This window comes from Fistularia commersonii, chromosome 25 (genome assembly GCF_037954325.1).
Source record: "Fistularia commersonii isolate RoL2024-O1a breed Wild chromosome 25, RoL_Fcom_v1.0, whole genome shotgun sequence".
Lineage (NCBI taxonomy): Eukaryota > Metazoa > Chordata > Actinopteri > Syngnathiformes > Fistulariidae > Fistularia > Fistularia commersonii.
Window position 1 is genome coordinate 612631 of NC_141308.1, and position 70207 is coordinate 682837.

Here is a 70207-nt window from a genome sequence, read left to right on the forward strand (position 1 = left end):
ATTCATCAAAATTCAGTTTCTGAGAAGGGGGGATTTTCCATATACAGCAAGACTCTGCTCTCTACTAGAGGCTATAAATAATGGTTAATTAATATATCTTGTGATGCAGAATCGTGGATACATTGACTGTGATAGTGGCTGAGGTCACGGGGGGTTTCAGGTCTTTCAATATCAGACCCCCTCACCCAGGCGACCCGACTGGGAGTAATCAGCTTCTGGCCTGTGCCCAATAAGTGTTCATTCACTCCTTGACCCTCTGTATCCACAGCCATCATGAGGCCCCTTCAGCAGCCTCTGAAGCTGAGTTGATGGCTCTCCTCTTACATGCACCTTTGGCCTTGCAGGCAGGCATCATGCAAGCCATCCCCATCTGTAGCAATCCTCCACCTGGTTCCTCCATTCTCTCCTTCAAGGGCACTGTCAGGTACAACATTATGACTTGCTTCGATAACTTAGTTTGCAGGACGATGTCTGGCCTAAGACTCGTTTCCATAATGTTTTCAGGAAACTTCAGTTGTTTCTCCAGGTCCACCCTTAGATGTCAGTCCTTTGCTGTTCCCCGGAGACCTGTTTGGGCCTCTTATGAATGTTATTCCACGCCTCGCTGGTTGCAAGCGGTTGCTGTAGTTGATGGAAGTATCGATGGACTCAGCAACTGCCTTCAGCACCCAGTTGTGGGTAAGGCAAAGAGTATCACTGAAGTGGTACATAAAGTGATGATTCCTTTCTCTTGTCGGTCCTGCTCAGATGTAACTGTGCCAAAGGTGAATCTCAGGGAAAAGCTGTTATAATAATCCATGATGAGTGCTTTGATCTTGCCTGTGGCATGGTGCCTCTCCAATGCTACCTCCACTAGTTTGTGGGTATGGAGCCGTATGCTTTGGCGAGGTCCAGCCAAAGCACAGATAGGTTTCCTTTCCCCTCTCGAGCCTCTCTGATCAGTTGTGTCACCACGCCGCTGTGTTCAGGGCACCCTGGTACCCCTGGGATCCCACCCTTTTGCACAGAGGGGTCATTGTATTAGTTCTTTAGGAGGTAGCCTGACTGCTGGTGGGAAAGGATACTGAAAAATATCTCCCCCTTGACATTAAGCAGTGAGACGGTCCTAAACGTGCTCGATGGAGGTTGACTTCTCTTCCTTGGGAACCTGCACAGCTTCTGCAGATCACCCCAAGGATCTTCTACAGACTGTGCAGGAGTTTGGGGCACCTCTTGTACACCAAGTAATGTACTCCATTCGGTCCAGGTGCTGAGTTGTTTCTAGCAGCCTTGACCACCATTTGGATTTCTTTCCAAATGGGTACTTCGGTGTTCAAATCAAAGACTGGCTCATGTGTTTTGATCAAGACTTTGCATACACCTAGGCCCTCCTCCGTTCTACATCACTGTAGGTGTCGTGAAGGTAAGAGTCAACCTCCTCTTTCGCGCATGTGAGGTGGCCACTGCACCTCTGGGCTAGAAACTGTTTGGGCTAGCGAGGAATGCAGCATGTCTTTTGGCTCTCTCCTAAGCCCGTCTCCTGTGCCATTCTGCCCGGTGGAGGGTAAGCAGCTTCGTCCTAAGAACACTACGTAGTCCCTGGCTTCTGGTTCTCGCTTGCACTTTGTGCAACTGTCTCTTCAGGTCTCTGAGTTCCTGTCGTAGCTGTGAGATCTTTTCCGCCCTTCAGTTCTTGGAGTACTGCTTTGCAGTAGTGCGCTTCCCCACTGAACCAAGCCTTTCAGCGGCAATGCTGATGACCATAGTGGCCATTGTTTGCCGTTTCCTGTCTGCCCCTCCTTTCATTGTAGCTTCCAGAATACCATCCAAATTGTCATCAAGCTTCTGCCACTTGCTCGCTTTGCAGGCTGGAGGCCACTTAACCCATCGTTGTTGTGGCATGTCTGGCACTTTGGCTCCCTGAGTATGGAGGTTCTGGGTGCTGTGCGGTGACTCCTGGTCCAGCTCCTCCTTCGTCTCACCAAGGTCCTCTGGAGTGTTTGGTTGCTGGGGACTGTGAGACTGATCCCAGACTGGCTCCCCCTCGGACTCACTCAGGCTGTTCCTTGAGCGCTCCTCTGGCTGCACATTCACCAAACATTCCATTGTGGTCTGGAGGATCTTCAGACCCCGTGGGTTTTACAGCTCTTGACGCATACAGTACACATGTAGTATTCGTTATCGGTTGTCCGTTAGCTTTGGTCGTTGCCTGGCTATCGGCCCGTATGGAGTGCTCACCCCCCCCCAAGCTCCCCTGGGGGTATTTTTCTTTAGGATGTTTTGCAGCTGAGTTGGGGTCCTTACTCACAGAAAGTGCAGGGCAGGTTGCTGGCCCTTCCTGCCCCAGTTGCCATCTTTCTGTGCTGTCCGCTGTCTCTCCAAGCTGTCACCACTCTATTCATGGTCGTCAACCAGTCTATTCCTGGACATCGCTGGCTTAACCAAAATGACATGGTTATTAGATACATCTTGTGATGCAGAGTCTTGGACATAATAATAATAATAATAATAATAATAATAATAATAATAATAATAATAATAATAGGGCCAACGGGATGTTCACTGAAAAGATCCTATTGGTCTTGCTACAGCACTCGATAATAACACCATTAATCAATAATGAATAGGTGTTAGGATAAACTTTATCTAATTATTATTTTATTGTTAGACAAGGAATAAATTAATTGTAAATTAATTTTTAAAATGTGGCAAACAATAAATCAATTGATTGTTTATCTCTAAACAATGAATGTGCAGGTATGGAATCGTACAAGATTTTTTTTTCAATTTTATTATTTTTACTAAGTAAACCATTGTACATTATACCATTAGCATGTAACTGGGAGAAATGGATTACCAAAACAAACAACTAACACCGTAAAATATGACTGATGTAAATGAAGTCAATGGATGATAAACAAAGCTTTTATTGACCATTTAACGAACCAGCAATGTCTTACATAGAAATAATAACATAGAAATAACATGTAATTAATGAAGGTTAGATCTATGCTCAGTGTATCATACAATAAAAACTGAATGCTATAGTATTATTTTTTACATTCATTGCTACCATACAATATGTAATCTATGCATTGTCTACTTTATGACGAAGTATGAGCAACATTTTTCATGAACACTTTGCCTTTTTAGATTGCGGTAATGTATGGTATAGAACATTTTGACATTACATGATTAACAGTTTTGAGTTGTTTACTAAATACATTTCTTTTGGGGATGACTTTCAATCAGATTTAAAAACATCTCAAGCTTCATAGTTGCTGTCAGCAACATGTTGCTTGTCAGACAGAGAACTCTGGATGCGTCTTGCAGGGCGCATGCGCACACTACTTGACATTTTGAAGTTGTTTCTCCGGGGTGTTTGAACAGGAAGGCGGACATGTTGGCAAGGCTGTGTGAGAAAATCGGGCATCGTCTGCTGTTTTTTCCCCGATAAAAATTTACCAACATCAAAATTCTGTAACTTCGATTCTAAGGACAAATGCGATTGGGCGGGAGATAATCGACGATCGATGACATATTGCAAGGATGGCAATGGAAGAGCTGCCGTTAAATGTTGGTTGTACCGACCCTGCTTTTGAACTGAAATTTGGAAGTAGCTGAAGTTTTTTTTTCCCCTCGCGGCTTCTTCTTTTGAGCTGTCAGATCAGTTTGTCGCTTTCTGCAACGACCTTGGACCGATATGGGAACATTTCTGGATCAATTCCACCACAAACGACATTTATCCAATGGACACTACGTTTAACTTTAAATTGCCCTTTGTTTGAAGGCACCAACATTTTAAGCACTCTGGCATCCTGCGGGCGCTGACTAATCGGTCGCTGCATATATCTTTTACCACTGAAGCTGTTTTCCACACATATTGGGGAGAAACCTTTGTATACAAAAATGTGGCTATTGACTATTCAGCGCAATCTCAAACGTTTCATTGTCTGCGATAGCTCGAGGAGAACGATGTATTTGATTTAATCTGCTTTGCAACGTTGAAGTTGACACCAAGAAACGGACGTTTGGCTAGCTGGCTACCGCTGGCTGCTAAAGCTAGCTAGCCAACCTTTTGCTTCGCCAGCGTGCTGTTTTTGTTCATAACCCAACATCAGGACTGTGTTAAAAACAAAGATGTCTGCTGGGGAAAGTATGGAGGCTCGATTTGAAAAAATCGATGCCATGTTGAAGGACCCAAAGTCAGAAGTAAATACGGATTGTCTCCTGGTAAGTTTGTAGCTTGCTGGCTGGCTAGGGAGCTAGCGCGTCAGCCGTTCGGATACCGTCTCCCCGTTTGAGTAGAAATTCTTTCCGAGACAACAAATCGTATGCTATGTCAGAAGAAATCAGTCGATTGGGACGTTGACTGCTTCATATAAATACCTAACTTAATTAAGGTCAAACCTCTGGTTGTACACGTGCCTTAACTGTCTATGAATTCGGCTCTAATTACCATGTTGTGTTGTATTTAAAATTGTTGTTTAAAAGGAAAAAAAAAAGTTAAAATCTACGCAGAATTGGTAGTCGAGAAACCTGGTAGTAGCAATTCCATTATGCTGACAGATGGCAATCATGTCATTTATTCCTGACACAAATCACTTGACGGCTAGCGTTGGGGCATATTATGTTATGGTCTAGTAAAATCTGGTAATGTCGTGACACAAGCGAGCCTCTGATCAATACGAGGTGCGTGCTTTTGTTTAGATTTGTTTATCAAAGATCAGATTGAAGTGATTTGCTGCTTGCAGGCCTGAACTTACCTGCAACCCTCAACGTCATCAGGTCACCTGTTGGTTGCTGGTTGCCTTAAGTCTAAAAAGTCAAGAAGCAAGCTATTGCCACGTGCTTCACCCCACAGCAACATCTGCATGGATTTTATTTTAAACCTGTTAATCTCAGGCATTGTTTCACTTGGCAGTGAATGCTAGAGGGATGCCCTGTGTGTTGATATCTATGTGATTCAAGTTTGAATGACAGTGGGCAAAACATTTGTTTTTGGTAAGTGGGTTTATTGCTGCAAAGACAGAAAACTTGCTTCGTCTTCATGACCTCCGATCTTATTATGAGCCAATTAAGCTCTTAAAAGTCCAAACTATCTGCATTTCTAATAGAAAAAAGCTGTGAGGACTGTTTGTGCTGGCAGCTGCACACACAAGGGTGTTGTTCCTCTTATTCACCCTTTCTGCAATATCCCTTGATCAATGAATGGAGGCCTTTTGTAGGCTCTCTCTGCCACCATGCAACTCCACCCACAGTTTAATAAAATTCCATCCTAATCAAATAACCTCTTGTCTTTGACTGGCCTAGAGTTCCCTTGGTGTCCCAAAGCCATTCTGCACGTCTGGAGAGAGTTGAGACAAGGCAGGCAGCTCTGAGGTAGCAGGGTGTGGGCGTTGCTCTCTAGCCATAAACCAAAATTATGTGGACTGAAGACTCATGTTTCTGAAGGCAGTGAAAAAGGACATTTAACTCATCAAGCAGCCAGCTTGGTTGGCTATGAGTAATAGATTCCATCAGAATGCTCAAAGCAGGCCTTGTACTTGCCATATTTTGTACCTGAGTCTTGGGCTGACTTTGTTTTGTTGGGGCAAAGCATTGTTGTTTTTAATTTTTTCTTCCCACAGAAGCCTGACCTGTTTTGTGTGATGGTGACATTTATCTTGTACCTCACCACTCAAGTTTAGGCTCAGATATCAAGCTCTGTATTCCAAACTTGTCACCCTTATCTTTACTCTCTAAATAAACTGTGCTTGTAGAGAGGAGTGCCTTATCTGGACAGTTTGCCCCCTCCTCAATCATGCTTTAGGCAGGTTTCTCAAAGCCAATCTGAATAGACAGAATTCCTAACACTGTGTTGTGAAAGCTCACTGACATGAAATGGCTAATCATTTTCAATATAGATTCCTAGGGGCAAGAGCTGATAGCTTATGTCTAATTACTCTTTGAAAAGGTAAGCAAGGGGTGAAAAAATTTACTGTGTTCTGACTTGGGCCTTTTCACTAAAAGAAATGGGTTACCAGTAAATTTTGTGAACATTTTAAAAAGAGATTACCATTTTCTGAAATGGAAATTGTCTTGTGGTTTGCCCTCTGTGGGGTTTACTTTTGTAAAATTTGGGGTGCTAAGAAATAACGCTACATGTAAAAGGACACGTATTGCAGGGTCCATTTACGTTGACACCGGCTGTATAAGCGTGTCTGTCTTATGTTTGCCTTCTATATGTTATACGTCCTTAATCTTTAATAACAGGAAACTGCAACACCAGCAAACTAAATTTGAGGACAGTTGTTGACTGAGTAAAGTGCTTCATGTACATGTTTGGTTGGATGCTACTTTAATGTGATCTAGAAACAGTGCATTGAGCTAACATTTCTGTAACACTCTTTCAGCAAGTAATGTTTGTGTCAGGTTTCAGATCTACTAAATGGCTCAAACAACACTTTGACAATTACCAATGCAACAACGGGGTTGTTTTTACTAGAATCTGTTGCTTTCTTTTCTTTCTCTCTTTTCAGTCTTTGGTTTAGAAAAATACATGGGACGGTTGTGTACAAATTGGTGGAGGGATTGGTAGAAGGCCATTGTGTTTGATGACAGGAACATTAATATAGTGAAACTGTTTTTGTGACGTAGACCTTGGCGGACATCTGTAAACATATACTATTGATAGAAAACATTTTTCTATAGGCTTTTATATGATTTGATTCAATTTCTATGAATCAAATTGAAAGCATAATTACATTTTATGAATGGTTTTTGCAGGTTGATTTTTTCCTGAGACCATATATATTAGTGCTTTCCAATATGCTATCAGCATTTCTTAATGAAGGTGGGATGCTCATCATGATAATCTAGTAAAGATTAAAGTAGTCTAATATAGAGCTGTTGAACAGTCAAGTTGCAAAGATTTTTTGAAACAATAAATTGGTGCATGCTTGATTCAGATTACTGGAAACAGGGGTTTACATCCTGTCTAAAGAACTGTTGTGCAGGAACTGCTTAAAATTAAGTCTTTCTAAATGATATGAGCAAAGACTTTATATGCTTACCTTTAGTTGCTAGTCATAGTAAATCAGTGAAATCCTAGTTGAGGTAATGAAAGCTGCCAGTTCTTGGCATGCATATTTGGATTGCCTTTCCTTGTTTTCGTGACCTTTGTCTTAAATGAATCTTACCTGAGAGGTGGTGTTCGCACTGATAAAGCAGCTCTGAGTTCTATATTGGTTCAAGACCAAATAACAGGTCTGAGCTGTCGTGACAGAGAAAGATAGTTTTCTTTTACTCAGGATGTTGGCCTTTGTTTAATGAAACCAAGATTGTGTCTATGATTGATTAATGTTTCTTTGGTTAATTCATTACTAATTATTGTTTATTAGTTTTTTTTTCCATACAAGATTTTCAACGTTTAAGCTCATGATGCTGCTTCATAGTTGATTAAAAATATGAAAAGCACAAATAATCGTGATAGTGATATTTTTTCTTTTTTTTTTCTCTTACATCACCTTTGGGCCTTATGAAACCATGTATTAATTTAAGTTTAACCTTCACAAACTAGTATTTGATAGTATGTGTTGTCATTTTTTATCACTAATATTTGTCATTTTATGTGACCATTAAAACTGCTGCAGTATATTGACCTATTCATTCCTAATAGAGACTAAGAAATACAACATTTACATTGAGACCAAGGGATGATAAATGGGGTGAATTTCTAGTCATCTTACCTCGCCTCTTTTTTGGCACATAGCAGTCAAGAGTTATACAGTATGATTTTCTTTGATTGATACTTGGATGTTTTGTGTTATCTGTGCTTGTGACAGAATTAAACCCAACTTTTTTGCCCAGTCCTTGATTGATGAAGTAAATCTCAAGTTGAACTTTTTTTAGTGATGTTAAAACCAGCATTTGCTCCATTCCTATTGTCATAACAGGTCAATGCTGTCAGTTGTAAACTGCTCTCCTCAGCTATTCAGTTATGGGAAAAACAATTGGCTGAGCTATTTGTAGCTTGCATTCCCTGAACAGACTGATTATTTGCAGGAATGCATTCTTAAATAACCTAGCCTTTTAAAATCACTTCTTCTTTTGAGTCACCCCTGAGCTTTGCAGTCTTCATTCTTTGTACTTTAAATTCTTGTTTCTATTATGATGGAGTTTACTAAGCCCTACTTAGGGTAGACTGTCCCGATATAATGTTAAAGATGGTGGTAGTAAACTGAGTCAATGCATAGAATTAAGATCCGAAACCCTTGCAATGAGGGAGAGGCAGCGGTGCTCAGTCAGAACACGTGAGTGGTCTTCAGTGTTGTAATAACACAATTATATTTTGACATGAGAGCATTTGTGACAGTGATCTGGGTCAATGGAACCTCATAAGGAAGTGGAATGCCCCCATTTTGCCACCTCTGGGTTCACTGTCACTCCTGTTTATCCAGTAGAGTTGGTAGATATGTAGTCTTTCTAGGTAAGTGGGATTTTCTGTCAGTTTATATCATGTGAAATGTCCCTGTGCTAGAGTTTAAGTGTAGCTAAAGGAATGAAGAAATAAAAGAAATACACTTGTGTTTAAAGCATTACCTTTTGTACTCTAAGGGCTGTACCTTAAAGTTTGAATGGATTAATTGGTTTGCGTGATCCCATATTTACAAAGACACTGACTGCAATGTAACTTGAATCGTTGTCTGAATGGTTGTCTGCTCACATGTGGAAAGCATATTGGCTTGAAGAGGTGGCAGAAAAGGAAGTAAGTAACTAGGGCTTGACTTAGACCAGTCCACATGCCTTGTGCTGGCATGCAGAATGGGATGATGTGGCTGAATCTCCCATGGAAATTTCAACTCAGACTTTAATGTCTGGAAAAGAGCTTGTGTTTTGTGTGGATTTGTCTACCCTAAAGCTTAAAGAAATAATTGCTGTATGTAATATTAACCACTGGACTGTGTATTCTGCATTGCTGCACACATTTTTAAACTTGCATTATTACCACATTCCATTAATTGTGTGATGAGATGTTTTTTTTTTTTTTTTTTTACATTATTTTTTTGTAACCCCAGGGATGTCGCCTGAAGTAATTTGATGGAATATGGAGCAATGAAAGCTCCGTTTATTTTTCCCAGGGATTTCTTTTTTCCACAAACTGGTATATAGTAAAAACAAAAAACCTGTGGGTTGCCACTGTTCAGTGAAGTTTGTGCTGAATAGGCTTCTGCCAATCCAGGTGGGTATCAATTACTGAATGGGTGATCCAGATTAGATTTTTTTTTCCATTAATGGAAGTAAAGGGTGAAAAAAATATCTTACATTTGCACCGTTGTTGCATATAAAATTTAATTTTAGGCAATTTTTTACTTTATACTTTTCGTTTTGAGTGACATATGGTGGCATAATTTTTGTTGTTAATGAGAGTTACTTGTAATTGTTCTAAGTCTCCCCCATATAAGCCCTCCTTACATGGATCATACAGTAGATAAATCAAACAAATTGAGGTGCACAAATCCAATTATCACATCCTAAACATAATTCAGCAGTGTATTGCCGAGTAATTTTCAGTTTGGGTCTGTATTTCATCCTTTTTTTTTTTTTTTTGAACAATCCTTTTGTAATACATTTGGTGCAAGCTAATTTTTGGTTGAACGCCTGCCACTTGGGCTTTAGGCAGGCTGATTGATTTAAAAGCAAGGAGGCAGAGATTGCATTTTTTTTTTTTTTTTGGCCAACACAAGTGTATGTCCAGTGATCACACGTTATGCGTTACATCAACACTTACTGAACCTGTTGTAGTCCTGTTTGTAATACAAAAGTAATTGTTAACGTATTAATTTACCATTGATACATTATATATTGCAGGCAATTGCATGACATGACATGGCGTTGACATGGCTCCCCAGTGTCCAGAACACGTTTTTTGTTCTAAATTGTGTATAACAAGAGTAATCGATTTAAATCACTGGCATTTTGTTTATTTTCTACTATGTTTGTATGATCTCAATCTATTGGTTTGGATGGGTGCAGACTGAAAACCCTAAGTGAGCTAGACTTTCAGAGAGCAACAATGATTTTCCTGCTTCCAGTCGTTTAGAATTTAAATACAGACGACAGGAAAACGTACAGCCTTTGTGCACTCTTTAGTACTCTCAACCCAGGTGCCTCATATTAAATGCATTTGTATATTTTATTGTTATTTATGTATGCATTTACTATTAATTTCTTAATTAATCTGTTCTTGTTAGAACAATTTGTTGCTCTTATTTTCGAGAGGAAATGCATATTAAGTAGTTCCGCATTGCTTTTGTTCACTTTACTAAAAGAATGTGTTCACATGTGGCCAAGACTACCACTCAGACCCTTGCGTTTGAATATGGTCTTAGTGATTATATCTCAGTGCATGCTGAATGTGTTCATGCCTGTACTCACTTGTGATCGAAAACTCCAAGAATGGTCAGGTTTGAACAAGGTTTCTGATGCTAAAAATATTTTATCAGTTTTAAGACAGGCATGTTTTTATGTGGTATGGTTTGTCAAATTAACATCATTGACTGAATATCAGAATAGTTGTCTAAATTATGTTTGTTTTTAATCAATTTAAGAAAATAAGGAAGCTCGTGGTAAAAAAAAATCTTAACATTCCATACAATTAAGCGCTTACTTTTTCTGTTATTTCAAGTAAAAATAGAAAATTAAATTGGTTTTTGTTCCTTCTGTTGAAGTAGAGCAACAGCTGTAATAAAAATAAGACAACACCACTCCTCTGAGCCATATCTGGCATACTTAGATTTGTTTAAAAGACTCGTGAGTTGCACCTGAGACTGAGGCCATAGTTAAAGTTGCCTGTTTTTAAATTTTAAAATTGTTGTATTTGTGGCTAATAATTAGATGAGAACATCTCACTATTTCTTTAAACAGAAACTACATTGATAAGTCCATTTTCATACCTAAATAGATACTCATTTTTCATAATTTGATATAAGAGTGAAAATTGGTGGCAATGAACCATTTGTGGACAGTAGAGTTTTGAGCTTTTTACTCCACCTGAAAAAGGTCTATGTTTTAGCTGGTTTTGTGGTTAGCTGGTCTGACAATGCCTGACAATGCCTTGACTTAACTGAAGCTGGGTGGTGACAGTAAATGTCAATGAATGTCGACTTGCTGACATTTTATATTTGACTTGTGATGTTTCTGGTAAGTATGTGTGTGATTTCATAATTACTGTTGTCATTCATCAAACTTAATGTCGTTCAGAAGTTTATTGGTTTGAATAAAGGTTGGGAAAACCTAAAAATGATGCAAACATTTGACATGACCTTAAGCTATATTTCAGGATTGAAATGACATATGACGCGGATTTAAAAAGATCAGAATCAGAAATCTCAACCAGAAAGTCTTTATTCATCGGGCATTTTTTTAAATACAAGAAATTTACTGTAGATTGTTGGTGCTTAGCAGACAACAAGAAATAATCATTTAACACAAAAAGTGAAATTAGGACAAGTGTAATTGGTGGTTCAAAGTAGTGCAATGAAGAAGGGGTTGAGACAGTGTCAGGAGGGGCCTCTGGCCTCATGGATGAGGCAAGCTGCAGATGGGAAGAAGCTGTTTTGTGGCGAGAGATTTTGGTCCTGACTGACCGTAGCCTCCTGCTAGAGGGGAGTGGTTCAAATAGCATGTGTCCAGGGTGAGAGGGGTCAGCCATCGTCTTCCTGCATTGAGGAAACTGGGTGGTCCTGGAGGCATACAGGTCCTGTAGAGATGGTAGATTGCAGCCCATTACCTTCTCTGTAGGGCAGATGATTTGCTGCAGTCTGCCCTTATCTTTGGTGGTGGCGGCAGCATACCAGATTGTGATGGTGGAGGTGAGGATGGCTTTGATAATGGAGGTGTAAAAGTGCACCATCACCATCTTTGGCAGGTCAAACACCTTTAACTGCATAGGGAGGAACATCCTGACTGCACTTTGCTGTTTATAGAGCTGCTGTTTAGCTCCCACTTGAGGTCCTGGGAGATGATTGTTCCTAGGTAGTGGGAAGTGGCGAGATTCCGCCTGGGAAGTCTCTTAGGGGCGATTGGCATATTCATTGTACTTTCACTTCGTGTTCTCTATTTTAAATAAGGGATTTATCTTTGAAAGTGTATGTGGTTACTGAGGTCTTGAAAAAAATCACATTTTATTGTGACAATGCCTGACAAAGTCAGATAAACAGGTCTTGGCAGATACCCACAGAATTGTCTCTTCACCTTACTTTATAATGCTCATGGTTTTCCTTTGTGCTCTCCTTTTTTTTGTGTTTGTTCTAAATTAATCCAGGTCAATATGAGCAGTGCTCATGTTGTGGCATAAGACAACGCTGATTGGATGGATCCAGCACTATTTGTATTCTCAACTGCTAATTGTGTGGTACCTGTATTGTATCTTTGCCAGCTGTACAATGTATAGTATTTAGACTTGCACATCATACAAACTGAGCAGCTTGAAAATATCTTAAGATTGTCACCGCTTAGATTAATAGACTGTAGATAGATAATAGACCCAAGACTGTTCATGCAGTGCTCACTCTGATTTTAAGTTTCATGATTGTCAATGTTACACGACCATGTTATATTCCAGTCGCTATAATCACTCCAAAATTGTCTTTGTGTTTTTGCCTCTTTGTTCTCTCACTGGACTGGCTAGCCCCACATGCGCAACCCTCCTTCCACTCCAATCCCTCCCCTTCTTCGTCATAGTATGAAGCCCTAGTGCTGAGTGAAAACATAAAGCTCACTATGTGACTAGATTTTTTTTTTTCTTCCTTTAGTTTTTGTTGAGAACTTGTTTGGCTACATACCTAAAATAGCTCTCTGACGTGTACAGTCCTGTTTAGGAATGTTACTGTGGCTGTCCAGAGTGCTCTGCGGCAGGAAGTTATGCAAACTTCTCTGCTGAATACTGAGCCTTGTGCTTAGGGAGAACCAAGTCTTCTCCATCTTTTTTCTGAGTGCAAGCTGGCGGGATAATGTATGTCCAACAAGGCCCCCTTTTTTCTTCCAGCCAAATGTTTATCCTCTGTAAATTCTTCCACCTATTGTAAATAGATATTTCTGTCTTTAAGCAGTGTTGTTTTGTGTTGATAAAAATATGTATACCTTTCATTTCCCACACTGCTATAGTCCTTGTTGTTTGACGTCATCCCAACACACAATCTTTACCTCTCAATACCCTCTGACCTGACTTTTTTTCCCCCTCCTTCCACCCATCCCAAAGGGAGTTTTGCTTGTCTCATGTCTCAAAGAGGGTATAGCACTTACTTCCAATAGTGAGCTTAGGCAGCAGTGTTACTTAAGGATTCTTTGCTATGTCTGAGCTGCTGTTTCACAATGTGTTATCACCGTTTCAGTCAGACACCAACAAAAAAATCTTTTGTTAAAAAATCATTCACATCCATGGAAGTGATGTTTGCTCCGATATATAAAATGATGACGATGATGAACCTATGTCAGTATCAGCACTATACTCTATACTATAGTTTTTTAGGAAAGAAATGTTAACTAATTGATCTGTAATAAACGGAGAAGAAATTAATTCTCAACATCTGGTTCTCACTTTAGAGACAAAATGCAAAACCAGAATGCGGTGTATGTGCCTGCTTTGTTTGTCATTCTGGATTATAGAAGATTAGAATAAATCCTACCATATCATTCAGTTACTTTAATTAGAAAGTTTGAGGTGGATAATGTATTATTTGTTTGACCATCCAGAGGGACTATTGGTTATCTGAAATTTACCAGGTGCCTGCATTGTTACAACAAACAGATGCAGCATGTTGTTATTATAATAGAAATGTAAAAGTATCTCATAGCCTCTCCATTCAGTTGTTCATTATTTACCCCTTGGATTAAAAAAATTTAGATTTTCCACTGCTCTAGCTTCAGAATCTAGTCTTATTTCCCAGGTCGATCTTTTGTCTAGACACATCATGCTTTTCCTATTTCCTCCAAAGCCTCAAATGTGAACATATATTTTGAAAATACAGTTTTTCATATTTTGACACCCACTGTTCTGATTATCTACCGCTTATCCTGCCTTTAGGATTGCAGGGATGCTGGAGCCTGTCCCAGCTATAATTGTAAATCAATTTAACGGAGTCTTTACATTAGCAATAAAATCTCTGATGAGCCAAATAAAACCTTTGACATTGTTAATGTATTCTCAGCTCACTAGCTTTGTGAGGATGTCTCTGCTCTAACCTGCTACACAAACAAACAACTTTACTGGACAATGTTTTTATTTATATTGCCATTGTTGAGACTCTTACTTTGACTGTTGTTAAAACATCTTTTTCGCTCCTAGGACGGCTTGGATGCTCTAGTTTATGACCTCGACTTTCCTGCCCTGAGGAAAAACAAGAGCATTGACAACTTCTTGAATAGATGTAAGTAGTTCTTACTATGTCTTTTCTCTTACGCCCTTTAATATTGAAGCCTCAGTGCAGTCTAACTAGTGATGTTTTGTACATGTCTGTTAAGCATGGTTATAAGCCCAGGCTCAGAGAAGAAGGTTGTTTTGGGGTCACTGCCTCTATATAGGGTTGAACACAATAGATGTCTGCTGGTATCCCCAACAATGAGGCTTTCATAAATTGCTGGTGACCCACATGAAGCCTTTCGAGAGGACAACTCTGTTTGCAGTGCCTTCACATTTTGGAGCCCCCATGAATATATACTGCTCAAAAAAATAAAGGGAACACTTGAACAACACAATGTAACTCCAAGTCAATCACACTTCTGTGAAATCATAGTGTCCACTCAGGAAGCAACACAGATTCATTTTGACTTGTTTTAAGGACATTACATCAAAGTTGGATCAGCCTGGAGTTTGTTTTTACACTTTAATTTTGAGTGTGATTCCTAATCAGACCTCCATGGGTTGATACAATTGATTTCCATTGATCATTTTTGTGTGATTTTGTTGTCAGCACATTCAACTGTGTGAAGAGCAAAGTATTTCATAAAAATATTTCATTCATTTAGATCTAGGATGTGTTTTTTAAGTGTTCCCTTTATTTTTTTGAGCAGTGTATATTTTGACAACAGAATAAGCTCCAAACCTAGACTACTTGTGATTTTTCAAATAATCTGACATCATCCTACTTGCTTTAGTGAGGTTGGTAAAGTTGAAATACGATGCTGACTTCGTATTGCAGCTGTTTTTGATGTGGCATTTGCGACCTTGGTTGGGCAAAGGAATCTGTTTTATTTTACTTTTCCTGATCTACATGCTTTATTTACATGAATAGATGGAGCCCTAAACCTTTTCCTTACTGGTTCATCATTGTGTCATCATGCTTTTGCACATACTCTGTTTCCCACATACTAATTTTATAGAAAGTATTTTGATTTTGAAATTTGAGGGAATTTTACATTCACATTAATTTGGAGAAAGAATTGGGTACAATTCAGCAATTCAACAGAATACTGAGTGGTATTTCACTTGAACTTGGTGCTCTTCAATAGATCAAGTTCTATCACTGAGTTGAAGGTGGCGAATGCGTAAGTTACAAGCTCATCAAAAACCTACTTCTTAAGCGTTACTCCACTGTATTGATAAGAATTCAAGGATTCATTGTGTTTATTGTTATATGTACAGTAAGGGAATGTATTTCCCTGCCCATTGAAATTCCGTCTCTGCTGTGTGAAGTGAATATCAGATAGTATAACACTACAAGACCCACTATATTACACAATCAGACCCTGTTAGGGTCATATTTTCATGACTTCATCTTAGAGTCGAGGGTTTGTCTGTCTCTCTAAAACCTAATCTTGCAGCAATAGATAGGTTTACAAGTGTTTTAGTGTTCAGTTGTTGGAAAAAAATCTGGTTTGTATCAACTCAACCTTCTTGAAAAAAAACTCAGGCAAATGCTGCCATTAGTCATCTCTTGAGTTACTCTTGGTATAGTACATTTGTAAATTGCCACCAAGTGTAGGAACACCATTGATGGATATAGGCTAATGGAATAGTTATCTTGGAGGCATTAGTCCTCAATGGCATGTGTTGCCTGAAGGGCTCTTCCCTCTGAATTCTCTTCTTCGTGCATTGTGCCTTGCAACCATATCATGTTAGCTGATTGCCTAACCAACTCAACCCTATAACCCCCAAACACAGGCGCGAGTGCTTGGGCACTCGCACACACTCGCACACACTCGCACACACTCGCACACACTCGCACACACTCGCACACACACACACACACACACACACACACACACACATATATATATGCTATTGGACTGAAAAAAGTAAACAAAATGAATATGGTACTTTTTTTAGTGTCGCTGGTTGCTAGACAGCAATTACTTGTTATAGTAGAGCTCTTGATATCAGTAACATCTTATGATGGAAATAAGTCATTATTCTAATCGCTCAGTCCTTGGCTTATATTTTCAGATAAATTTGACTAGGATGCCCCCACACTACCATTTTACACACATTCTTGTGCCTATTAAAAACCGATGTGATTTTTAAAACTGTCCCCAAAGTGCAGCTATGACCAAATTTGGCTGAACAGTACATAATGTATCCCCTATGGAAGCTTGCATTATTTGCTCAGAGAGGGGGCCACTCTCATTTATGCTCTCTCACTCTCAAAATAGGATCCTTTAGCTGTGCAGAGAATCAGTGTCTGGAAATCTTCTGTTTAGATTTCCAGCAGGCATAGTATTCGCTATGTGTGACATCATATGACACCTCGTAGTGAAAGCAGTGTAGCAGGTTGAGTCATTTTCATCAATTTGAATCATTGTAGATAAATGTCTTAGTCAAAAAAATGACAATTTTTGAACCTATACACTCTGGGAAATTAAAAATGTATGCATATAGTATATTGGATGATTTGTTCTTTTGCCACTTGATAAAACGTTACACTAATATGACTATAGTTTCCACCTCATCTGTCATCATTTTACCTGGAGATAGCGTGAGGTTAGATTGAATGATTACCAGAAGCACAAAACATGGCAACATTACTTTTGGTTTCAGGATTTTTTTCAACAAAACATTTGTTGACAAACAGCCCAAATTTAGGTAACGGTTTAATTTGTTTTTGATCACTACTGAATGATTTTCTGTGCTTGAACCTTGAAAAATGCTTGTCAAAATGGAGCTTGTTTTTTTTTCCAGGATACATAATTCAGGATATATAATTCAGTTAAACTAGTAATGCCCACGATACAATAATTACTCTTAACTTCAACAGTCATAGCTATATTTTTTTATGTGCAGTCTCCCATCCACGTATTCTCAAATAGGATATATGCCATTTAAAGTGGTAGTAAAACAATTATAATCTACATCCATTTACCAGTTCATGTTTAAATTGTTCTATACATAATTTATACACTTGGTTGCTATGGCTGACCTCATGACACACATGCAGGCGGTACCATAGGTTTTCTCCTCCTTTTTTATGCCAGTCTTTGTTTTTTCCCTCAGATAAGGAAACTATTAGTAAAATTCGTGACCTACGCATGAAAGCTGATGACTATGACGTGGTAAAGGTTATTGGGAGGGGCGCATTTGGAGAGGTGCAATTGGTAAGTACCTTTCTTTAAAATCAAGAAGCTTTCGACAAGAATTCGCCATGACCTGGATGACTGAGAACCTTCACAAACATTCCATATATAGTTTAACAAACTTCATTCAGGGGCCTCCTGAACGTTGCTTCTTTCATCTCTCTAGGTGAGACATAAAGCGACAAGCAAGGTATATGCTATGAAGCTGCTGAGCAAGTTTGAGATGATCAAAAGGTCAGACTCTGCTTTCTTTTGGGAGGAGAGGGACATCATGGCTTTTGCCAACAGTTCATGGGTGGTGCAGGTAAATGTATTATTCAGTGTACCTTGTGTTTTATCATGATGCATTACTTTTCTGTGAATTTAAAATCCATGGCAGTTTTTCTGACAAGCAATTTGTGAAGATCTTTTTACTCTTGAATGCTGTTTTTCCCTAATTGCTATACAATAACTCTGCCGCTCTGTTCTATTGTACAGCTCTTCTTTGCTTTCCAAGATGACCGTTACCTCTACATGGTGATGGAATACATGCCTGGTGGGGATTTGGTGAACTTGATGAGCAATTATGACGTCCCAGAGAAGTGGGCTCGCTTTTATACAGCTGAAGTGGTGCTTGCTCTGGATGGTATTCACGCAATGGGGTTCATTCACAGGTATGAACCACCACCTCTTAATCCTTTTTGTGGGGTTGTTAATTCAACAAAAAATGCCATTTCGAAAGGGTAAAGTTGAAGTGGGGCATCTCTGTGGGGCATGCCCTATGACTTACAAGCTATGCTTCTGAGAACTTAACCCAACATTAACATTTGCTGGTAATTACAAATTTATTTGTAAAGGTTTTTGAGAACTGTAAGATGCGCTACTATCCGATGTTGTGGTAGTAACCTATGATCTAATTCAGGGATGGCCAACCTGCCTGAGACTAAGAGCCACGATTTTTACTGTGTTATCGCAAAGAGCCACATCATACACATGGGTGTATGATGTTTTTCTTTTACTATGAATGTTACTTAGTCAGACTTCTGGCATTCTTTGCCTTTAACAGTCCTCTTCAAATCTGGCTTGTAATTCCGTTTTTGCCACTCGAAGCAATTCTTTCATATGGATGTCAGTCAGAACAGATTGATGCTTTGATTTCACGTGTTTAAGTGTGAAGAAAACAGACTCGCAGACGTATGTTGACCCAAACATTGACAGTATCTTAAGCGCAGCCTGTTTGACATTAGGGTATTTTTCCATTGGGGCACTTTTCCAGAACTCAGTGGTCCCTTCCCTTAAAGCAGGTTTCAGTTGGTCCTCCTGACAAAAATAAATCATCTCAAACTCAGCCGCAACCTCATATGCGACCAGTGGAACTTTCAAACGGTCCATTTCAGCATTGAATGGGTTGACGTGTTTGACGAAATACTGTATTAAACTCATGCGAAGCGAACATGCACATTAAAAAACCACAAACACAAACTTCGATATGAACGTAAGAGCCTCATAAAACTGGACAAAGGGCCAGGGTTGGCCAGGTCTGATCCAATCCGTTATTGTAAAAGTAGCAGATGTAGTTGTATCTATCCTGATGTAACTGGAAACATTAATGTAGAATGGGAACGCCTGAACTTATGTAGTTAATTTTCTTTGTAGCAATGTTTGTGTCACGTCTTTTATCTTTCTTGTCAAAGGCGCAATGGTAGTTGTATGGCCCCTTGGAATTTACTCAGTACCAGTGACAGGGACAATGGCAGGACAATTATACTGAACATGTTTTTCATGGTGCAGTAATCTATGCCCCTACCATTGTAATCAAAATATTGTAATAGAGTGTATGAAACAATTATGCACTACACAAAGGGTTACAGAAATGGGTTCTTTGTAGTTTTAGTGGTGGTTGTAGGCTTTAGTAATCTTTTTCCTTATAGATAATTGACTTGATTAATACACCGTATAAGCACTGCTGCTGCTGGTAATGCGTGCAAAAGAGGCGAGGAAGCAAAGTTCACTGTACAGAATCTCTGAAACCTGTTGCAGATTGATGACACAATTTGATGATTGTGTAAATTAGAGGTAATAGTATGTGTTTGTCAGAGGAACATCCTGTGTGCAGGTTCAAAATCAATGTTTCACCAGAGTTGTGTGGCAGGTTGGCATGAGTAAATTTATACATGGTACTTGATTGGGAATTGATGGTCCCTCAAATGCTGACAGATAATGTACGAGATTTGCTGGGCACCACCTGAAAATTTGAAAGGGCAGTCTCAAGAGTCAAATATTGATTAGCATAATTTTTCTGAACAAGAGAAGTCCATTCAGGCTGACCTGCTCGGGTCAGGCTGTCCTCCCAGACTTATTTAATTGTGTCAATTGATGTCACTAAAGGCATCATGTCACTAGATGTTCTAATAAAAAATCAAGTGAACAAATTAATAAGTATAAGTGATTGCTGAGGAAAAAAAGTATTTGCATGATAAAGATTTCAGTTTCCATTACATGTGTAAAATGCTTGGAATGTCTTGATGCATTGATACAAATATCAATTTATGTTTTTGCCATTTATTTTTTTTTCTCTTTTTAGGGATGTGAAGCCTGATAACATGTTACTAGACAAAGCAGGCCACTTGAAGCTGGCGGACTTTGGGACCTGCATGAAAATGAACAAGGTTTTTGATTCAGTTTTTTTTCTGCCTTGATGTCCCATAAATCCAAGAAAGTTTCAAGCTGATTTTCTTTTGTGATTAATGTAATAAATCAAAATGTGACTGTTTGTGGAAGTAAATATTTTGGTAGCGCTCTGAAAATGTGACAGGGAAAAAAATTCTCGTTTTAGGATGGCATGGTACGATGTGACACAGCAGTGGGAACTCCAGACTATATTTCGCCTGAGGTACTCAAATCCCAAGGAGGGGATGGCTATTACGGCAGAGAGTGTGACTGGTGGTCGGTGGGAGTCTTCCTCTATGAAATGCTTGTTGGTGAGTTGTTATTTGATGTAAAAAGCAAATTTCAGAAAGCACACGTGTGTGTGTGTGTGTGTGTGTGTGTGTGTGTGTGTGCGTGCGTGCGTGCGTGCGTGTGTGCATGCGCGTGTGTGTGTGTGTGTGAATAACTTCTTCTGTATGCAGTTCTGATTCCAGCATTGGGTTATATCTTGCCTTTTCCACAATCCAACTATCAGTAAACCATGGCTTTGTTTTCCTTAGGCGACACGCCTTTCTATGCAGACTCATTGGTAGGGACCTACAGCAAAATCATGAATCACAAGAATGCTCTAACCTTCCCTGATGATAGTGATATCTCCAATGATGCCAAGAACCTCATCTGTGCTTTCCTAACTGACAGGTGAGTTGGCAGTAGTTGAATCATGTGGATAGAACTTCCTACCAGTGGTTTCAAGAAAATTTCTCTTGAATCTTTCAGAGAGGTTCGTCTTGGCAGGAATGGTGTAGATGAGATCAAGAGGCATCCGTTTTTCAAGAATGATCAGTGGACATGGGAAAACATCAGAGAAAGTAATTTTATTTTCAATTTTTCTTCAAAAAAAATCTATTTTCATCTGTCAGTGAGGACACAATTAGCCTGAAATCCTATAAATGATCCCTGCTATGATGAGTGATTGACAGCATCGTGTTCAGTGAGTTAAAACCAATGCAGTCAAGTGTTAATGTTAATACTTTGGAATTCACACTGAAGCTGGTGATTACAAAAAATAGGGCCAGATTCTACAGCAATAGTTATTCAATTGGTTTATACTTAATACCAAACCAAGCTAAATCAGCACTTTTTTAGTATTTGCCACTTGTGTCATTCCAGACGCTTAAAAATTGTGTGGGCTCTTTAGTTTCTCTGATTTTAAATTCTTCGTAAAGAGATTTGCTACATAGTAACCCTTTATATGGCATGTCTTAGGTAAGCTACTGTTTATCGTCAGCACATCTCTCTCTCTCTGTGACATTGACAACCATGGCAAGTCAATTCTCTGTACTCTTGATGGCATTGTCATGTATTGACTCGGCTAATACTGGATAGTGTTTCGCCATTGTTTTCTGAAGGGTGGACAAAGGGTGACTACCATTTCGTATCGTCTCTGTTAATCTGACAGTAACCTGTTGACTTTGGAGGTCTTGACTCTTATGCCGTCAATTACAGGGTTAGCTGTAATTGTGTTGGTTTGCTCAAGATGCCGTTGGTCTTTGCTGTAACCCTAGCTTAGAAGGCTCAGGGGCTACTCTGCTGCCCAAGGCATTACCCCCAAGAGTCTGGAATAGGGCGAGGTAACTCCCTGTCCCTCCACTGATTCCCTTCAATAGAATCCAGCGCCCCACCCAACCTCAACACATATGAAAGTGGGGGAAAAGAAAGATCTTTTACAAATTGGGTGTGATTGCATTTAATTGATTGCTAAATGTAATATACCATTTTTCCTGCCTTGTGATTAAGTCTTCCATTGATATGTCATGTGCAGCGGCTGCTCCAGTGGTGCCTGAACTTAGCAGTGACATTGACACCAGTAACTTTGATGATATTGAAGAAGATCGAGGGGAGGAAGAGACCTTTCCAATACCAAAGGCTTTTGTTGGCAACCAGCTCCCTTTTGTAGGCTTTACTTATTACAGCAATCAGCAGTGAGTCTACCACATTATTTATTTGGTTGTACTGGATTTATTCTGGAAACTATTGTAGCATTTATTGTTTTTGTACTGTCTTTTTTCCCTTTTGGTTAGATTTTTTTTTTAAATTGACATTGTATTTTCCTTAGTCTGTTGCGTCCTTCCACTGCCACTACAAAAGCATGTGATAAACGTAGCAGTTCCACAAAGGAAGACAAGAGTCATGTGAGTAAACTACATTTTTAATAAGAAAGCCTCAAGGATTCAAAAATGCAACCATTTTTATCCCTGCTCAAACTTCTTAAGTGGAGGAAATAATGGAATTCATTATTGCATGTTTTCTATTAGCTGGAGAGCCTGCAAAAAACAATTTATCAACTGGAGGAACAGCTACAGAGTGAGATGCAACTAAAGGATGAGTTAGAGCAGAAATGCAGGTATGCATTAAGGATGGTTTCGATTTGAAATTTTGCAGTGTCTTTGTTTCCGATTGAGTTTGGAATTGCCAGTAGCTGTTCTTTTGTATTGGATGTATAGTGAGAGGTTAAACAACTTAATAGGGGACATGCTGTACAAATAAAAAAACAATTACCTACATTGATTTACAGCAATATCCCCCTTACAACTGTCCCTGATGTAGGAGCCATGTTTTTACCTGTCCATCTGTCTTAATTTGAATGATCACATTCATGCCGTCAAGGAATTTTTGCATATTTGGTACAAATATCCATTAAACTTCAGTGTAAACAAAAAAAAAAAAAAAATCATGATTTTCAACAATGACTCTGACTTAACTATAATAAGAACAGATGATCTGGTGACTTATTTAGAGGTTATATTTTAATTGTTGAAATCCTTATAACTACTGGACTTAAGTTTCTTCCCTAGAAGATGTTTAACCTCTCTGTTGAAACATCTTCAAGGGAAGAAATTGAAGTCCAGCTGTCATGAAAAGATTTTGACAAGAATTAACCAAGACCTGGATGACATGTAAATCTAAATGTGACAAAACATTCTGTGAAAAGCTTTTTAAATAGTCAGAGGCTCTCATTGCATGGCAGTGGATCTCTTGTTGTCCCGAGACAATTAGCTGTGTCTGTGTGTCTAAATATAAATAAACAAGTTTCACTCAGCCCACTTGACTTACGATACAATACTGTATTCATGTTAATGCAAATTTGATTCAGACATAACTACTGTATATTACTATAGTAGATTTTCCAGAAATATTCAATAGTTCTCAATTTCTCCTATTCCCAGGACCTCAAACAACAAGATTGACAAGATCATGAAAGAACTAGATGAGGAGGTTAAAAGATCTTTCTTTTTATCAACAGCAAATAGAAGTATATTTGCCATATTGAATACATTTAATATAGCCTTGTTGTCTTGCCAACATTGTAACTTCTTTTGCCTCAGGCCAGCCTACGAAAAAGTGCAGAGGCAAGCATGTCTCTACTAGAGAAAGACAAGATCATGTTGCAGCACAGGTTCACTGAGTACCAAAGAAAGGCTGACCAGGAGGCAGAAAAAAGGCGTAATTTGGAGAACGAAGGTAACTCTGAGATACTGGTGAAATATGAGTTCATGTCTTCAAATTAACCATGTGTATGAATGCTCTGTGGTGTGAAATATTTTAACATATTAATCCTCTTCGTCATATGATATCATTTGCTCAAGCTCTTGCTAATGTGTTGTATGTTTGTTATACATTACCACTGAGGTATGGGTTTTAATTTAAAATTTGAGGAATAATATTTCATTTAAATCTGAAAATGAAGCAGCAATTTTTCTTGGTCCAATTCATTGTCTGTATGATTCCTTTACAGTTTCAACTTTAAAGGAGCAGTTGGAAGACATGAAGAAAATCAGTCAGAATTCTCAGGCCTCAAATGATAAGATTGCCCAACTGCAGAATCAGGTATGAAGTTAGAGTGAGGATATGTGTATGACTCATGAAGATTCCATGACCAGAATGAGAATCCGTGATATATTGGATAGTAGTCATATAAGTCAATTTGGTCTTCGCTCATCTCAGACTGAAATCCTCAACCTCTTACCCTCCATTTCTGACTTTTGCCTTAGTACTAACTCTACTATATCTAATTTCCATCCCCTTATCCAATAAACTCACCTGCATCTCACCTGCATTTAGTTGACACAAATGCTGTAAGGAGAACTAAAATAAATTAATCATCTGTAACAATGAAAGTATTGTGCTTAAGAAAACTTGGTAGTCATTTCTCATTCATAACAGACAGACCGACAGAACAGTAAAGACAGCATGTACATCCAGGGGTGTCAAACTCAATTACATGATGGGCCAAAATTTAAGACAGTCTCAGTTACAGGCCTAATAAGATCAACATTTATTGAACAGCTAAGTATTGGCTATGCTTTAAATGCAAAATTAGAATAGACTGCAACAACCTTTTCTTTAATAAAATAAATACATTTCAAAATGAAAATCTAACAAAATTAGAATATCACTAAACATACAAGGAAAGATATGTCTTTTACATGGTCTGTAGTGTTTCTTGACAAACTTTTAAGTCGAGCTAGGGGACACTTGCTCACACATCTCAAAAATGCATCCTCCAAAACAACAAAGTCTTCAGCCACTACAAAGCTAGCTGTAACTGCTACATCATTTTTGATTTAGTTATGGTGTTCATTTCCTGCTGTGATTGTAGTCATTTAAATATTTGGTGCTATTTCCAATTCCTTGGATACCATCACCACAGGGTCATGAAATTCACTTGCATTGTGGAAGGTGTAGTTTATGGTCAAAATGCACCTTATATTAGTGTCGATATTTGTTTTAAGACAACCATACACTTGCTTAGCTCTTGGTGACTACGTAATGTAGCATGGTGGGACAGATTCAGCCAAATGTTCTACATTATTGACAGCTGGAAGAGGCTAATGACCTTCTGCGGGCTGAGTCAGACACAGCAGCAAGACTGAGGAAGAGCCACACAGAGATGGCCAAGTCAATGAGCCAGTTGGAGACCCTGAATCGTGAGCTACAGGAGAGGAACCGTGGAGCCGATGGAGAAAAAGCTCAGCTGGAGAAAGAGCTCATGCTTCTTCAGAGCACCCTGGACTCTGAGAGGAGGAACTATAGCCAGGGCTCTGAGGAGATTAGAGAGCTGCAAGGTAACTGTCTGACACAATGGGGGTCAAAGGATAGTGTTCTTGACAGTTTCATGCTATAGCTAGTATTTTTTTAAAAATGCACATGGATATAAGTAAAAGATATGTATTTTTTGAATATCCATGGGAGGATTAAACTGTCATAAAACAGTCTTGTGTATGAATTAGGATTGGTGCAGAAATTGAATGTATGTATTGTAAGCCCTCATATATCCTTCAACATCCCATTAACAGTACTTACAGCCAAGCACTTTATAATAGTCATAAGCCTCTGATTCAAGTCCCATTGAAGTGTTTCATGGGAACAAATGCAGTTGAAGGAAGATACTCTGGTAATTTCCTGAAAATGAACACCTCTTGACATAAGTTCATAGTTGTGAAAAAAATGCTGTTGCATATTTTATGAATGTTTTCCTATTATATCATCTTTACCATAGCTGTCTTTTCCTTCCTCAGCAAGGATGGCTGGGTTGCAAGAGGATAACAAACAATTGAAAGTCACTGTAGCCAAAGTAGAGACAGAACGTAAGCAGGCCCAGGAGAGAAGCAATAATCTGGAGAAGGTATGTGTTTTATATCTTTTCATATTTTTACACTGTCTTTTTTTTGTCTAATGTCAGGAGTTAGTTGAAGTTACATTTCCATGCAGACCTGAGTTTACTTAACTGCTGTCTGCCTCTCTTCTACATCTCACATTTTTTCTTTTTTTAATTTGTTGTTGCATTTATAGTTGTAGAGGGCAAAATTAAACTACCGGTAATTCTATAGACATGTAGTACATGAAGTTTGACAGTACTTGATACCGTGGCAGATATTATCTGTTCTATGACTGATGTGAGAGCATCAAGCCTTGCATTTTCAATATTTTTTATGTGATGTTCAAAAATTTTCTTTTGGATCATGCAATTTCTTATTGGGAATGATCTATGCAGGAAAAGAATAACCTAGAAATTGACCTGAAGTACAAATTGAAGACCCTGCAGCAGCATCTGGATCTGGAGCAGACTGAGCACAGGGTGACTCGTGCACAGCTCACAGACAAATATGAGTCTATTGAAGAAGCCAAGTCAGCTTCGATGAAAGGTATGCCTTACATTTGTAACACACCTGACTTCACAGGCTATAACCCTTTTTTTCTTTTTGGTCAAGTTTTCCTTCATCCATAGTACAGTTTCTCCTTATCTTACTTGTCTTCTGGTTTCATCTTTCTTTCCCAAAACATATACAAACATATATAAACATGTATAAGCATCATATCTTCAGGATCTCTTTTTTGGGGGGGAGGGGGATTGCAAGACAGCATGTTATCATATTTTGATGGAGACTCACCAAATCCAACCACATAAAGAGGATGCATTTGAATCAAGAATGTGTTTCCTGGGTTGCCTGTGGAAGTAGGCTGGTCAGATCAGACTGTAATATAGACTGCAATGTAAGAACAGTTTTGGAGCAAGTATGGGCCAGCTTTTGTCTAGTGCTCACTGGTCCTCATTTGCATAAAGTAGCCTTGTTTAGTCTTAGTTAGGTAGATTCCAAAAGCATCAGTCCCCTTCATGTTCCTTGACCTGTATGGTTTGAATGCTTCTCTCTGTGCAAGAAGAATGAGATCAGAAAACTTCCAGGTCCAACATCACTGGAAACATTAACTCTCTTGTTGTAGTTCATGGAGTAATGATCAATCTCTTCGTCCTTTCCCTTTTTTTCCTCATGGCACATACTGCAATCTGCTCCAGCCCTCTCAAAAGATTCCTGATTGATCATGACACAAATGCACATTCCCTAATCAGTTTCATATCTACATACATATTTAGCAGCTATGTGTTTGTAAAACATGAGTATTCTTTGGGGCAATTTGAACTACTACTCTTAATTGGTCAAGGTTGCTGAATCCTGTGTTAAATGCAATCCTTGCCACCTGAGGTGTTCAATTTCTTTTCTATAGCTCCATTCCATCATATGATGATAAACCACGAGGGAATTCTTATTCCTGTTAATGTCCTTCCTTAGCTGTTCAGCAGAAGATGTCTGAGGAAAATGGAGCAAGGATGCGAGCAGAGAGTCGGGTAGTGGAGGTTGAAAAGCAGTGTTCCATGTTAGAGTTTGACCTCAAACAGTCGGTGCAAAAAATGGAGCAGCTGATGAAGCAAAAAGAGAGACTGGAAGATGACGTCAGTAAAATTCTTTCCTGACTACTAATGTTTGATGTACTTAATCCCTCAGTGTAATAACTCCTATTTCTCCTACTCCAGGTGAAGAATCTGCGAATACAGATAGAACAGGAGTCAAGTAAGCGTGTCCTTGCCCAGAATGAGCTCAAGAGTCGTATGCAAGAGGTAGACCGTCTTAGGTGTACAGAGAAGCAACTCAAACAGGAGAGCAATACCGTGTTAGAGAGTAAACGTTCGCTTGAGTTCCAGCTTGCACAGCTGACCAAGTAAGTAGTCTCCTTAAGGTCTGTTTTTATAAAAAATAAAAATCTTACAATCACTCAGGTTTTTGTTGAATCTATTTTCAACACTGCACTGTATAGGTGGCTTAAACATGGTTTCTGTTACGGTTAAGTGACTTGGAAATTTTAGTCAGCTGTGTTAATTGAATCAGTTTGAAACCAGCTGGCTAACCTCAAGCCAGAAGTTCTTAGATTCTGCTTTTAATGCTCTGGCTGTAATGCTCTTTGGAAGTCAGGCTGTCAATATCTTTACAATTGGTTGCTACTTTCAAGTAAGTGCTATTATTAAAGCTTTTAGTCTTACTATGGCAAAGCTACTCTGCAACTTTGATCAATCCACAGGATTAAGGTTTAGTCTGAGACCAGCTTCAGCTACACCATTGCTAATCCTTTGGCACACTCTGCATTCAATACTTCTCAGTGTGGTGTTAGTTGCATTTTAGGTCATTTCATTATTGGAACTGACAAATGTGATTTTTTTCTTGGGGGGGGGGCAATTTGTAAAGTGCTGCAAAGAAAATGCTCATGTGTAATAATTACTTGTTATGTTACCAGACAATATAGAGGCAACGAGGGACAGATGAGGGAGCTACAGGACCAGCTAGAGGCTGAACAATATTTTTCTGTAAGTACAAGTTTCACGCCTTTCATTCCTTCTGTCTTGGCTTTGTATGTAACTTATTGACTCCCCTTCTCTCTTCCTGCAGACGCTTTACAAAACTCAGGTCAAAGAATTGAAAGAGGAAATTGAGGAAAGGAACCGGCAGTTGCAAGAGGCTCATAAAAAGGTGCAGGAGTTGTGCAGTGAAAGGTAAGAGACCAAATATTTTTCATGCTAGCAACAGCTGTTTTACATCTCAAACCAATCAATGAAATTATACAGCTTACTACAAATGTGCCTTATTCAGTGATTGATTTGTTTAAAAAGCCTGGCGGTCCTAGGTGGCATTTCAGTAATTTAAAATTTTGATAATTGAAATGTTTTTTCCTGTTCAAAAGGGAGTCCCTGTCTGCGCAGTTGGATCTGACCGTGACTAAGGCAGAGTCAGAACAGCTTGCCCGGGCACTTCAGGAGGAGCAGTACTTTGAGCTCAGTCAAGAAAATAAGAAGATTTTAACAAGACACAAGCATGATGTTGGGGAAAAGGATGCAACCATTGCACGAGTAATAACATTTAGAATATCTCCACAACAACCAGTGTTGAAGTCCTTATGTGTTATTCATGTATTGATATTTTGGAGTGTTGAACACTGAGGACTTTGTCTAGGCTTCAGTTTCATGGAACTCATGCCTGAGTCCTAATTTTCTTGTTGGGCTTTTTTGCCACATCTATATTTTATTTCATTTAAGTTTTCAGGTAATGGGACTTGTCAATTGCCTTAAACATATTGACAGTATTGATGTATCAATTTCAAGGTTTCTGCAAAGGCAGTCATATGAATTACACTTAACATACAGCTGCCTGCCCAAATGTAGAGGCTAAAGAAGCTCTGTAAACCTGAATCTCCCTAAAAACCACTTGTAAACAATCAGTGAGGTAATGCAGTCCTATTTTAATGTCTCTACAGCTTGAGGAATCTAATAAAACACTGACCAAAGATGTGGAGAATCTCAGCAAAGAAAAGTCTGTATTAAATGAGAAGCTTCTCACCCAGGAGGAAGGTACTTTCCTATTGTCAGGCTTTATTTATCATCCATTTGCGTGATAAGGACATGTTACAAGCCAAGCCTGTTTTCCCTTTCAGAGTATAAAGCTCAGAAGGAAGAGATTGCAAACACAATCAAGGCCAACTATGAGAAGAATCTAAATACAGAGCGTACATTAAAGACCCAGGTGTGGAACAATTGTTATATTCCGACATTATTTGCAATTTTCAACTGTGAAAGCATATAAGCTTATAACTTTCTGACCCCAATATCTAAGGCGGTGAACAAGCTTGCAGAGATCATGAACCGAAAGGACATGAAGCTTGACCAGAAGAAGCGGGGTAGCACTGCAGACCTGCGGAAGAAAGAGAAGGAGAACCGCAAGCTTCAGCTGGAACTTAATCAAGAGAAGGAGAAGTTTAACCACATGGCCATCAAGTATCAGAAAGAGCTGAGTGAAATGCAGGCAGTATGTTTACAACACAGTAGCTTCAGTGATGGCTGAATGAGGAATTTCCATTTTTTCAAGCCTAACCTCTTTGCTTTCTTGCAGCAACTGGCTGAAGAGTGCACATATCGCAATGAACTCCAGATGCAGCTAGATAGTAAGGAGAGTGACATTGAGCAACTTCGGGAGAAATTGAATGACCTGCAGCAGCGCATGGATAACTCTAGTATTACCAGCTTGCAGACGGATGAAACAGACAGCAACCTTGCTGGTAGGATCATTACTGGGGCTAACTGGATGCTGCTGTTGGTAGCTATATTTCAGGTGTTGACAAAAAGAAACATAAACGTAAACAAATGCCAGCTCATATCTTTTGAAACCTAAACAATGTATGCAGTTTGTGACACATATTTGTGTGTTTTGAATTATGTAGTCCTAGATATGCTAGTTTTTGTTCATTATAAAATCACATTGTAAAACATACTTTTAAAAACCATCCATCCCTGCTATGACTAAGCCTTTCTATTTCTGATGTCATGAATGCTAGTCTCCATGGTTAAAGCATTATCTCTTTATTTCCCTCATGTCTAGTTGGTTCTCCTAGCTCTTATCTTTGTAACTTGTATCCCTTTCTCTCTGTGAGTAACTGAGCAGACAAGTTCTGCTTGCCTGGCCTGCACTGAAGCTGTTGTGTGTTTGTCTTCTTTGACCTTAATTTGCTTTAGTATTCCTTTTGCTGGAGGTGGCAACCATCTCCATTGGGAAATTCAACACTTTTGAAAGTAGCCTGTTGGGAGTGAGGATCAAAGAATACTATAAAATTATGAAAACAGATCACACAATTGAAATTAATTGATCCAACAGCTGTAATACTTATGATCCTATAACACTATTACTTCAGTGATTAGTCTCTTATTACTATGTGTGAGCATTATCATTGCTCTCAGTACCTTTCAAAATGTGTTTTTTAGTTGTTGTTTTTTTTTACTGATAAACCCGTTTTCATTTATTGGAGTATATTGAAAACACTACCCCTTTTTTGTTGGCATGTTTGGCCAGAAGTGCTTCTTGATTAGACACAAAGTCCTTTGTCACAATGTCATATTTAGCACACAACTTTTATTAGTTCCCTTTACTTCTCTTTAGCTTGTGCATGTACTCAAACTATTATTTTGGTTAAAATGTCACACATAAATCACCTCGTTACACTGTGTATCCAGTCACTGCACAGCTTTTGAATTAAAAGAAGCGAGTGACCATGCTAATTGAGAAAATAATGTACTAATCTTTTTGCTTGGCTGATTTTTAAGTTGAAACATGCAAACAATGAAGAACTTACAGTTTTCACATGCTGAAAATAAGGACTTACCCACATCATTGTCCTTCAGCATGGAGAATGTGAATGCTAGGATTGGGTGTCTTATCTAATCTATTACCACCTGCTCCGGGGCAGTTATCATAAAGCTGACTGTGTGTTAGCGTGCTATTTTCAAACAAAAATTACTCCTGTCATTTGACTACTTTTCACTTTTGCTCACCCAGTTCAGTTTGAATTTAATCACTGCATGCCTGTTATTTAAGCAGTGTTGCTTATCCACATTGTGAGAAGTAGGTATATAATTTTCACATTTGGACTCGTTTTCAGAATCAAGGTTGGAAGGTTGGCTGTCCATTCCTAACCGTGCTAACATCAAGCGATATGGATGGAAAAAACAGGTATTTTGTTTTCCTCTGCATTTTACTTTTTAATGGAAATTGTACAGGATAGAACACGCACTCAATGGAAGCTACTGAAAAAGGGCCAATTGCTTTTCAAGTTTGCATAACTACTACACTTATATTCTAGTTATAATGAGTCATTCAACCAACATCAAGCAGGATATAGCTATTCCTGTTCATCATACTGTGACCAACAGTGAGTTCTTAAGTCTGATTGGGTAAAATTACATTGGGAGAATATAGTGTGAGATTATTTCTTTCCTATTATAGTAGCTCTTGCAGCCAAATCTCTGGTTAGTTAGTTCAGCCTGCCTTCAATATTTTATTTTTATCTGCAGTATGTGGTGGTCAGTAGTAAGAAGATTCTATTCTACAATGATGAGCAAGACAAGGAACAGTCAAACCCTTCCATGGTACTTGATATTGAGTAAGTTTTAAATTTTATCCTTTTATATTCTACATTTTTCCTGAAAAAGGAAATTGAGTAACGACTGAGAAGGGATACTTTGTTAATTGTGCACCATGTCATGCAGCAAACTCTTTCATGTGAGACCAGTCACACAAGGAGATGTGTACCGAGCAGAAACCGAAGAGATTCCAAGAATATTCCAGGTCTGCAATTTTCTTGGATTGTCACAGTGCTATTGAACATAAGCGTTACTTCAGATGGGAAATTTTAGGGCAGATTCTGGTCACAGAAAAAGAATAATAAAGTCTGATCTTAAAAAAACAACAAAATATTCTGTCTGTCTTCAGATTCTTTATGCCAATGAGGGAGAATGCAGGAAAGAGGCCGACATGGAGACTGTTCCTCAGGGTGACAAGACCAATTGTTTCCCACACAAAGGCCATGAATTTATCCCTACGTTATATCACTTCCCTTCCAACTGTGAAGCATGTTCCAAGCCTCTGTGGCACGTCTTCAAACCACCCGCAGCTCTTGAGTGTCGCCGCTGCCATGTCAAGTGCCACAAGGACCACCTCGACAAAAAGGAGGATGTTATAGCTCCTTGCAAAGGTAGCACCAATCTTATCCTTGATAGTAAACATTATGAGTACTATGGTGTTAGGCCAGGCTATTTTGATTTAAAAAAAGAAAGGAAAGGAAAAAGAAACGCTAAATCCATATCTTGGATACAGATATGCAACTCCTCCGTTTTATCACTGAATGTAGCCAATAGATGCTCACACCTTTAAAATATAACAGACAAACGCACCCATTGAAAGTTGCAAGAAATCTTGATGGCTGAGTAAAAAATTGAAAGTCAGAAGTTTTGATTATTTGCCAGCTTTAGCTCAGCTAGAAGTGACACATACAGTTACATAGAAATAATTAAGGCGGAAACTGGTGTGAAAAGCTAGCCTTGTAATATGTAGTCTTTTGAACACAGTAAAGCCAGTCAAATGTTTTTAATATGGTAATGATGTTTATTTTTATATCTGCATATGTAACAGTCAGCTGTCTGTATGGGCTATTTTACATCTTGAAGTGCATATTTTCTACAAATTGATAGAGATGTCACGCTGTCAACATTTTTGTGTTTCACAAGAGGGTTGTCATTTTTTTATTTATACATATATAATCTTTTTTTCTTTTAAAGGCAGTATACATTTAATGTCTATCATCTTTCTGGACTACACAGCTGTTGTGTTTTAATGATATGGTCTCCTCATCAAGCAAAAACTTTTAAGATATATTTAAATAGAAAATTAGATCACATTTTTCAAATCAAATACAACAATAAATCAGTTTTAAAATTATCGTCCTTGTGTCACTGATAACCTTTCCGCCATGTGATGTGCTTTTAAAATGTACTGATTAGAAAGATGTTAGTGCTTGACAGGTTTTGGATTTTCTTACACATCGCTGTTGATTAGGCAGCATGTATAATTCTTCATAATCTTCATGTACCTCAAATACTAATATATTGTCTTGATAGTCATCTGAATTATGCCCCTTTTGACAGTAAACTACGACGTGACCTCTGCTCGGGACATGCTCCTATTGGCCTTGACCCAAGATGAGCAGAAGAAATGGATTGGCCATCTTGGAAAGAAGATTCCCAAGACCCCACCATCCACATTTTCAAGAGCCTCCCCTCGAACCATGTCCACTCGCTCTGGACCAAACCAGTCATTCCGCAAGAACCCTAAAAGTAATACGGGAAAGCTGAGGTAACTTGGCAATTCAAGTTTTCATGTTTTCCAAATGTCTTCCTCAGCTCTATTTGTATTTTGTATTTTTTTTTCCCCATATGAACAGTGTTTAAAAAAAAAACAGGGGCTGGGCAATATGGAAGCAATACATTTCAAAATACTCAAAGGCTTTTTGTCAATGTCAATAAATACCACAATGTCTGCGTGATGTAGAAAATCATACACCCTAACAACAACATGAATAAACTGAGTTTACTTTTTGTATAATGAGTAATTTAATTCCACTTCTATTTCTTTTTCAGAGCATCATGATCTGATCTTATTTATAACTATATCTATACACGGTATAAATAATTGCACATTTAAAAACAGATTTTTGAACTTTCTGGTACTTTCGCAGTCATTTTTATTTTTTTGTTTATTGATTTAGTGATATTTCAAGTTTATTTGTGGCTAATGCTTGGTATTTTTTTATCACATTTTTGTTTTAGTGAGTAATCATGTGCTGCTGTGAGAAGTTATTCTATCCTATGTGATGGGCTTAGATGTGGTCAAGTCAGTCACATGACCTGCTGTTTGTCTCCTGTGTTATAGCAGAGCGCAGTCCAGCCTCCAAGCAGCAGACACAACATCCAGCACTTGTTGACAGGAGATTCTTCACAAAGTGTCGATGTTTTTTTTTTTTTTTTTTTTTTTTTTTTGATTTTATTATTTTTTTTTTTTAGAATTTGTCTACAGCTTTAAACTTGTCTATTTATTAACTGTATTACTGGGTGTTTCCAACACGAGACACTTCGTGGTTGGTTGGTTTGTTGGATTCCTGGGCTCCTCTGCAGTTGACACATGGGATTCTTGTTTTTCTAATTGGCACTAATGTTTTATTTTTTTGGGGTTCAGTAACTAACTTATAGACTTACAATAAATCCTTGCCTAAAGTTTGATCCACATTAAGGATTTCTATGTCCCCTGTCAAATAAGATGCAATTGTGTTAATGGCTTTTCATTGTCTGTTGACCAGCATTTCTTTTGTATGTTGTCTCAGAATGGTTTACTAACCATGGAAAAGATATTTTGTCTTTCTTACACTGGACACCTGTCTCTCTTCTTTCTTTCAGCTAACCATCTGAACCATTGGATTTTTTTTCTGGACTCTATACTTTTCTTCCCCCCCCTTCTTCATCCTCAAAAATGGAGAAATTTGCATTACATAGAAAATATGGTTTAAGAAAATATCAATAAATATCCAGTGCTGGAAAATTATATCTACACATCAATCACATGACATCGTGGACATTGAGACGCCTGTAACCCCCTACTTCGACTGCCGATATCCTACAGAGGAGATCCATCAGCCACCAGCTACACAATCTTGCAGCTCTCCATTGCTTCCAGAGGATGGCCCACTCAACATGAAATCTACTCATGAATCGTAAAGAGATGGAAGGACTTGTAATACAGACACTTTTTCATAGTATGAGTGTTTTAGTGGCGTTTGGATGGTAAAGGGGGGCTTTTCTGGGACTGCAAGTGTGTGCTCTGTGTAAGGTACTGTCATACAGGGATTGCAGATCTGCGGTGAGTGATTGCATCTCAGAGGTGGAAAATGAATATGTTTTTTTAAATTCCCCACTGAAAAATCCTCAAGTTAAATGTAAGAATACTTATGTTTTCACTTAACATGACTGATGCCTTCATCTAATTTCTGGCCTTTTTGCCTTTTATTCTTAATATTCAGCAAGTCACTTATCAGGTTTGGGACAAAGTATTGGGACATAAGTATTAGCTATTTCGAGTATTAAGTGAGGACCATGCAAGGTCATCATTTAAATCTATGCATTATTTTTTTAATTATTTTTATTACTCCAAGCCAGAAGGAAACTTCCATTATAATGGCATATAGGAGTTCTAAACCTTAATTGCGTTTTTTCTGTTTATCCGGTACTTTGTTTCTATTTTTTTTCTTCTTTTTTGCTTGTATTGTTTATTTTTGTAATGTATTGCCTTACATTGATTCATAGATAAATGGTTCAAAAGGAAAACGTTAAGTTAACAAATATAAAACTGCACTGTTTGAATTGTAAATTATTTGTAGAAGACTAAACAGGTGTAGCATTCGGCCCACCTAGTGCCTTAATGTTTGGATATTGATTTTACTGCCATATCTATTATTTTTACTTCTCCAAACCAATCATAACTCTTCCATTGTTTATTTAAAAAAAAAACCACAGTACCACAAGTTTGTGGTTTCACTCAAACTTACTTTCTCTGGTTTGAGTATACAAAAATATATATATAAATATATATATTAGATCACCTCTTTATGGACACATTGCAATAGAATTAGCATGTAAAAACAAATTATCCTGACTCCGTTCATATCGTGTGACAGTCATCTGGGATGACTAACGAGCAATTCTACCTGTGTCAGTGATTGTTAACAACTACAAGGTTTCTCTAATACAGTCATGTCCCATTAATGCAACCCCCTTACAATGTATATTATGAGAGAGATAAGGATTATGGAATGCCTCCGCAATCTATTTTTTGTAACTTGTTCAGCTGAAGAAAAGAAAAAAAAGCACTGGAACTATGAGCTACTCTAGTCTTGGATAATATACATGGGTAATTGCATTGGAGTCCGCACTGATAGGTATGTCAATAAACATATCTTTATCATTCATTTGTAAAGCCACTTTTGACTACAGACATCCGTCAGTATTTCCTTATTTCTTACTACATTAGACCCAAGTGGAGCTCATGGTCAAGTAAGCGCCAGACTCAGCGTGTGCCAACTCATTTCTGCTGTCATGCATCTTAAAACCAACTAAGAGCTGGTTTGATTTCTGGAGACTGACATATAATTTGTCAAAACCAGAACGCAGCTATCCTGCGTTAGAATGCGTTTATCATTGTTTGAATTGTTGGGAGTGTAGGTTAAGAACGGGAATAAAGTGTCTGATATGTTTTATAATGGCGGTGACATGAACTTAACGCACTCAGTAGTGGACGATGATCTCAGGTCCTTGTGTGAATATTGCAAAAAAGATTTAAATATAAAACCACTGAATTGCACAGTATTCAGTACGAGTGCAGATTAAACAATCGAGCAATTATCTATTTTTTCAATTAAACCACGTATTGTAATAGCGTCCGTCATATTCTGTCGTGTTGATAAGCACATCATTGCAGCCTTTTATTCAAAAAGCATTACATTTAGACTGTAGTGCCTCAAACTAAATGGGCTGTTTGAAAAAGCATATAACTCTTCTTGAGCGTCGTTCATAATATCTCATCCTTGTGCGCAGCGTGGAAATAAAAATTGGCTTTAAGTAGAACTACAGAAGCATACAAGTCATGTATAAGTATACGAGTACTTCAGTGCACACTTTGCGTCTTGCTTAGTGAAGTATAGGTGCATCGGTATGACTAGCAGATTTCAGAGAGCATCGATAAGTTCGCAGCGTGTTGTTGCAGCGTCATTCTGTTTGAATGAAGTTCAGACCAGACAACTAGCCAAACTCATTCGCGCTTCGGTGGACTAAATCAGGAAAAATAAGAGTTGAGGAAACAAAAGGTTGCCAGATATGCCGGTGTTTACAGGTATGATCTTACTATAACACATCGTGCCCTTTAGCATGATATATGTTTGATTAAATGATTAAAACCAAGCCTTACACGTGTTGTGGTGCAGCAACATAAATTACGTTTAGCTGGTTAGCATAGATAGCCTTAGCATTATCTATAGTTAGCTTGCTCACGGTAGTTTTTAGTCTGTCGCCCGTGAAAGGCCATCATTATAAACATACAACATTCCACGACAAGATAATGTATGGGGGTGCTTGTTTACGATTAATGTATTGTTGGTGAATTCAGGGCCCTAGTGTGTATTTTAGTCAAGCCGGCTCATTAACGTCAACGGGCTTCTGACAAATTAGAAAGGAGCTAATAGCGCTATCATCTAGCTAGTTGGTTTGGGGACAGGTCATTATTGAGGACAATGTACATATTACACTTGAATTCTTGTTTGTTTTGACTAATTAAGAGTTTGTTTAAATGCTTGTAAGCGGTGCAGAATTCCTTTATGAGTAATTCTGCGGGAAGATGAGCTAACCTAGCTAGCAAAATTGTATACAGTGTACAGTTCTTGTGCCGCTGTTCTTCCATCAGTTAGTGTTTGTTAGAAATTAGTAGTACGTCTGCACGTCACGAGTTAGCAGTTCCAGGACAGCGGTGGCTTCGAAAGTAATAAAACCATTATTTTTCGCTTGATATAAGCAGTCGCGCTTCTCTAATCACACAGTCGTTTAGCTGGACAAGCTTTTTGAGTGGTCAATAGCCAACGTTATCTAGTGCCGTAGACGCCTAGATTTGCTGTGTCACAGTGGCAGTACTGTCAGTTTTGGTATGTTTCTCTGCCGCTCTCTCGGAGGCTAACCGGCTTGTGTCATTTCGCTTTCAGTAAACGTGAAGTGGGGCAAGGAGAAGTTTGATGCTGTAGAATTGAACACTGAGGAGCCACCCATGGTTTTCAAGGCTCAGCTCTTTGCCCTGACAGGAGTCCAACCAGCCAGACAGAAGGTCATGGTGAAGGGAGGCACCCTGAAGGTATTCATCAAGACATTCTTTGTTTGCAGAATTTACTTGATTAAACCATTATTTTGGGGAGTTTAACTTGTGTGCTTATTGCATAACATGTAGACAGGTTACACAGAAAGGGAGAAAAAAACACCCATGCTGATATGATTGTCGTTTCATCACTTTTGTCTGATGTCAGATTGGGATAAACCTTTTAATCTAATACCCCCACCCAGTTAGGGATACACCACTTGCCACAAATGCTGGTATTTAAAAAAAAAAAAAAAAGCTGATTTCGATTTTCAGTCTTTCATAAAACATAGCTGTTGTCAAAAGCAAAGAATTATTTCCCAGTGTATGTAATTGTCCTCCAGTTCTCAAACTAAAACAAATTTCAAAATAATATGCAAATGAATGTCAGTATACCCTACCTCAGTGATCCCCAACCTTTTTGTACCAGGGACCAGTTTTATGCATGACAATGTTTACATGATGACACTTTATATTAAGCTAATACAATAATAAGTGCAGCAGTGAGGGGAAGGCGAAAACTGTCATTTTTAAAATAAGATCCGTAATGTCCAATGAAAAAACTAATTTTTACTAAGAAAGATTTCCTTTGCGGGCCAAATGATTTGTAGACTGGGGGTTGGGGACCACTGCCCTACCTCATCCAATGTGCCGAGCCTTCTAGAAAGGACGTATGTGGAACAAATGATTTCATTTATTACATTTAGATTCCTTTAATATAATAAAACAAACACAAATAGCTTTACAAATCTTCAACATAAGATGAACAGCAGTATTTTAAACCGGTATCAGTCAATGTAGCTGCTAATATTTCTTGCTGATTTGCTTATGCATGTTCAGAAAAACAATGGTAACAATTAGAATGATATTATTCGGAGTTTCCTTGCTGTTTTAACATTACATTTCACAAGGTCTTTCTTTTTGTAACCATGTTTTCTACACTCAGATCAGTGGCCCCTTTTTGTGTCATTGTGGTCATGATGTGATAATAATTGTATATAATTTCTGCCAACTCAGAAGTAGTTTTGCTGTATCGAGGGGGTGTTGTTTTTAATCATGGAATCATGGTGCCAATACAAAGTTGCCATATCTAAAGATATGAAGACGTTGCCGAACTTTAAAATCGTGAACACAATGTTTTTTTTTCTCCATTTCAGGATGATGAATGGGGGAATATTAAACTGAAAAATGTAAGTATTTAACATTAAAAAGCAATAAGCATATATTGTTATCCAAGTAATTGCTGTGTAATTGGGGAATCATTCTTCATTCTGTTTACATTCTTTAAGGGAATGACACTATTGATGATGGGGTCAGCCGATGCCCTACCTGAGGAGCCTGTTGTCAGACCTATGTTTGTTGAAGACATGACTGAAGAGCAGCTGGCCTCTGCTGTGAGTGCACCTGAAAATTTCCAGTTCAAGCAATAGTAATCTGGTGGTTCTCGGTCTTTGAGAAGGAAAGACTGCTCTCCAGTGGGCATAATCAAATTGTTATGAAAACAGCAGTGTTGTAGGTGTTCAAATTTTTTGGAAAATTAATTTCATTTTTTTTAGACAATTTTAATCACATTAATATTCATAAGTATTTAGAAACAATTTTGTCCAGTACTGTTTCAAAATAATTTAGCACTGAAAAGTATCTAAATGTTGGATGTGCATGGCTTTATGACTACAGGTGAGACAAATTTATGAGTTTGTCCATAAAACATTTTTACATCAGATTAAGTGTTAGCAAAATAATGGTTGTACAATCTGTACTCGTCCTGGTCAAAATTTGTCAGCTCTACATGTCATTCTGTCAAACAAGAATTTGGTTTTGTTGTTGTTCTGTATTTGATCTCATTGCTCTCAGTAGAACCTAGCAATTGTTTTCATGTTAGATGGAGCTGCCGTGTGGGCTGGCAAACCTGGGAAACACTTGTTACATGAATGCCACAGTGCAGTGTCTGCGTTCTGTGCCAGAGCTCAAAACGGCACTGAGAAGGTGGGTTTTATGCAACTGTTTAAAAGTTTCATCTGTTTAGGTACGATGATATAAATCTCCAGAAGTTTAAAAGTTTTACTTAGCCTGCTTATGTTATTGTTTCTGCAATTTTGATTCAGTTTAAATATTGTCTCCCTCTATAGGTATCAAGGTGCTCTGCGCTCTTCAGGGGCAGGTGCACCATCTCAGTACATCACAGCAGGTAAAAAGTCACACAACATAAAAATATTTTCTTTAATAATTTTAATGAAAACACACGTGTGTGTTTGTGTGTGCGCCCCCATCCTTGTATTGTCAGCCCTCCGTGACCTCTATGAGACCATGGACAAGACTTCATCTAGTCTCCCACCCATCATTTTGCTCCAGCTCCTTCATGTGGCCTTTCCACAGTTTGCTGAGAAGGGAGATCAAGGACAGTACCTCCAGCAGGTAAGAATTTCCTCACTTAAGTTTTACTGAAGCAAATCAACTGAAAACACCTTTTCATTGTAATGTATTGCAGTTTGTACCAAAACTTTAGAAAAGGTGTAAATGAAGTTCATAGTCATGGGTTTCTTTCAGCTTTTTTCTTACATATTCAACAGTCAGTCAGCATGAAATGTTTTGATGCATGTTCAATTGCAGAGGGTTTAGTTGTCCAGTCATAATGTTTAGTGGGTATTAGTTTTTTTCCTCAACTAGTACCATTAATTCCAGACTATAGAGTGCACCTTTATATAGGCTGCACCTCCTAATTTTTAAAAGAAAAAAAGAAATTATACATACAGTAAATAAGCTGCACTTGTCGATAAGCCACAGGTGTCCCAGTTAAAACATGAGATATTAACACAGCAAGATGTTACAGGAAAGATTTTTTTTGAAACTTTTAATCAAATAAATGATGGTAGCATCTACAACTACCGGTACATGACACAAATTCTATTTTTTCAGAACAGATGCTGAAGTTATGTACAGCAGCTCTATTTCCTTCTTCGACAGCCAGCTTGATCGCTTTCAACCTGAAAGCTGCATCAAATGCACTTCAACGTGTCTTTTTCATTATTGGGTTGTGTGCAAGAAGCGCAAATTGGCTGACCTGAAGAATTATTGTTGTAAATGCGAGTGGGTTTGCGGAAACAGTTTCATTGGTCCACTGTGACTGTGTTGGTGGAAGGAAGCTACCATAATTACCCTATAAAAATCCATTCTTTTTATTTATCTATTGATGATTCGTTTTAAAATGTTATCTTTTACTACAGTTATTTGGTTTGTCATACTTATTTTTTTCTTTTGCCAGGATGCTAATGAATGCTGGCTGCAGATGATGAGAGTTCTACAGCAGAAGTTGGAGCCACATGGGCCAGAGACTCCAATGGAGGTAAACAACAGTGTTTCAGTGAAACAAATGTCCTGATTTTAAATTGAAAAGCTGTCTGTACAAAAAACTTGAGGAAAAAAACAAGTATTCAAGTTTTTTCCATGTAGATCGACTCTGAGAGTGGAGCTACTTCTGCTTGTGCAAAGAAGAATTTCATCGACCAGTATTTTGGGGTGGAATTTGAAACTTCGTATCCTTTCACAACATCTTGAATGAGTTTCGTGTTCTCCATTTGCTTTTTCTATTTTTCATTGCTTTTTCAGGAAAAAATCAATAACCCCCCCCGGGGATCAATAAAGTATTCTAATTGTGATGGTTAACATACAAGTCAGATAGAGCTTTGTGTTGTGCTGCTTAAATGAAGACAGTGTTGTGTGTTTTTTTTCTTAACCCTTCTTGATCTAAGTATGAAATGCACAGAGTCTGAGGAGGAGGAGCCAATCAAGGGCAAAGAAAGTCAGCTTCAGCTTAGCTGCTTCATCAACCAAGAAGTTAAATATCTTGCAACAGGACTGAGGCTGGTATGTAAACATATTAGTTTGAAATTCCTCTTAAGTCATCAAAGTTTCAAAGTGTCATGCATCTTGGTTAATGTGGACATTAAACCTAGTTTGACCAAAACTTGTGTGAAATTAATACACTTACATTCTTAAAATTGTGTTGACAGTAACAGATCTAATCATGTCACACCTCTTTAATCCCTCCAGAGACTGCAGGAAGAAATAACAAAAATGTCTGCATCCTTGGAAAGAAATGCCCTGTATATAAAATCTGTTAGTACTTTTCCTTACTATTTACCCTTGTCAGTTGAATTAATTTGACTAGAATTATGGCACATTATTATTCCTAAAATCTTTCTTTTACCTCCTACTAGTCAAAACTTAGCCGTCTCCCTGCCTACTTGACGATTCAGATGGTTCGTTTTTTCTACAAGGAGAAAGAATCTGTCAATGCAAAAGTTCTTAAGGTTTGTCATTAGCTTCCATAACTTATCTGCAACATGAATCTTTTTCAATACAACATGTTTTATGATATGCATTAACTTGAAATTAAATGTTAAAGGATGTCAAGTTCCCATTGATGCTGGATGTCTATGAGCTATGCACTCCAGAGCTCCAGGAGAAAATGTTGCCCATCAGGTCAAAGTTTAAAGAGGTGGAAGATAAAAAGCTAGAAACACAACAGCAGAAGGTAACAAGGACATAGATGACCAAATCTCCATCGTATTACACACGACTTAATTGGATGAGTTACTATTTGGACATGAATGCCAGGCCTGTATGTCTCTCAATTTGTAATCTATTTCTGTAGGTGTTGCAGAAGCCTGGCACCACAAAAGATGTGAAATACGATCCTTTCTCTTTTCCCGATGGTATGTTGTAACATGTAATAAACAAAACTTATGGAGGCATCAGATCTAGAGAGGCATTGATAGCCATAGTGTTAATCACCAACATTCTGGCACTAAAGGTCCCACTTTCATTTTTTTTTAATGTCATGACATTTATGGTCCTACTTCTACTCTAAATTTTGTATAGTCAAGTTAGATTTTAAAGTTGAAGGATACTTTACATGAAGAGTAGATCTAGACCACACTAACAGAATTTACCAAAACTCAATATTCCCCTGTAGCAAAAAAGAAAAACTTCCTTTTACTGGCCAGAAATTTAGGACAGATCTGAGGTCAATTTAGACAGCTTTCTGTCCTGACCTGTCAGTGCCTTTCTAGTTGTAGGTTATCAGTTTGCGGATTTCTGAGTTTAACATGGTGCCACTTTCCTTTTTTCTATATTATATTTTTTAAGAGGGACATTAGAGTCAAAGGTTGTTTGAAGTGCACTGTCACTCAAATGATCAGTACAGATCGAATTTAGGGCTGATGGAATCAAATCCTCAAATATTGCCACAGCATCATCTTATCTGAAACCTCTTATGCCGGTATATTTGTCTATGGACTCATAATCCTGGTATAGGCCTGTTGATGTTATTCACATAATTTCATCAGCCATATCAATGGATAATGTGGGTCATAAGCCACTCTAGCCTTTATTTTGGGAGTCAGGATCTCAAAGCACAGTTAACCTCTGACATATGGGCATATGTTATGTGGAGGTAACGCTAACATAATGCATGTTCTTTAGACCTTGGCTCCAACAACAGCGGCTATTACAACCTGCAAGCGGTGTTGACACACCAAGGTCGTTCCAGTTCATCGGGTCACTATGTTGGATGGGTTAAAAGGAAAGAAGGTTGTTGCTTCACACTAAAGCATTTAAAGCTTACTGTAACGTATCCTGCAACTAAGATCTTAAGGAACGTACTTCTTCTTTGCTCCCTTTGGTCTTTACAGATGAGTGGGTCAAGTTTGATGATGACAAGGTGAGTGTCGTGTCTCCAGAGGATATCCTGCGACTCTCTGGTGGTGGCGACTGGCATATAGCTTATGTTCTACTGTACGGTCCCCGGCGGCTGGAAATACTTGAAGAGGAACAATAGCTAGGAGGAATTTCGCAGGAGATGATGACATCTAACACAAATTGCCATTTCCAGCAATGTCTGCATAGATGTGCAATAAAACTGGTGTCTTTGAAATTTTAATGACCTCATTTTTTTTTTGTTTGTAATCAACATGGACACTTGTAAAACAATCTGTCAAATTGTGTTATGTTTGACCATAGTGAAAACAGGCGTTCTCTGGAACAGAGCTTTGAAAGACATTAAGTCTACTGTAGCTCTGCTGTTTCACCAGATGATTTATACACATTGTATATTTTTAAAGCCTGTTGGTAAGGTGCTCATATCATTAAAGCAGAATTGACTTCAGTCATGTATTCAACTCTTGACTATGTCTTGGGTGGCTTAAGAGAGATGTTCACCGACTGTAAGCACCTGCCCTTGTTTGTCTGTTGGTCCTTGGAAAAAAATGGTTCATTCTTAGTTCTTAAGAGCTTAGTCTCGTGCTTTCCTGGCATTGCTCTCAGATTGACTGACCAGTTATGCCAAATTTTCTCAAATGCTCAACTCAATTGTGGAGGGAACTTGTTCAGAATGGTTTGGCTTTGTGAATGCATTGCAGTTTGATTTGAGATTTCGCCATGATTGTTGATTCTGCAAGCCTTGAACTTTGTTGGCACTGATTTCAGCTTTTGAGATAAATCCTCTTAAATGCTTTAGTTCACATTCTCTTGGTCCAAGATTCTGATCACCCTGCCATGATCTGTAAAACCTAACCAACCTCTAGTAAGTTATTGACTGATCACTTTTCATAGGTGGTGGAAATAAAATGTGTGCCACAAAGTACTAAAATGTGACTCTTTAATGTGGTGTGGCATGAGGTGAAAACATTCAGACATTTAGTCAATCATCTACAGTAGAAAATACTGAACTGACATTTACTGCGTACAGAATGATGGAAAAGTTAAAACTTAATGACATGATTTGATTCAAGCCTCACTGAGGCTGTCTGCAATTTGGGAGAATCCAGCTGTGTTTAGAGCCGACAACAGGTTCTCCACGGTAGCTTGTGCCCCCTCTCTGTCCTGCCAGGCGACCAGAAGTAGTTTGGCCTGCATGTCAACATCTTCACTGTCCGTCTCTATCTCCCGCAGCTCAGCTGCCTTCATCTCCAAATGAGAGGCAAGCATCTTCCACTGTGCACCCAGTTTGGCTGCTATATCATCCATCTGCTGGTTTGTTACCAGCTTACTCTGTATGCTTGGACCTGGGGGAGAAGAGAGTAGGGATAATGCACATATCCAATGATAAAATTAGATGGATTGATTAATAGAAAAGTTAATAATTCAGTGGAAATCAGCTGATTATGCCTTTAATGGTAACTAGTAAGCTGAGTGCTGGGCTTTCCAACTCACTGTCATTACTGTCTTTGAGAAGATTGTCTCCATTGTCATCATCATCCTCTTCACCTGTTTTGATCTCCTCAGAGGGGATATCCTTCTACAGATCAAAAACCACATTCATAAAATGTAGCCACTTATTAGTGGGTATCAGATTTGATCGCTATGTGTGCCCATATCTTTTTGGGGGGAAAAAAAACTAACAAACCCTCACCGGCAACTCTTTGGCCAGTTTGCTAACCATGCTGTCCAAGTAGTCGGCCAGGCTTTTGAACTTCTGATTGGTTGGTTGAAAGAAATGCGGACTTCTCCTGGACAGCAGCCTCAGAGCACGCCATCCGTAATTTGGATTTCGCACAACCCTAGGCAGATATACAAGAAGGCAAGGTAGAAAAATAAAGGATTAGAATTCGGTTGTTGACAAAGTAACTGTATTTAGCTTTTTTCCCACGCTTACTTCAAAACTGATTAAAACTTCTAGCAAGGATCGCATACGTGAAAACGTACTTGTATTCTTCCTCAACCATGTTAGCAGGGTCAGCCTGCTCAATGGCCTCTGCAAAAAATTCATCCAGTGAGGGCATAAACTCCCTGAAAAGACAATAATAGCAAAATAAATAAGATAAGATAAATCTAACAACAAAATTCAGTAATGCACTAGCCCTACTGCCCCACTTACCTGCTGTCTGACCTGCAGGCTTCCATGTTGTTATGGTTCAGGTTCCACAGTCGAGTCAGCTCGTCACTAATAAAACAGGAAACATGAAATGCAATCAATTTATCCATGAAATGCTTTAAACCAGATCTGGACATTTTATGGCTAGGGGGCCACAAGTGGCCCTTTGGGCATATCTATCTGGCCCACATGGGGTTCATCGGAACATGAATGACGAAACATTCTTGTCTAACTCTTCTTGTGATAGCAGCTGGACTTAAATTTCTTCACTTAAAAAATGGCTTCTTCAGTTCTGATGACCTGAATATAACTGTTGGGGTTTTGGATGGGTCCAGGTTATGGAGAAGGCTATGGAAATGGAGAAGAAACTAGGTCTAAGGGGGCTGTTATGCTAGTGGGGGTGTTGTTTGTTGGGGACAAAGGAGCAACTTTTGGGAATTATTTTATCCAGGTAATCCCCAAAAGTTGCTCCTTTGTCACCACATGAAAATTTTGACAAGAATTCACCACGACCGGGATGACAGAGAACCTCCATAGACAGTCACAAAACATGTATTCCGTTCATATTCCACAAGTGTGTTGCTTGTCTGTTATTGTTGGTTTGGCCCTCCAAAGCCAATCAGGTTCCTCATATGGCCCCTTGTAATAATCAATTTCCCACCCCTGCTTTACACTGAGTGGGACAATACCATCCAAGAGTAAGAATCCTTACTTTCCCATGAAGATTTTTCTGTCGGGTCCCTTTCCAAGGAAATCTTCTGGGGCTTGTCTTTTTCTCGTTGGCCTTTTTGGTTTGTCATCAACAGGCCTGGATAAACCGAGAAGGTTACATTTCATTTTGTCACAAATGTATACAAATATACGAATGTATTAAGAAGAAAAAAAAGTTTCTGTAAACAATCAGTACCGTTCTTTGACAAAACTTGGGCAGCCCTCATTTTTCCAAGCATTCCAGTTCTCTTCTGTGTTGAGGATGTGCTGTAATAAATATTGAGAAAGCTCATTATCTCACTACTTGTAGAACATCCTCTCTTATATAACATACATGTTAAACTCTGTGCAAATGAATAATGGCTAGAAGGCGCACATCAAATAATAAGCTATGTATTTCAAAATAGAATCAAAAACTAGTTGAACTTACCTCAACCATGGTGGCAAACTTGACCCCATCAGGTGGAATTTCCCTCAATAGCTATGGGGAATCATGACATTTTATACAGCATCTTCCATAAATGAAGTGATTTTCAAAGAAAAATAAATGGCACAAAAAATGTGCAAAAAAACAGATTGAAGTACCTGGTAAACCAGTTTTGTTGTCTCTTCAACCCATGCAGTCTGGTCATCATTCAGGATACAGCTGGAGCTTTGAGATGTCAAGCACCAATCATTACCATCAAATAGCTAAAAAATCTTGACTTTTTTTCTGAAAGGCTTTTCCTTAACTGACTTTTTGACAAGGTTGAGGAAACTTCACCTTTTGAATTTCACTTGGCCTTTGAGATACTGGAAGAGAATTAGGTACTGTAGTAGAATATGGCGCCTGAAGTTGCTGTCGCTCAGCTGCAAGTCCATCAACTGGAACAAGAGGGTTAAAAAAAAAAAGGGAAATCCAGTTCTTCTGCAGGTTGTCATTTTTCAGTTGTACAAACAATCCTTTCGAAATACGGTACCCATCAACCATTCATTAAAATTAGTGCGTGTCAGATATTTTCAAAAATAATTTAAATGTAACTAAAAGAAAAACAAATAATGTGGAAATTGCTTTCTCACTTTCTCACTTGTTAGGAACTTGGCAAAGTACACATGTTCCCCTCCAGATGCTCTCAACTCTTCCAGCTTTCTCTTCGATGCCTGCATATCATCCAACTTGTAACTCTTGAATACCGCCAAGGTCTCATCCGAGTACTATGAGACAAAATAAAATTTCACTTCACAAAACAATAGGCTCCTTTGGTAAAAAGCTGCAAGATGGTAGTCATGGGTGAAAGGACGGTGAACTACCTTGAGGAATGTCATCCAGGAGAATTTATCGTAACACTGCACAGGGTTTCGGAAATAGTCTTGCAGTGTCCAGAATTTTCGGTACAAGTTGTAGTCAATAGGAATTGAACTAAAAGTAGAATTGAATGAGTTTCAGTTGGGTGAAAAACAAATTTGACTTAATCAAATAAAAATGTTCCATAACAAAAAAAGCACAGGCCCTTGCAGACAAAGGTGGAGTTGGCTCACCATGGTGCAGGTGCCTCATCATCTCCCATTTCTCCTTCCTCCACGTCCATGCCATCTTCCTTTTCTTCTGTGTGCTAAATTGAATTAAAAATGACATGAACAAATACAATTGAAAAAAAGCTTTTCTGAATTTTAACCAATTAACCTCAGAATTGGAATGAGTAGACACCTGCGTACTATTAAGAGTCTTTTGCTTCAGTATATACCATCTGCAAGATTCTTGTAAAAATGCTCTATTGCCCTCACATTTTTTTATTCTGCCTTAATTTTTCTAATATTATGAATTAAAAATGTTTATAATAATCATTATTCAATTATGCTTTACCTTCTGTCCAAGAGTGCTTTCATCTTCATTTTTGTTGAATACAGTTATGTTGTCAAGATTGAACTGGCTCTGCAGATTCAAACCTTAAAAAAGCACAAAAGACATGAAAAAGACTCATCTTTGGGGGAGCCAATAACCATGGTAGCAAGAAATCCTAAACAATTATACACAGCTTTTCTCAAGTCTCATCTGTTTTATTGTAGTACATACCAGATTTTTCAGACAGAGGGAAGAGTCGAGCCAGGAATAGTTGGATCCGTCCGCAGAATACAGTATTCTGCGACTTGGACAGCCTCCGTAAGAGATCTTTATGTTTGAAAATGTGAATTAGAGAAAGCTATCACTTATGATATCAAAAAAAACCCGGGCAATTCGCATGGATAGTCTTACCATTACACATCCTCAACAAATAGTTTTTCCCAGCAGAGTAGAATGAATTCTAACAAAGAGAGAAAAGGTTAGTTATCAAACCCTCTTAACGGTTTTATTTTGACAAAAACTTTGATAAGAGACTAGAGCTCGTTTACTGATTTCCAGGTGGAGACGTTCTCCTCAACGAATGAGAATATTTTGTCACATTGGTCAAGGGGAAGGCTGTCTAGTACATCCCCCAGTAAGATGAATGGTGTTGTAGCAGAGCAGATACCTGTGCAGACAAACACAGCACACACACACCACTAACTTCATCAAAAGATTCCTGCACACATTTAATAGAAAGCGATTTGCATGAATAGCACTGTTGAGATTTACAATTTTTTGTACATATATTTATTTCATATCGCTGAAAACGTTTTTTCACTGTTTCTGCGTTTGATACTAGAGATTACAAAAAACCTTTACTCAAAATAAGTGGGGTCAAACACAACATACCCTCTGTGACGGCATCTATACTCATGTAAATGAGTGACAGATAGTCATCGCAGCTCGCTTTTTGTTCAACCTGCCACCAGAAACAGACAACATAAGGCGCGTACATCCAGATGTCTGGCTTGAATGATTCAGCGGGACAGAATCTACATACAATCTGATCACCAAGGACACCCCTAAGAGCCTGGTCAAGGGTTGTCTTCTTCTCCGTCTCGCTGTAAAAGACAAACAGCACATTAAGTTATCATCAAAGTTACCGAACGTGTTTCTATACGCTTTTAGAAGTCGCATGAGAGGTACTTACTTCCCAGAGATCTGATTGAAAGCATTTATTATGGGTCTGCTGCTTTTACTGGTGAGGGCACTTATAGCAGAAGCCTGTGGATGATTAGGAAACAAAAGGTATATATATATATATATATATATATATATATATATATATGTGAATATATACGAGTCCAACTGGATCGTATGTATGCTAGCTAGCTAGCTAGCTAGCAACTATCCGCTACATGTTGGCTGCACAAAACAAACTAACGCTACTTGCTGTAACATTTGATACTTGAGGTTGTTTTAATTCCTGGTTACCCAAATTTAAATGATATATCACTCGGCAAAGAAAGCTGTTTAAGTGAATTCTCACCGTAAATCTGTCTTTAGCGTCGACAAAATTGAATGAAGACTGCAACATTTTTACGCTTAAGAAACCGGAAGTTACCATAAACTCGTTCCGTTTCCGTTTCTCTATTGGTGTGCCCGACGAAAACCGCTGATGTAGAAAATATTTGCTGTACAATCTAATCTTTGTTTCCTACAACAGAAGGAATTGTTCTCCGACAGTAATTTTCTCATTTTATATTCATATCTTAAGTGGAAATGATCGTATCTTGTGATGAGTGCCAACGTGTTTTTTCAAATAATGTGTCGTGTAGAAGACAAGCAGCGGGTAGCTGTTGCTTCTCTTCAGTTATTCTTTATTAGAAAATGATAGATAGATAGATAAATAAATAAACACAAACACATAATATCAAGAGGGGACCTAATCTCACGCCATTCACGCCATTTACAAACGGCGAATTAAAGACAATTTGAATTATTCTTGTAAATCACTTAATCCTCACAAAGACATGTAGCTTTCATCATCAATAAATATATATTTCCATTTTAAAAAGTGTTTGTAGATCCCTTTAAAGATGACAACACAGTCATTATTACCTTAACACTATCATTGTTTGACCTAAAAATTTCACATTATAAACAGAGTGCATTATATGGAAATGTCTCGGAAAGGCAGCGGTAGAGTTACTGGCTAGATTATTTAACAGGATCTTAGTGAGTGAGAAGATGCCTGAGGAAGTGTGATGGTGCCCATTTTTAGGAATAAGGGGGATGTGAAGAATTGTGGTAACTATAGAGGGATAAAGTTGATAAGCCATACAATGAAGTTATGGGAAATAGTAGTGGATGCTCGACAGAGCAGAACTCAGCATTTGTGAACAGCAGTATGGCCTCATGCCTAGAAAGAATACTACAGATGCAGCATTTGCTTTGAGAATGCTAATAGAGAAGTACAGAGAAGGTCAGAATGCAGGTCACCGGGTCTCTTCCCCCTCCCCAGGAGCCAGGCACTCCTACTGGGGACTCGCTCGTTCTCCTGGGAGACTTTAATGCTTATGCGGACAACGACAGTGCGACTTGAAAGGGCATGATTGGGAGGACTGACCCCCCCCCCCCCGATTTGAACCCAAGTGGTGTTTTGTTGCTGTGCTCTACTTTGTGACTACTGTGCTCGTCACAGATTGTTCACAGATAACAAACACGAGACTGTCTCCTGGCTGACCAAGGAACGCCTTGGGGTCTCCCCAGAGGGGACCATGTGGACCATGTGGACCATGTGGACCATGTGGCAGGGTAGAGGGAGGTCTGGGCCTCACTGCTTCAACTGCTGCCCCCATGACCCAACTTGGGACAAGCCGGCGAAGATGGATGGATGGATGAGGCTGCCAAGAGAGGAACTCTAGCATGTATGAGAAAGACTTGAGTGGCAGAGAAGTATGTTAGACTGGTGCAGGACATGTATGCTAGCAGTGAGACAGTGGGGATGTGTGTTGTAGGTGTAACAGAGAAGATCAAGGTGGGATCAGCTCTGAGCCCATTCTTGTTTAAGATAAACTTTATTGATACCCATAGGGGTATATTCCTTAACAGTTATAACGTCAAAAAATAAAAAAAGCAAAATAAATATGAATAGAAATATATACTGCTCAAAAAAATAAAGGGAACACTTGAACAACACAATGTAACTCCAAGTCAATCACACTTCTGTGAAATCATAGTGTCCACTCAGGAAGCAACACAGATTCATTTTGACTTGTTTTAAGGACATTACATCAAAGTTGGATCAGCCTGGAGTGTGTTTTTACACTTTAATTTTGAGTGTGATTCCTAATCCAGACCTCCATGGGTTAATACATTTGATTTCCATTGATCATTTTTGTGTGATTTTGTTGTCAGCACATTCAACTGTGTAAAGAGCAAAGTATTTCATAAGAATATTTCATTCATTTAGATCTAGGATGTGTTTTTTAAGTGTTCCCTTTATTTTTTTGAGCAGTGTATTTAGAATGACAGAAGATAGCAAGACATCCATGAACAAATAGACAGCAGCATCAACAACAACAACAATAGCAGCAGCAGGAACACCAGGGCCAATAATGGACCATAGAGGAACAGTCTTCTTCTTTCGGCTTTTCCTTTCAGGGGCTGCCACAGCGAATCAACTTTCTCCATCTAACCCTATTTTCTGTATCCTCCTTTCTCACACCAACCAACTTCATATCCTCTCTCAATACGTTCATAAATCTTCTATTTGGTCTTCCCTCTTGCCTGGAAGCTCCAATTCCAGCATCCGTCTACCAATATATTCACTATCTCTCCTTTGCACATGACCAAACCATCTCAGTCTGGCTTCTCTGACCTTCTCTCCAAAACATCTAACATGTGCTGTTCCTCTGATAGACTCATTCCTGATCCTATCCATCTTGGTCACTTCCAAAGAGAACCTTAACATTTTCATCCCTGCAAACTCTAGTTCTACCTCCTATCTTCTGGTCATTGTAACTGTTTGTAGTCCATACAGCATCGCTGGTCTCACCACTGTCTTGCACACCTTTCCTTTCATTCTGGCCGATAGTCTTCTATCACATAGTACCCCTGACATTTTTTTCCACCCATTCCAATCTGCTTCGACCCGTTTCTTCACCTATTTTCCACACTCTCCGTTGCTCTTGACTGTTGACCCCAAGTACCTGAAATCCTCCGGCTTCTTGATCTCCACTCCCTGTCGCCTCAACGTTCCACCTGAGTTCCTCTCATTCACACACATATACTCTGTCTTGCTGCAACTAACTTTCATTCCTCTCCTTTCCAGAGCATACCTCCACCTCTCTAGATTTTCCCTACCTGTTGTCTGCTCTCACTACAGATCACAATGTCATCTGCAAACATCATGGTCCATGGAGATTCCTGTCTAACCTCATCTGTCAGCCTATCCATCACCATTGCGAACAAGAAGGGGCTTAGAGCTGATCCCTGATGGAGTCCCACCTCCACCATGAACTTCTCTGTTTCCCCTACAGCACACCGCACCAGTGTCTCACACCTAGCATACAGGTCCTGCACCAGTTTAATATACTTCTCTGCCACCCCAGTCTTTCTCATACAATACCAGAGCTCCTCTCTTGGCACCCTGTCATATGCTTTGTCTTGGTCTACCAAAACACAATGCAGCTCCCTCTGGCCTTCTCTGTACTTTTCTATTAGCATTCTCAACGCAAATACTGCATCTGTAGTACTCTTTCTAGGCATGAAGGCATACTGCTGTTCACAAATGCTGACTTCTGCTCTCAGTCTAGCATCCACTTCCCATAACTTCATTGTATGGCTCATCATCTTTATACCTCTATAGTTGCCCTAATTCTGCACACTACCTTTATTCTTAAAAATAGGGACCATCACACTTCTTCCCCATTCCTCAGGCATCTTCTCACTCACTAAGATCCTGTTAAATAATCTGGCCAGTAACTCCACTGCTGCCTCTCCTAGACACTTCCACACCTCCACAGGTATATCATCAGGACCTACTGCTTTTCCACTCTTCATCCTCTTCAATGCCTTCCTCACTTCACTTTTACTAATTTGTGCTACTTTGTGGTCTACAATAGTCCCCTCTTCTACCCTTGCCTCTCTTTCATTTTCCACATTCATCAGCTCTTCAAAGTACTCTTTCCATCTTCCCATCACTCTTCTAGCATCTGTCAATACATTTCCCTCTCTATCCTGAATCACCCGGACCTGTTGTACATCCTTTCCATCTTTATCTCTCTGTTTCGCCAACCTGTATAGATCATTCTCACCCTCCTTACTATCCAACCGCGCATACAAGTCATCGTACGCCTTTTGTTTTGCCTTTGCTACCTCTATCTTTACCTTTCGCCGCATCTCCCTGAACTCCTGTCTGTTCTCTTCAGTCCTCTCAGTATCCCACTTCTTCTTTGCTAACCTCTTTCTCTGTATACACGCCTGCGCTTCCTCATTCCACCACCAAGTCTCCTTATCTACTTTCTTTTCAGATGACACACCAAGTACTCTTCTATTTGTCTCCCTGATAACACTAGCTGTTGTTGTCCAATCATCTGGAATCTCACCCTGACCACCCAGACCCTTTCTCAACTCCTCCCTGAAAACCATGCAACACTCCTCCCTTTTCAGCTTCCACCACTTTGTCCTCTGCTCTGCCTTTGTCCTCTCCATCGTCCTTGTCACCATCCTATGCTGTTTGGCTACACTCTCAACCTACAACTACTTTGCAGTCACCGATCTCTTTCAGATTACTTTGTCTATACAAGATGTAGTCTACCTGCGTGCTCCTACTTCCGCTCTTATAAGTTACCCTATGTTCCTGTTTTTTTTTTTTGGAAAAAGGGGTTCACTACAGCCATTTCCATCCTTTTTGCAAAATCTAGCACCATCTGTCCCTCTGCATTCCTATCCTGTATACCAAATCTACCCATCACGTCTTCATCCCCTCTATTGCCTTCCCCAACATGTCCATTGAAGTCTTCTCCAATTACCACTCTCTCATTTCTGGGAATATTCTGCATCACTTAATCTAACTCATTCCAGAACTTCTCCTTCTCTTCAAATTCACATCCCACCTGCGGGGCATAGCCACTAACAACATTGAGCATCACACCTTCAATTTCCAGTTTTAGACTCAAGTCTATCTGTCATTCTTTTCATCTCAAGAATGTTCCTAACAAACTCCTCCTTCAAGATAACTCCTATTCCATTTCTCTTCTTGTCAGTACCATAATAGTACAACTTAAAACCTGCCCCGAAGCTTCTACCCTTACTACCTTTCCACCTGGTCTTCTGGACACACAGTATATCCACCTTCCTTTTCTGCATCGTGTCAACCAACTCTCTACCTTTTCCTGTCATAGTCCCGATATTCAAAGTCCCTACTCTCAGTCCTGGGCTCTTTCCTTTCCTCTTCTCTCTCTGCTTCCAAAGACGCTCTCCTCTTGTTCTTGTTCTTGTTCTTCGACCCACAGATGTCCAATTTCCACTGGTACCCTGTGGGTCATCAGTGCCAATGGCGGTCGTTGTTAACCTGGTCCTCGACCGATCCGGTATGATATGGTTATGGTTTACTCGCATGTTTGGTTTTGGCAAAAGTTTTACGCCGGATGCCCTTTCTGATGCAACCCTCTGCATTTATCCGGGCTTGGGACCGGCTCAGGGAGACACTGCTCCATGCCCCCCCAGGGCAGGCTTGGGGAGACACGGGCCAGTGCCGCCCTGAGGGTGCATTACATAAAGGAACAGTAAGGGTGAAAAATACACAATCATAAATAAACGACAATATAAATAGACAATAATGACAACAACAACAAAAATAAAATAAACAAAAGTAGACAGGATGCATGTGGGCTGGGACCAACAAGGATAAGAAAGACAGTAGAGTTAGGGCGTAACATGTGAGCACATTCACACTATGCCAAAGAAGAGTGTGCTGGCTACCATAGACTGGTAGAAGGTCTTGGAGAGCACGCTAAGGATGCCAAATGACCTCAGTCTCCTCAGGAAGAACATCCTGCTCTGACCCTTCCTGTAGAGTGAATCAGTGTTGTGTGACCAGTCCAATTTACTATAAATGTTGACCCAAAGGTATTTGAAGGAGTCCACAATCTCCAACTCCTCACACTGGATGGTGATTGGTACCTGTCTCCTCCGATTCTTCCGGAAGTCCACAAACACCTCCTTGGTCTCGGAGATGTTGAGTAGGAGATGATTCTAGTTGCTCCACTCAACAAAACTTGCGATCAGACCTCTGTATGCCCTCTCGTTGTCATCGTTGATGCATCCAACAATGGAAGTGTCATCAGAGAATCGCTGGGGGTGGCCACGGCCCCGGAAACACAGCAATCCACCCTGACATAAAGCGTCCATCCTGTAAGGTTATCCAGGATCCGGGCAGTGATGTCAGGATGAAGTTGCGTACTCAGCATCTTTTCCTTGAGGACAGTGGGTTTGACACTGTTGAATGGACTGGAGAAGTCAAAGAAGGTGACTCTCACAGTGCCTCCTGTACCGTCAAGGTGGGGTAAGGCCCTAAGAGTGAGAAAGATGATTGCATCTTCCACAGCCAAACTGCAGCGGGTCCAGGGAAGCAGATAGTCGGTTTGCAGTAGTGAGGGACAGGGTGACAGATGAAGTTAGGACTCTTTAAGGACCATAATGTTTGCAGATTACATTTTGATCTGTAGTGAACGCAGGGAACAGGTTGGGGGAAATCTTGAGAGGTATGCTCTGGAAAGTAGAGGGATGAAGGTTAGTTGCAGTAAGGAAGAATATAAGTGTATGAATGGGAGGAACCCAGGGAAAGCTACAGGGAGTGAAGATCAAGAAGTTGGAGGATTTCAAGTATTTAGGGTCAACAGTCCAGAGCAACAGCGATTGTGAAAAAGAGGGTTAGGCAGGATGGAATGGGTGGAGAGAATTGTCAGGGGTACTATAAAATAGAAGACTATCAGCCAGAATGAAAAGAAAGGTGTGCAAGACAGTGGTGAGACCAGTGATGCTGTATCTTTTGTATGTATACTTATGTATGTAGGTTTGTTTGAATGCAGAAACAATGATTCGGAAAAGACAGGAGGCAGCACTGGAGGTCACAGAGATGACAATGTTGAGGTTCGCTTTGGGAGTGATGAGGGTGGATAGGATTGTGAATGAGTCCATCTGAGGGACATCAAATGTTAGATGTTTTGGAGAGAAGGTCAGAGAAGCCAGACTGAGATGGTTTTGTTCATGTACAGAGGAGGGATAATGACTATATTGGTAGGCGGATGCTGGAATCGGAGCTGCCAGCCAGGAGTTCTCAAGGAAGACCAAAGAGAAGATTTATGGACGTATTGAGAGAGGGTATGAAGTTAGTTGGTGTGAGAGAGGAGGATACAAAGAATAGGGTCAGATGAAGATGGTTGATTCGCTGTGGCGACCCCTGAAGGGAAAAGCTGGAAAGAATTCAAATTTGATCCGTAATCTACAAGGATTTTGTAGGTTAATTAATCTGTGCAAGCTCCTAAACAATTGACACAAGTGGAATTAGAAAAAAAAAACAATTGCCATTATAGGAAATCAAAACAGGAAAAAAAAAACAAAAAAAAAATTGAATAGCCTCCAAATGTAACTACATTTTGTCTACAGTGTTTATCCATGAAAATAATATTTTATTTCTGGATTTGTAAATGAGCTGGATGTGTGAAGGAGGCCTGCAGTCCTTGCAGGTCTTGGTTCCACCAGAGGGTAGCAGTGTTGCACATGATTTATGTCCACTGTATTTCACACTGCTGGATTACTGACATTCTCAATTATCCAATGAAATAAAAAAAGGATAATAAACAATAAAGCCACTGATTTCTGGTCACGCTCCTATTTAGCCTAATTAATATGGAGCAACACATTAACTTTCAGAAGTGTCATTTCCATTCAGGTTTTTATTTCACTTGTTGATTACATTATATCAGAGTTGTGGTCATGAACAACATCAATGAATTTGGTTCATGTTGGCGAAAGGAATTGGTGGTGAGAAGTCCCTGAATTGAGATAATAGAGGTCACAGCAGTCATAATACAGGGTTCGTGTGTGGTCAGTTGTAAATGTGTATTTGTCTGTCATTGCGGTTCATTGTATTATAGACTTGCACTTTCAAGTTGTCACTTGGCTACTTTGATATGACTGACTAATTCACATGCCACACAGCTCATAAAAACCACTGGGGCATTTCACCATGCCATAATTATTAAAGAGTCTATACATAATTCTTCTGCCCCTCCCAGGCATTTTCACTGTTGCATGAGATATAACTTTGCACAAGATTCATTTTGAACTTGAATCTTAATTGGGATGCAAACATTACAAATGAAACATAAAGTAAAGATCCCGGTTTAAATAATATAATCCGTCTTCTATACCTTAGTTACCAGAACTTTTTATAGGTCAGGACATCTAAAGGAGTTGGGTTGTACCATCCATACCTTTATAGCTTTTCACCTTTGTTTAATATGTACTGATGTCCAGAAAACAAACAAAAAAAACACAGAAAAGCGGCCAGTGCTGTCTTGAAAGTATGAAGTAATGATTTTATCACTTCTAGTGGCTAGTTTAGATCCACACCATGTTCCTTGCATGCATAGTTGTGCACACAGATCAACAGATACCTAGCTACAACCCACCCCCACCCTACAATGTCTACTTCTAACAAAGTTCATTGAACTGTGGCCAAAAACTGATGAAAAACAGAAAGGGAGTGTACATGATAAGTAACCCTCTGCTAGAGAGCAGAGGGCAACATATAAGGCATATAAGGGCAACATAAGTCAGCGAGACAAGGTGAAAATAGTTATTGGGGGTTTAAGAAAAGTTGATAGGAAAGCAGTCTACAGCTGAGCACTAAGGAAGCAGGCATAAAGATGGAGGTGTCATCATGTGGAAGATAAGAGCTTATCTTCCACATAGAGATGGGCTGTCTCTCCATGATTAAGGGCTGAATTTTTCCTATTCCATAAAGGTGATGTGAACAAAAAAATGATTGTATTAGAGGGCTAATTGATTTAGTCAATCAGTGCATAGAACGTATGAAAGACATGTATGATATTGTCATGAGGTTGAAACAATTCCATTCATTTGTAGTTTTCATCAACCTCATGACAATATTGAATGTGTGTTGCGGAAAAGATATTGTTTTTAAATTGTTACTTTGAAATGCACAATAAAGTTATTTCTCCTTTTCCTCTTTTTTTTTCCATAGATAAATATGATGACCAACGAATGTTTCCTCCATGCCAGGTAACAGAGTAATCAAGCTCCAAAGGAGAGCCAAATCATTTGATGAACAACATTCTCGGACAAAATAACTGAGGGGCAACAAAAAGACCATTGTCCTTGTTGAGAACAAACTTCAAAACAAGGGGCTGTACACAATGCATTGACCTCCAAGGTTAGGCACACAAAGGAAGTAGGTTTTAGATTGGCTGCTGTCACATGGCTAGGCTCTCTGATCGCCCCATAAAAACTCATGCAAAGAAGTGTCAAGTCATAGGTGCGATAAACCCATCAGCACTGCTGTTTTTCATCAATGAAATTTAAAGTATACCTTTATACTTTCACAGGAATACAAACTGTAGTTGTAGAAACATACCAAAGAGCAATATCCCCCTTTGAAGGGAGGAAAGCTCGGGAGGATGATATATAATTATAGTGAATAGACATACATAGTTTAAGATTGTTTGAAAGCAGCATTTACATTTTGAATGAAATATTTTGAATAGTGCAAATGCTGCAGATATTTATGGACTTCTTGAAACATTAACTATCAACATCAGCACGGCAGCAAATCTATCTCTTGTGTATATATACACGTCATGCCACACAGAATTTGTGGCATACATCAGGGTGATCTTCCATCATGAATCTTACTTGCTCAGGGAGGAGAGAAGTGGAATTTGGACTTGACAATATAACAAAATGTACCCCTCTGCTCCCTTGCAACACATTGTAAAATGATTTTGGACAGACACTTTGTTAATCATCTCATTCTTAACAGAATAGTGGGAAGGCTCACCAAGGGGATGTTCCAAAGCACAGTGGTTACTCAATGGGGTTAGTTAACTTGTATCCATTTATGTGAGTGGCCGTATGTGATTAGATGTTGTGATGTTTGAGTTAAAAGTCATTCAATGATTAGCCAAGGGTATGGGGACTTTCAAATCCTCATAAGCCAAAAAATGAGATGAGAGCAAGGCTGTGTACGTAGAACGGAGAGGACATTCTTGTGACACAGCCAAACAGGAACTCTCCAGTGGCACATCTTGTCTAATTGTCCTTTCGCTTATAAGGAAATAATATGTGCAATTACCTTGTCCACATCCTTGTGTTGTTTCACCACTTAGATTGTTGGGACCCTCGCCAAACACACTAAGAGCAAAAGCGTATGCAGTTCCCGTACGTGAAACACTGGACAGCACCTCAAGGCCATCAAGTTCCAAATAGACATTGAATCAGTCTGGCAAGAGAAGAATATGGACATTGACCTCACTTTGAACTTGACTCAAAATTGTAGAGGGGGAAAAAAAAAAAAGGGACCTTCTGCAATAACACTTGTAGCTTGAAAGAGTCATTCTGAAATAATGAAAAACTGAAGGATTAGATGTTTGAGGAAAGCTCAATCCAAATTTGTTCTTTTTTGAAGAAACACTGTCCCGAGACCTGGGTCGCAGAGGACATTGCAAATTTATGCAATTAACCACTCCTAAACCTTGAAGTTTATTTTATTTACAATACTTATCAATTTCCTCTGAGAAAAATCGCTGCGATCACTTTTTGTGTCACCATTACATGGATCTCACCTGAATCTGACAGCTGGCGGGGGGAAATGACTGTTGTGCAATCAGACTTTACTATGCAAAAGGACAAGGTTGAGGTTTTTGTGTCTCATGGGGAGGGCATTCAAAAAAGGTTAAATGAGTGAATAAGGCAATGTAACAGTTATGACCTGGAAGCTAAAATGACAAAACACTTAAAACAAACCTGGCAGCAACTGACCAGAAGTTTGAGTGATGAAAGGGTTCAGGTGTCACCACTACTTTAAAGTGCAGCAATGAAATGTAAAAATGATTTTATGCATGAAAAAAAAAATTGAGTTTTTTTTTTTCTAGATCATTAAATTACAGTTTTCTGTGACAAATGTTTTACAGATGAGTTTCCCCTCTAATCATTGTACATCACTAAGGTCATCCAGAAGGGCTGTCCGTTGTTCACTTCCCAGTGCTGAGTCACAGCAGCCCAGAACCTTTTTGTCATTGAGGGGCTCATATTTTGGTGCCAGGATATAATTATACAGAAGAGCAGACACTACACTGGCGCTCAGTGGTCCTGTCCAGTACACCTGGGGGGGAGCATATGTTGAATCAACAAGAATGACTCATGAATGAAATACTTGCAAAATCTAAAATCAGCCTTAATACATACCCAATGGTTATCAAAAGACTTCTGTATAATTGCAGGCCCAATAGATCGGGCTGGATTGATTCCACATCCCGTGTAGCTGATCTGTGGACCACAATCAAAGGAAAACACCACTTACCTTTCTGGCTGTGCATCAGTAGATAACACCCAAAAAGTGTTTTATAGCCAGCTCATCTGACGCCAGTCCATTGTATCAGAGTGCAGCATGATAGAGGAGCAATCTCGCAAACGATGATTGAGATAAAGGGATATTTTGCTATACTCACCCCTGCCAGGTGTCCTAGCCCAACAGAGAGTCCAATAGACAAAGGCACAAATCCACCGACATTGCGTCTCTTGTCAGTGACAGCAATCACACATAGTACAAGTTGGAGCGTGAGCAAGAATTCCACACCAAATCCCTGAAGTGGGCTGATTCCATTTAGCTGAAATGGAGAGAAAACAATTACCTGCTGCTTTTATCCCTTAAAAGTTATTAAACAAAAATTCTGTCACTCATGTGACCTGCCAAAACAAGCAAAAAAGTAAGTCAAGCAGACCATGCTTCAGGGATGTACTGTAGATGCCTGATTGAGATGAATGCTTGTGCCATAGAGCAAATTCAGGTGTTCACTCAAACTCCCTGATGAGGAGTGACACAAGTAAAGCGATAACAGAAATTTGATATTCAACCCATGTTAAGGAGTGTGACAAAATAGCATTTCATATATTGAAAGTGTGGATTTCAGAGGGAGATTGAAATCAACTGGAGGCAAAACAGAGCATTAATCAGAGAAGCACATAGCATTTCTAATGCTGGGCTTACACTGGAGAAGGAAATTTTAAGGGAGTTTTACTGGAGTCGCAGCATGCTCTTGTCATCTTAATTGTCAGATGGTATTCTTAACTGTTTTAGATCAGTCTGTTGGGGGTTTTAAAAAAAATAAATAAAAAAAAAAAAAGAAAAGTTTTGGCTTACCTTGTTAACACCAAGTGAATCTATGTGTTCTGGCCGAATACCGTAAACAATGGCACTACCAACCACTGCCCCTAAAATCTGGCCCATAATGTAGAAAAAGGCTCTTAGGATACTCATCCGGCAGCTGGTCAGGAGACCCAGAGTGATAGCAGGATTTAAGTGAGCACCACTGATATGACCCAAACATTGGGCTAGGGTAGCAATGGACAAGCCAAAGGCAAAGGCTACTTTTATCTCCTGGTCTGGATAAGAATTATTTTTATCCCCTATTGCAGCAGAGAGACCAATGAAGACAAAAATAATCATTCCAAGAAACTCAGCAAAAACTGCTCTCACAAATTCCCATGTTCTAATTTCTGAAAACTCTAACATAGCTATGCAAATAATGGCAACATTACAGGAGTCTAAAAGACAGGCTGTTAAACAGGGGGAAGCCGCTTACATCAAAAACATGCCTGAAAACACTTTGGATGGCTTTCCTTTACCTGCAGTCTTTAAATATCTGGTTCAAAGAATCAGGCCAAATTAGAAACAGCTGAGAAATTAAGATGTTACGCTCTGTCAATTTCTTCAGCTGGAGGAAGGTATTGAATGCTTGAGATTACCAAAGCCTATAGAGTTTAAATAATTTCTTTGGGATCATTCTAGAAAGAGGAGATGCGAAATAGACAGGAGTAATATTTATCAGATTGGTGAAGGACATTATGCTCATTCATTTCCCTCAACAGTCGTAGTTAAGGATATGCCTTTCATTCCCTCTGCCTGCTCTATTCTTTGTGGGTGTCAGGGTTATTGCATTGCAGAAAACATTGGTTTACATCAACTGCTGTGAAGGAAGCGGGACATTTCGAATCGATGACATGGAAACCAGCCTGCCATTCCCTTTATTGTGGGAAAAAGAACAGCTTCATGTCTTCTTGTCAGACGTGAGATAAAAAAAAATGCCAAAGCTGTTTTTTGACTTAGGTTACAGTGTTCTTCATAAAAGTAATACAAATTATTTTACAAGCGTCACTTTCTTTTTCTTATTATGAATAATCAATTTATGTTGGGGAGTATCCATCCATCCATCCATCCATCCATCCATCCATCCATCCATCCATCCATCCATCCATCCGTCAATCCATCCATCCTCTCCTGTTTTTCCAGAAGGGTCGTGGGGGCAGCAGCCGGAGCAGTGAGGCCCAGACCTTCCTCCCCCCCCCGCATGGTCCAGCTCCTCTGGGGGAACCCCGAGGTGTTCTCAGGCCAGCTTGGAGACACAGTGTCTCCAGCATATCCTGGGTCATCCCCACGGTCTCCTCCCAAATAGACATTGTTGGGGAGTACATTTAAATAAACTTGTTTTTTTTTCAGCGTTTGTTAACAAATACCTAAGTGGACAATGGAAATTCTGCAGACAGGTATCACGAGTCAAGATGACTGCTTCAATGGCAGAATGAATGATTTATAATCTAAGAGGTCCGGGATGAAAGTGGGCAATGATCTGCACATAATAAAGAGAATGTGACAGCAGTGTGGAAAGATAATCAGGACGAACTGACAAGAAGGGTGAAGATTATGCTTTTTAACTCCATGAGCAGGAAAACTTAATGTACTTCCATATCTCACTGAAATGGATTTGTGTAAATGATTAAGAAGGGTAACTGCACCGCTGCTGACTTTGGCTGGCTGGTGAGGTGATCCTTAAAATGTCTAAATATATACAATTACCTCCACCTATCTATAATACTTTTCAATAATGTTACTCTTGGATACCAAAGTGCATCAACACTTTTTCCCTGATTTTGTTTTAATTTTTGTTTTTGACATAACTAAAAATGTGACAAAAAAGTAGAGATAATGGTCTCTGGTTCAGAAGTATGTTTTTTAATTCCTGTTAAAGAAAGTAGCAAATAGTGTGACTTCCTCTTCTATTGGGCTTTCATCATCTTGAAGTTTCAAAGTGCTTTACACTATATTACATTCACACATACTCTCACCCCAGTGGCAGCAGGGCTGCCATGCAAGGCACTAACCAGATAATAGGGAGCAACATCAGTCTAATAAAAAAACACATTGAAACTGCTCTCTATACACTCAGTGATATCAAAGGACATAACCTTCCTGCATATGGGCTTGCTTAGGATACAGGAAACGCAATGCCTGCACATATAATCTCCTCAGAAAGCAAATGGATAATGATTTGTTATCAGAATATGACACAAATTCCCCAAATTCAGGGACTAACCTGACACAAAAGACAGAATATTGGTTTGGCCAGTTTTAAAAATTATACCAAAAACATATCTTTGGTAAACAAGTTTTCATTATTTGTTGAATCAATTTCATACGTATTTATTTGACTCTTCCTCTCCAGATGTTTAGAGCCTTATTGATGTTAAGATTATCAAATACTTTTCTTTGTATAACATTTTGCTCTATCATATCTCTCATCAAGGCAACATATGATGCATATTTGTACTTGTATACACTTGATATCAAACGAGTATTGTGACTGTTCAAACTAATGGGTGCTGGCACGATGAAAAAGGTTTGTGTCCTTTAAAAGGCCCATAGATGCATGATGTGATGTCATTGATAGTGTTACTTCCTGGAATAATATTGTTGGTTGCTTAAACCAACCAATTAGACCCTCACATGTATTAACAGTCGTCCCCTTCTGATTTTCCTCAATAAATCAAACTGCCCGCTAGCACCTCAGCTGTGCCACAGATTTCTATATGTCACGTTAAAAAGATTCTTGAATTGCAGAGAATTTAACTTTATGTCACAAAACAGAGTGACCAAAGACTCAATTTCTGCAAACTTATAGATCTTGGGCTAAAGAAGTTTTTGGATAGATAAAGTAAATTGTATATCAGAAATTGTGCCTCGTTTGTGTTCATTAGGTACAACAGTGGTCAATGAAGAAGGTCAATGGCATTTGAAAGTATGTGTTTGTGTCATGTATAAGTAAGGCGTTGCATTTCTATTCTGAGCTCTATTAAGAGATTTATAGATTTTAATTGTGAGCAGTTGGATAAAGTTTACGTTTGTAAATTAACACTTGAAAACCCAGTAGTATGATCCTTTCTTTTCATTCGGAGTGTGCATGTGCATGTCTCCAACTTTGTTTCTAGTTACAAATCTCAAAGTCTTTGCTTTGCTGAAAAGGGAGGTCCCACAACTGTTTCTTTCGCTCAATGAGACACAGTGAGCAAGTGTTTTCAGTGATTCAGTTCTATTCACAGTCTCTAAAAGCAAAATATATTTTCCGAGCTGGAGCCCCATTTTGAGTCGGTGGGTAACCTGCTTGTATAAGTTCCTGCTCCACTGTCGCTTGGCCAAACCAACTCCAATAGCTGTTCCAGAACAAGCCTCCAAAAGGTGGTTTTGTAAAGACTTCAATGGCTGACTGCCCTGGGCCTTTTTGCTTCGAATCCTAAAAGCTCTATTCAGTCAGGATGTGTTTGTGCCTGAAAAGGACAATTCCATGCTTCATCCAACATCCTTTGGGCTCTGGTGACACATCAGCCTTAGCAGCCATAGTACTGCTCTGTTCAGTTCAAAGTACCCACCAAATCCTCTCTGTTTGCCCCTAGTCAGCCCATTTAATAAAGCCTGCTGTCAGTAGCTCAATCCATGCAGTTATCAGATATAAATAACATGAGGCAGGTTATGGAGGTATTTTTTTACGTCTTTTCAACTGGACGTTTGAGAGAAGAGTTTTGAGCTGAACAGGAATTCCAGTACACTTTTCTCAGAGGAGCAGAAAATGTATGCTCAATAACAGCATTCTATGCCAAAGGGTGAATGGCACCTGCTGGGGTTGAATCTAAATAAAAGTTTCTTCAGTCAATCTTTCTTTCTAAACTGGCAAGCTGTCCTAAGTGCACTGGCGAATGTAAGGGGGCTGTAAAAAGACATTATGGGTTTATGTAGTGTTTCTTTAGTCTCAGAGGCTGAATGCACACCAAGTGTTTTATGGTTTTATTTTATTTTTTTCCCCCAAAATACATATCAGTGCAAATGGGGGAAAATGTAATTTTAATTTAGACACAAGTCATTTGCTTGATAATCAGTTGGTCGATGTAATTATAATCTTTAATAGCATGATACTTTTTCTCCTGGATTTTAAGTTATCTTCAGTCTTAGCATGAAATATGTAAGTGACGACTTAGTGTTGTAAAAATCCACACATTTCCAGGCATGACTTCCCAGAAGACAAATGTGAACATGAGAGCAAGCAGGGATGGTAAATTCTTGTTTTAGTATTCTGACATGTTAGAGATAATGGGTTTACTGGGGGATTTCAGATATCACTTCGACAACAGCATGAATCAGAAAATACTGTCAACAGCCACATGAGATACTTTATCATTTTTTGGGAGTGAAAAAATTGATAAGTCAGACTGTGATGTCTGAAAAAGCCCACCAGCAATACATTTCCAACTGTAGAGAATAGATACCGGTTTAAGTAGTTGCTGCTAAAGCAGAAATTTCTCCCACAGCGAATGGGAAATTATTAACTTTGAGGTAAGAGTCGTGAATGATGCAATGACTTGCAAAATTCAGTGTGTTCATTCATTATGAACAAAATTTTAATTCTTCACAATTTTTTTGATGTTAAAATACAAATCATTTTATCAAGCAATATGCTGATATGCAGAAATAGTCAGTACTGACATAACAAAAACTTTCAATGTAGCAAAACAGGTAAAAATACAATGAAATGGAATCAATTTTGCATGAAATTTCTACTAAGCCCTTGCATTTAGGCTCTGGCCATACAAGAAGTAAATTTTGTTGTTCAAAAAAACAAGCCCTTATACCTTATCCTGAGGCTTCTTGTGAAGATATATTTTAAGGAATGATTTTATATACAAATTATAACAAATTATCCGATGCTAAAAGACAAGTGGTGCACTCATGTGCTTACTGTACAACTGTATTTTTATGAGTGCATCTTGTATTTTGCAATTATCACCACTGCTTATTTGTATATTTCATGTACAAATAGTGAAAAAAGGAGGGAATGAGAAAATAACAAGCAGAAGGCCTTGGGGCTATGTGTGACCTGCTGTTTGCATTGTCTTTGATGAGAAATTGGGTTTGACAAAACACAATGCGTTAGGGGCTCAAAAAGGGGTATATATAGAGGCCCAGCAGTAAGCGTTTGCCTTAGGGGTCATCTGCAAGGTTAATCTGGCCTTTGATGGCTCTCTGTGCTCATAGCTGGAAATATCTTGGAAAGCACAAATAAGTAAGTATCATCTTTTAAAACCAGATAATACTTTAATTGAAAGATAATGTGGTAGTTTCTGGCAATGGTAGACTATTATATGTCTTAATACTTTATATTAATGGTACAGATATGGAAACATTTAATGTCTATACGTATATATATATATTTTTTTATGTATGTGTGTAAGTGTGCATATATACTTATGATTCCAAAATAACAGTGAAAAGGTAGTAAACAAGATAAACAGCAAGTGCTTTATTTACTTAAAAACAATAGACATTTCAGGAGTGCAGACATACATTATCCAGGGATACAGGGATGTAAAAATATGCATAAAATGGCTCAACAGAGAATACTGATAGGGAAGATAATTCCAAAGATGCTGATTTGCCAAGATTTTCAAAACCTTGATAATATGGGCTGAATTGCGGCGTGTCAGTAATAAGAGTGAGTTGGACATATTCATAAATTGACCCGTTTCTACATTTTTCATTGGCATTTGAAGACAGAACAAAATAAACTGACAACCCTACAATAAATTCAAGAGCATCTTACAACAATATAGACACCTACAATGACACTCATTTGTGACTGGATGGTTCTACTTTGATGTCATCTCTACAGTTGTGGGGTCATTGCCTCCGTTGATATCGTAGTCACCAACTGGGCCACTAACTAGGACCTTCATGCGCTCTGGGAAGTCATCATATTTAGGGGAAAGTAGGAAATCATACACAAGAGCTGCTGCCACACCGCCACACATTGGCCCTACCCAGTAGACCTGTTAAAAAAAAGGAATCAATTTAATGATCTGCATTAGTCGGTGGAGTCAATATCTCCTTTAACTTATTAACTTGAGATATGTAATTTGAGTCAACTGTCTTTTATGGAATCATCGAATTATCTAAGCTCGACATATAATGTGCTTGCGCGTGGCATGCGGAAATTTCTCCTCTCTTGACTTACCCAGTGATTTGTGAAATCGTTCAGGATCAAAGCTGGACCAAAGGAACGAGCAGGATTGATACCACAGCCTGTAAAGCTGATCTGTATCAGCAAGAGACAAAAGTAAAAGGGTATTTTCAACTACATGGTCTAGTGCCATAATCCAAGTCAGGCAATGGTGAGGAGAGCCAGATAAAACAATGCATTCCATTCTTTTACTCCATCACCACGTCAATTGCTGGTTAATAGTGCTCGCATAAGAGTGTACTACTGCAACTTACAGCTGCCAAGTGTCCCAAGCAGACGGAGAGGCCGATTGCCAAAGGTGCTGAGCCAGTGACATCACGCCGCCTTTTATCAGTAACTGCAATAACACACAGCACCAGCTGGAAGGTGGCCAGCAGCTCTATGCCCACACCTTGGCTGGGAGTGACACCATTGAGCTGCAAGAATTAAGAAACAGTGTAAACAACAGTTTTTCAGCTAGAGACTGTTATATGGATTGTTTCTCATCATGACCACTTCCTGTTAAGCTGCTGTAGATCATGCACTGAAAAATTCAACAGACTCTGCCCCTGGAAATTCATAAAATACCTGATAATCTGATGAACACCTAATCGTTGTAAGTTTTCTGACACTAAACTGAAACAATGAGCGGTTCCATTATATTGAGGGAAAGCTACACTTTAAACTTAACATTTTAACATTTAACATTTTAACATTTTAAAACACAACTTCTTTCAGGATAAATAAAGTTGTTCTCTCTCTCTCTCTCTCTCTCTCTCTCTCTCTCTCTCTCTCTCTTAAATTTGATTCAACACATTCACTTCTCACAAACAGGTCACATATCTTTGAAGTTCAAAGTGTCAAAACATCTGAATAATAGGTATGCCGTCAAGAATGCTGCAATTAAGTTTACTGCCAATATATAGTACTTACAGAGTTGAGCCCCAGGGCCTTGTTGTCTCTTGGACGCGCTCCATACAATATGCCACTGGCTAGAGCTGAGCCCAGCAGCTGGGCCAAAATGTACATGACAGCTTTGAACACACTGATCTGGCAGCTGGCAAGCATCCCAAATGTAACTGCAGGATTGAGGTGGGCGCCACTGATGTGACCTAAACTCTGGGCAAGTGTGGCAATGGCAAGTCCAAAGGCCAGTGACACCTTCACCTCCTCACCTGCCTTCCCAATGGCTGCAGCAATGCTTAGGAAAATGAAGAGGGTCATACCAACCAGCTCAGCCAGGACAGCCCGCCAGAATTCCTTGCTTTTAAATTCTCTCATGGTGGCTGTTACGTGGGTCAAGTTGGTCCGTTGTAAAAAGTGCGTACTCACAGACAACAGCAACAGCCGGTATATATATGGGTGAAGGGCTGATAATGGTCAGAGGGCGGGCTTTAAAAACTGAAAGAGAGGGCCACACTGAATTAATGAGAAATTCAAAAGACTGGTCTCTCACTCCCCCCATTGCTCACTCTCTCTCCTTCCCACACTTTCCTTTAGCCTCTCTCTCAGTAACTCCCAGTGTCAAACTTTATTGTCTTATAATTTCTTGAGTAAAAAAGCTTTCAGGAGTTTTAACTAAAACCAAAATTTTCATTTATAAGTTTGTAAGTTGCTTTGCAGCAAAGGCGTTGACTTCTCTGTCAAAAAGTGTTCTTTGGATCTAAATAAAACACATATCCATTTTAATTAGAAGTTTAATTAAAAAAAACAAACTTTTTCATATTTTGATATAACTTTTTTTCATATAACCAGCCAAATCTCTCTACAACTCAAACTAAAATCTTCCAAGCAAGATGAGGTCATTAGGGCCCATTTTCATGTGGCAAATTATCCAGATAATCTAATTTATAAACAGATATATATCCGTAGTTCCAAAAAC

At 39.0% G+C, this 70207-nt stretch overlaps 5 protein-coding genes across 8 annotated transcripts; 2 read left to right on the forward strand and 3 right to left on the reverse strand.

Annotated features, from left to right (window-relative positions):
* Positions 1-3367: 3367 nt before the first annotated feature.
* rock1 (Rho-associated, coiled-coil containing protein kinase 1) lies at positions 3368-36377 on the forward strand. Of its 3 annotated transcripts, none has more exons than XR_015108747.1 (33): positions 3368-4212; positions 14309-14390; positions 17450-17550; positions 17696-17833; positions 18007-18182; positions 20093-20177; positions 20345-20489; positions 20718-20856; positions 20935-21026; positions 21980-22139; positions 22274-22349; positions 22473-22561; positions 23385-23433; positions 23544-23679; positions 23954-24045; positions 25037-25283; positions 25737-25843; positions 26213-26363; positions 27288-27448; positions 27530-27714; positions 28285-28354; positions 28437-28540; positions 28729-28894; positions 29299-29392; positions 29476-29564; positions 29655-29846; positions 29931-30096; positions 30417-30463; positions 31471-31541; positions 31883-31971; positions 32078-32156; positions 32301-32562; positions 33512-33719. XR_015108747.1 is itself a non-coding variant. In XM_086173172.1 (33 exons), exons 1-33 carry the CDS (start codon positions 4120-4122, stop codon positions 34345-34347), a joined length of 4146 nt encoding a protein of 1381 aa, XP_086029298.1. In that variant the 5' UTR covers positions 3368-4119; the 3' UTR covers positions 34348-36377. The 3 variants fall into 3 exon arrangements, 2 of the variants coding, with proteins under 2 accessions (XP_086029298.1, XP_086029299.1); XM_086173172.1 differs by lacking the exon at positions 30417-30463 and adding an exon at positions 34296-36377; XM_086173173.1 differs by lacking the exon at positions 30417-30463 and adding an exon at positions 34817-36377.
* usp14 (ubiquitin specific peptidase 14 (tRNA-guanine transglycosylase)) lies at positions 34368-44243 on the forward strand. 2 transcript variants are annotated; one of them, XM_086173176.1, is made up of 16 exons: positions 34368-37301; positions 38161-38306; positions 39464-39496; positions 39596-39700; positions 40189-40292; positions 40436-40494; positions 40591-40721; positions 41569-41649; positions 41757-41839; positions 42056-42170; positions 42357-42422; positions 42524-42616; positions 42712-42840; positions 42961-43021; positions 43791-43898; positions 44000-44243. In XM_086173176.1, exons 1-16 carry the CDS (start codon positions 37286-37288, stop codon positions 44143-44145), a joined length of 1476 nt encoding a protein of 491 aa, XP_086029302.1. In that variant the 5' UTR covers positions 34368-37285; the 3' UTR covers positions 44146-44243. The 2 variants fall into 2 exon arrangements, with proteins under 2 accessions (XP_086029302.1, XP_086029303.1); XM_086173177.1 differs by lacking the exon at positions 43791-43898.
* Positions 44244-44947: 704 nt separating this feature from the next.
* thoc1 (THO complex 1) lies at positions 44948-50321 on the reverse strand. The gene is made up of 21 exons (XM_086173175.1): positions 50244-50321; positions 49905-49978; positions 49755-49815; positions 49604-49673; positions 49261-49379; positions 49124-49172; positions 48944-49039; positions 48734-48816; positions 48409-48482; positions 48181-48289; positions 47950-48084; positions 47654-47754; positions 47476-47542; positions 47321-47371; positions 47087-47157; positions 46892-46987; positions 46183-46248; positions 46011-46094; positions 45718-45865; positions 45519-45603; positions 44948-45370 (listed from the first exon to the last, which is right to left on the reverse strand). Exons 1-21 carry the CDS (start codon positions 50319-50321, stop codon positions 45093-45095), a joined length of 1995 nt encoding a protein of 664 aa, XP_086029301.1. The 3' UTR covers positions 44948-45092.
* A 10614-nt stretch (positions 50322-60935) lies between these two features.
* On the reverse strand, positions 60936-62501 carry LOC147218743 (aquaporin-1-like). The gene is made up of 4 exons (XM_086172145.1): positions 62148-62501; positions 61456-61614; positions 61193-61273; positions 60936-61109 (listed from the first exon to the last, which is right to left on the reverse strand). Exons 1-4 carry the CDS (start codon positions 62451-62453, stop codon positions 60936-60938), a joined length of 720 nt encoding a protein of 239 aa, XP_086028271.1. The 5' UTR covers positions 62454-62501.
* Positions 62502-67614: 5113 nt separating this feature from the next.
* LOC147218744 (aquaporin FA-CHIP-like) lies at positions 67615-69665 on the reverse strand. The gene is made up of 4 exons (XM_086172599.1): positions 69259-69665; positions 68601-68762; positions 68341-68421; positions 67615-68155 (listed from the first exon to the last, which is right to left on the reverse strand). Exons 1-4 carry the CDS (start codon positions 69604-69606, stop codon positions 67976-67978), a joined length of 771 nt encoding a protein of 256 aa, XP_086028725.1. The 5' UTR covers positions 69607-69665; the 3' UTR covers positions 67615-67975.
* Between the last annotated feature and the right edge of the window lie 542 nt (positions 69666-70207).

Coding starts and splice junctions, on each gene's coding strand:
- rock1 (XM_086173172.1), top strand. CDS start 4,120: ATGTCTGCTGGGGAAAGTATGGAGGCTCGATTTGAAAAAATCGATGCC. Junction 22,562..23,384: donor GAGTTAGAGCAGAAATGCAG/GTATGCATTAAG, acceptor TCCTATTCCCAG/GACCTCAAACAACAAGATTG. Junction 26,364..27,287: donor CAAGTCAGCTTCGATGAAAG/GTATGCCTTACA, acceptor GTCCTTCCTTAG/CTGTTCAGCAGAAGATGTCT.
- LOC147218744 (XM_086172599.1), bottom strand. CDS start 69,606: ATGAGAGAATTTAAAAGCAAGGAATTCTGGCGGGCTGTCCTGGCTGAG. Junction 68,763..69,258: donor AGGCCCTGGGGCTCAACTCT/GTAAGTACTATA, acceptor TAATTCTTGCAG/CTCAATGGTGTCACTCCCAG. Junction 68,156..68,340: donor ACGATTTCACAAATCACTGG/GTAAGTCAAGAG, acceptor TTTTTTTAACAG/GTCTACTGGGTAGGGCCAAT.
- thoc1 (XM_086173175.1), bottom strand. CDS start 50,321: ATGGTAACTTCCGGTTTCTTAAGCGTAAAAATGTTGCAGTCTTCATTC. Junction 49,979..50,243: donor ACGCTAAAGACAGATTTACG/GTGAGAATTCAC, acceptor AATCATCCACAG/GCTTCTGCTATAAGTGCCCT. Junction 48,290..48,408: donor GATGAGGCACCTGCACCATG/GTGAGCCAACTC, acceptor TTCTACTTTTAG/TTCAATTCCTATTGACTACA.
- LOC147218743 (XM_086172145.1), bottom strand. CDS start 62,453: ATGATTATTTTTGTCTTCATTGGTCTCTCTGCTGCAATAGGGGATAAA. Junction 61,615..62,147: donor ATTCACTTGGTGTTAACAAG/GTAAGCCAAAAC, acceptor TCTCCATTTCAG/CTAAATGGAATCAGCCCACT. Junction 61,274..61,455: donor GGCTAGGACACCTGGCAGGG/GTGAGTATAGCA, acceptor TGTGGTCCACAG/ATCAGCTACACGGGATGTGG.
- usp14 (XM_086173176.1), top strand. Junction 40,293..40,435: donor CTCAAAACGGCACTGAGAAG/GTGGGTTTTATG, acceptor CTCCCTCTATAG/GTATCAAGGTGCTCTGCGCT. Junction 40,722..41,568: donor AAGGACAGTACCTCCAGCAG/GTAAGAATTTCC, acceptor TTCTTTTGCCAG/GATGCTAATGAATGCTGGCT.